At 35.7% G+C, this 72,089-nt stretch overlaps 3 protein-coding genes, 1 long non-coding RNA gene and 1 other non-coding gene across 5 annotated transcripts; 3 read left to right on the forward strand and 2 right to left on the reverse strand.

The window, feature by feature from the left end:
• The first annotated feature begins 3,558 nt into the window (after positions 1-3,558).
• On the forward strand, positions 3,559-10,129 carry LOC132636769 (E3 ubiquitin-protein ligase At1g63170-like). The gene is made up of 5 exons (XM_060353795.1): positions 3,559-3,718; positions 5,513-6,229; positions 7,858-7,983; positions 8,066-8,357; positions 9,490-10,129. Exons 2-5 carry the CDS (start codon positions 5,583-5,585, stop codon positions 9,682-9,684), a joined length of 1,260 nt encoding a protein of 419 aa, XP_060209778.1. The 5' UTR covers positions 3,559-3,718; positions 5,513-5,582; the 3' UTR covers positions 9,685-10,129.
• A 6,135-nt stretch (positions 10,130-16,264) lies between these two features.
• On the forward strand, positions 16,265-16,336 carry TRNAG-UCC (transfer RNA glycine (anticodon UCC)). The gene has a single exon. It is a non-coding gene; the product is annotated as a tRNA-Gly (tRNA).
• Positions 16,337-26,742: 10,406 nt separating this feature from the next.
• On the forward strand, positions 26,743-28,635 carry LOC132636770 (uncharacterized). The gene is made up of 2 exons (XR_009581406.1): positions 26,743-27,240; positions 28,190-28,635. It is a non-coding gene; the product is annotated as an uncharacterized LOC132636770 (long non-coding RNA).
• A 4,268-nt stretch (positions 28,636-32,903) lies between these two features.
• Positions 32,904-43,511, reverse strand: LOC132638766 (probable sulfate transporter 3.5). The gene is made up of 13 exons (XM_060355541.1): positions 43,292-43,511; positions 40,307-40,631; positions 39,090-39,297; positions 38,244-38,415; positions 37,568-37,633; positions 37,363-37,476; positions 36,554-36,670; positions 36,325-36,451; positions 35,065-35,351; positions 34,455-34,642; positions 34,066-34,148; positions 33,542-33,618; positions 32,904-33,462 (listed from the first exon to the last, which is right to left on the reverse strand). The coding sequence occupies exons 2-13, from the start codon at positions 40,614-40,616 to the stop codon at positions 33,289-33,291; spliced, it is 1,923 nt and encodes a 640-aa protein (XP_060211524.1). The 5' UTR covers positions 40,617-40,631; positions 43,292-43,511; the 3' UTR covers positions 32,904-33,288.
• Positions 43,512-57,834: 14,323 nt separating this feature from the next.
• LOC132637971 (uncharacterized) lies at positions 57,835-59,600 on the reverse strand. Its single transcript, XM_060354974.1, has 2 exons — positions 59,037-59,600; positions 57,835-58,923 (listed from the first exon to the last, which is right to left on the reverse strand). The coding sequence occupies exons 1-2, from the start codon at positions 59,598-59,600 to the stop codon at positions 57,835-57,837; spliced, it is 1,653 nt and encodes a 550-aa protein (XP_060210957.1).
• Positions 59,601-72,089: the final 12,489 nt, after the last annotated feature.

A 72,089-nucleotide genomic window follows, 5' to 3' on the forward strand; every position in this document is an offset into this window, starting at 1 on the left:
CCCTCCATGACCCCCACTCCTCACCCCTGAAATTTATATGAAAAAATTAATTTAACTTGACAAAAGAAAAAAATTATAAACATGCACTTGAAATAATATTACACTTTTATAATATGGGTTAACCCATAACCAACCCAGCCATTTATCACCCAACCCATATTTACCCACATAAAATATGGGCGGTTTGAAACTCAACCCATTTTTGTTCAAGCCATTTTCAACCAAACCAAATCCAACCAAACCCACCCATTTGCCACCCCTACCTTCGCCTAAAAATTTATGGGTTCCAGGTTCAAACCCCACTCAGTCAAAAATTTAAAAAAAATTCGCAAGGAAGAGTTTGGATTTCGCAAGACATAATTTGCCCGCAATACTCTACCTTAAGGCAGACAAAACTCTCCCTTAAGGCAGAGTTTGATACCTTATAATGCAAAGTTTGCCTTAAGGTATCAAACTCAGCCTATCTTAAGGCAGGGTTTGTCTTCAGGCATAAGGTGAATTCAAAACTCTGTCTTGCGATTTTTTTTTTAAATATTTGGGGTTCGAACCCATAACCCATGAGTTTTAGGGCGAAGGACAAAAATTAAAGACCAACAATTTGAGGGACCAAAATTAAAGACCAGTGCCTTTGAAGGACAATCCGCGCAAAAAAATGAACTGGACAGGGCTATAACCTGATAGTGAAGCCCAGCCCAGATTTACTGGTGTGCTGGGCTTAGACATTAATGGGCTTTGCAAGTTGATCAAATTTGAGTTGGGCCTTGCATTCAGCTATTTTTCTTAGACGTAATGACCTAATAGTCATTTGTACATATTTGCTTAAAGACAGAAACAGGTCAATTGTTACTATTGATAATTAAAGCCCCCCAATTTTTTTTTTTTTTTTTTTTTTTTTGCACGGATTGCCCTTCATTTGAGTTGGTCATTGATTTTTTCCCTTCAAATTGATGGTGTTTAATTTTTGCTCTTCACCTAATACCTCGAGATTCTGGGTTCGAACCCCAGCTCAGTGAAATAAAGAAGAAATTTTTGTAAGGCAGATGTTTGAATTCACAAGATAAATTTTTGACTCAAAACTTTGCCTTAAGGCAGAATTTTGAAGGCTGGTTACTCACCAAAATACAGTGACAGTGACACAAAAGAATTCGCTAACTACAAAATTAGCATGATAAATAATGACATTAAATCAAGGGCATGAAATAGAGAAGCAATATGCATGTCTGTACCTGGAAGACAGACCAAAAGTTTCCTGCAAACTATGCCTTATAAGGTAGAGTTTGCTAAGGCATGCTTTGCCTGCAAAATTATACCTTAAGGCATAGTTTGTAAGCAACCTTTACCTAACGATTTTTTTTAATTTTTGCTTGAGCAGGGATTCGAATCCGAAAACCTGAGGTTTTAAGCGAAGGACAAAAGTTAAATACTTTCATTTTGATGGACAGAAATTAAAGACCATCCCAAAATAAGGGCATTACATCGAATTGCCCCCCAATTAACAATCAATCAACATCTTTTTAATCTTGTTCAATGTCCTCAAAATAATAGTAGCTTAATAACAAAAAATTTACAATTCAAATCGGAGTATTATTAGTGTTATTCTTCGTAAATTCTTGACGACTAATGTTAAAGTGTCCTATTAACTAACATTGCTTCTTGCTTATTCTTTGCTATATAATCATTTCGAGGGACACTTGTCCCCTTCGTCAAACCGTAGTGCTGACACGAACTTAATTGAGATTGTTTCTTCAAGTCAGGTCATTTTTTATAATTTTGCAAACGATAAAAGAATATGCATCGAGTTTCCTGTTGAAGGTTCCAAACCATCATCATAAACTTTTAGCATATGCTACATAACATACAGTCCGAACCCAAGACTCCCCTCTACGTCTACGAGGTAGGGAAAGATTTCAAAATATTCTTTTAAAAGAAAAAAATTGTATCTCTTTTATCTTTTTTTTTTAATACTCATTTTCTTCATTCCTAAACAGGTGTCCCAAAAAAAAAAAAAAAAAATTATTAAGTCAACAAGTTTAATGACGGTTCCACGAGAATCTCAGTAGTTTAGTTAGTTAGCTTCATTTTATTGGTGAGGTTTCACTTCCCCACCTTATAATTTCCTACCCCGTTTTCTCTTTCCTTCTGCCTCATGTAATAGACTCTTTTTTTTTTTTTTTTTTTTTTTTTTTAAAGACAGTTCCATAATTTAGAAAAGGCATAACACATGAACGGACCCTTAAACTCGGCCTCAACTGGTAAGTATGCCTTCTAACTTTGGGTGTGCACAAGTAGGCACTTCAACTTGTATAAAATTGAACACGCAAACACAAATGCTGATGTGACACTGACATGGCCAAGTCAGCCTAGCATTTGTGTTTATGTGTTCAGCTTTTTACAAGTTGAGGTGCCTAGTCATGCGCACCCAAAGTTGGAGGGCATAGTTATCGACTGAGATCAAGTTTAAGTGTCTGTTTATGTATTATGCCTTTAGAAAAAGGTTGTAATATTTTGATGACTTTTGAAATAACCTACACGAGACAATAAAGGTGGCAACCGGTTCCAACCGGAACCGGTTAAGGAACCGGCCGGTTCCGGTTAAAAAACCGGAACCGGTTTTAAACCTCAAACCGGAACCGGTCCGGTTTGAAGTGGTTAAAATCTATTTTTTTTTGTTTTTTGTATTATATATATATATATATATATTATAGTATTTATTTGTATATTGTAGCTATATTTTCATATGTTATACAACTTTATAATTAAAGTTTAAATATTTACTGACTAACAGCCTAACAGCAAGTCAGCAATACAAAATAGTGTTTTTCGTATACATATATATGTATAACTTACATAACTTAATATATATACTATATATACATATCTACTATATATACTATATATACTTATATATGTGTATAACTTAATATATATACTATATATACTTATATATATGTACTATATACTATATATACTTACTTATATACTTTAGTTTTTTTTTTTTAATTTTTTACCGGTTAAACCGGTTTAACCGGTCCGGTTTTACCGGTTTAACCGGTTCCGGTTTCCAAAATATTGAAACCGGACCGGTAAACCATTAAACGGTTAACCGGAACCGGTTAACCGGTTCTACCGGTTCCGGTTTAACCGGTCCGGTTACCGGTTAAAACCGGTAAGGCCAAACCGGTTGCCACCTCTACGAGACAAGGGCGAGGGAGGAAGGACCAAGGTGGTTTGATCGAACCCCCTTCGACTAAAAATTACACTATTTATATATGATTAAAATTATTTTTTATATATAATATATGTTGAACCTCCTTTGACTTCTTTGTTTGTTTATTTTTTTGTATTTTGAACCCTTTAGTAAAAATTCTCGACTCCGCCGCTTATATGAGAGAAAACAGTACCGCTAGCACATTGTTTGGGTACCAAATTAAGTATATGTCCAAATATTTCTCAAGTATAACGTGTTAAAAAAGTAAATAAAGACATAAAACAAAAGACAAAAACAGAAACTAGTAAAATAAAATAAAATAACATTATAGATAAATTCATACAATACAAAGAATTATATTTAGTCGGCGAAGCAATTGGGATACCATAGCTAACAATTTTCTTTTTCCCCTTCTTCGCAGAAAAAAAGGTTAAAAAAAAAAAAAAAAAGGCGAAGCCCTAATTTCGAAGAAAAATCAAAGCTTGTTATCGATCACCATATAAATCGCAGGTAATTTTACGATTTTTGTATTCATTTTGTTATAGAAAAAAAATTAGTTTTTTGTTTCAATTTGTATGCTATGTCTATTGATTTTTAAAATCAAGTGTTTTGAATTGTATTAATTGGTTAATCTTGATGATTTATATGAAAAAGAATGGCGTTTATGTTTTATTTTGAGCTGAATTTTGCTTTGTGAAAGCTATATTGAGAAAGTAGTTGTTTTTCGTGTAGTTCTTGTAATTTTTAGGTATCATTTAGCAGAATTTCTTGTTAATAGTTCTTTGTGTTAATTCTGTAAGATATTGGGTGTTGAATTTTCTATTCAGGGTGATATAGGAAGACCTGGGGGAAGGTGATTAGACAGGACATGACCCATCCTCAGTAAGTTGAGGACATGACCCATCCTTAGCTTACTGTGGGCATGACCCTAGATAGGAAGGTGTGAAGGTCGATGATTAAGGTAGAAAGGTAATGGGTAGCTGAGTGTTGTCATACTCTAATGTGGGAGAGGGAGGGGCTAGTCACCTCTTCTCCTTTATTTAGTAGTATTATTTAGTGTTCGCGTAGTAGCTTGTTCTTCAATTCTTATTACTCCTTGTTGCTTCATCTGCATTGTTTGTCTTGTCATTTTTCTGTTGTTATTCTCCTTTCATTCCTGCTTTGATTACACTTCTTTTGAGCCGAGGGTCTATTGGAAACCACTTCTCTACCTCACAAAGGTAGGGGTATGGTCTGTTTATATCCTACCCTCCCCAGATTACACTGGGTATGTTGTTGTCGTTGTTGGTGCTATAGTTTTGAAGCTGCAGGTTTTTCTATTTTCATTTTTGTTGGATAAATCACAATTAATCATAAGTACAGCTCTATGGATCCAAACTTGATCCTTTCTAATAAGAATAGAATACGTTTAGATAGACATATATCACAATAGCAGCCTCATTCAACCTATATATATGAATTAGATAATCTACTCATGCTTGTATCCTCGTAAAATGGTCCTTTTGCTAATTAGGTGAATTTTATGTATCTAAGAATGTAGAAGGTCAGAGTGGCAGGCTACTTTCCACCGAGGTTTCAAACCGTGCGCTATTAGCCCTCGAGGATTCTTGGTATTAAAAAAGTAGAAATGATCATGGGAAAGGCGATATTAGGTCAAATTACAATAAGGCGACTTAACTTGCCAAGTGACCTATATCTGCTAGAATAGTGGGAAGCTCCCTTGTCCTCATAGAGCTTGGCCTTCGAATCCAATGGAGTGATTAATCCCGCATAGCTCTGGTAATATGTGAGATGTAGGAGAAGAAATTGGAAGAAAGAATTTATCCAATTAATAATAATAATAATAATAATAATAATAGGGGAATTGGAAGAAATAGTTATGTCTTACGCTTAGGAGCTGGGTTTACCCTGTGCGCACCCAAAGGGTAGCGGCTGCGGGTTCCCATGTCATAAAAAAAAAAAAAGTTATGTCTTACGTTTGGAAGTTGTTATACATGCTTTACTTTACAAATAGTACATTATTCTGATGTGGACACTATTACAAATATACACATCAATTTACACGAATGACGGAATCTAGCACCAATAAAGTAATTGATGAATTAAATGATACATGTTAATTTTTGGTAACTATATGCTCTTGAATATGGCTCGAAACTCCTCCCACTTGGTATATTTATGCATATGTCTATGGAATATTACAATTATATTTTTATGAAAGTGATCCTTCCTCAATAGAGGGGACTAAGAATATTCACTTCTGACCCGTCCAGTAATGTTTGTTTCTTGAAATGAAATCATCAGGTAAGCATTGCTTGTGAGCTTACGGGTGGTAGCTGAACCAGTAGTGATATTGTCTTAGATTTATGGTTGAATGGCTGTTACCTCTGAAGTACTTACTCAAGATAACCCAACCGACAGATTTCCTCTGCTCATGGAGCAAGCAGAAAGTCATGAGAGGAATGAACATGTTATTGATGTAGAACAGGGAGGTGGTCCCTCATCATCAGGTTCTTCTGGTAATGATTCTCCTCGTGACTTTGAAATGTCCAACGACGAAAATAGACCATCAAGTCGAAATTCCTCATCTTCTTCATCCAATGAATCAAATTCGCGAAGCCCTTCTACCGCTAGGAGAGGTGAAGGTTCTGATCGTCGCTGGAGCCCATTTAATACCCTTTTGTGGCTTTCCATTGAGCTAATTTTCACCTTAGGACAAATCGTTGCAGCCATTGTTGTTTTATCCTTGTCAAGGGAGGAAAACCCAGAAACCCCACTATTTGCTTGGATTGTGGGTTATGCAACTGGATGTGCAGCAAGCCTTCCTTTACTTTATTGGCGTTATCTTCTACGTTGCCAAGCCACCGATCAGAGATCAGCTCAACTACGTCAAGGTTCCCCACAAGTCAATTCCACTGCAGAGCCAAATTCTTATATTACTATCTCATTAACTCGCTCAGATGAGGAGAATGGTAATAGGAACACACCTACAGACATTTGGACCAGGCAAAGCAATGCAAGGTAAATATATGCACATTATTCTCTTCATGTGTTTTCTTCTTTATCTTTTTGTTGTTGGGCACAACTAACCCAAACTAAGCATGTTTAGATATTCAGGATGGAGTCAGCTGTTGCCTTGAGAAACCTCATTAGCTAGATTGTACGAGTTTTGGCTAGATGATTTTTTAAGTACAACTGCTTCATGCTTCATGAGTAACTAGAAATTTTATCATTTTTCATTCAAAGGTTTTTAACCTTTTCTCCAACTCCTTTAATTTTATGTAATAAAAAGTGTATCCAAGAATTCTTCATTTTTTGTATCTTCCAAATCTTTGCACACAATGCAGAGATTCTCATGGAAATGTAGTCCGTGTTTAAAAATAATGTCTGTTTTGTGAACCAGAATATGAAGGTTGCGGAAATGAGGATGTTGCGATGGATGTGTGGGCATACTAGGTAGGATAGGATTAGAAATGAAATTATCCGGGATAAGGTGGGAGTGGCTTCGGTGGAGGACAAGATGCGGGAAGCGAGGTTGAGATGGTTCGGACATGTGCATGGGAGAGGCACAGAGGCCCCAGTGCGGAGTTGTGAGAGGTTGGCTATGGATGGTTTCAGGAGAGGTAGAGGTAGGCCGAAGAAATATTGGGGAGAAGTGATTAGACATGGTATGACACAGTTGCAGCTCACCGAGGAGATGACCTTAGATAGGAGGCTGTGGAGATCACAGATTAGGGTAGAAGGTTAGTAGGTAGTGGAGCGTTGTCTCGCGGATCCTTCCTTAGTAGTAGGCGTAGCACTATCCTTGTAGCTTATTGCCTTTTGATTCATGTTACTATCTGTTGTCTCTTGTACTTCGATTATCGTATCAGTTTGCTGTTGTAACTGTTTCTTTTTACATTATGCTATGTTATGCTTTGTATGATATTATGCGATGATTTCTTTACTTCTATTAATTCTTATCTAACCTTTTTTCAAATGCCTTTTCTTGAGTCGGGGGTCTATCGGAAACAACCTCCCTACCTCCCAAGGTAGATAGGGATAAGGTCTGCGCACACTTTACCCTCCCCAGATCCCACTTAGTGGGAGTATACTGGGTATGTTGTTGTTGTCTGTTTTGTGAACCAGTATCTCCTCAGTAAGGGGGGGGGGGGGGGGGGGGGGGAAATGGCGGTTTGGGCTGAATTTGGACGTGTCAAAATGGGCTGAATCAATGTACCCAACCCCGACCCTGGGGTTTGGGTCATGATCGGCTAAATAATGAGTCGATAACCCAACTTGCCCAGCTATTACCAAGTATTAATTTTATCGGTTCTTTTCTTATAATTTGTTTAATTACCAAACAAAATTAATATACCTTTTTTTCTTGATTTGGGCTTATATAACATATCAAACGGAAAAAAGTTTTTTATTTGAATATTTTGACAAGGTTTCTCATGGTTAATTTTGGCTACATTCTCGGCCAGATCAGCCCAAGTTTTAGATGGGTTGAATTTGGGCAAGTCAAGATGGGCTGAGTAAATAAATTGGCGGTGCATATTTTCATGGACTAAATTTGGTAGCCCTACTCTTCAGTACCTTGATCTTGGAATCTGTCTTATATCACTGATAGTATTATTCACCGTGCATGGATGTTTCTTTTCTCCCAGACTTGGTTCACTGGTGGATCATTTCAAGATGGCCTTGGATTGCTTCTTCGCAGTATGGTTTGTCGTTGGCAATGTTTGGATCTTCGGGGGGCACTCATCTTCTTCTGAGGCTCCCAATTTGTACAGGTACAATTGTTTCCTTTTTATTTATTCGTCCCTTGCCACACTGGTATCACCCAAAATAACATTGGATCCACATACTTTGCAGATTATGTATAGCTTTTCTTACCATTAGTTGCATTGGATATGCTATGCCTTTCATCTTGTGTGCAATGATATGCTGCTGTCTGCCTTGTATTATTTCAATCCTTGGTGTCCGTGAGAATATGCATGGAGTGAGAGGGGCCACGGAAGAGTCCATCAATGCTCTTCCCACACTTAAGTACAGGGTCAAGACAGATGGAAATGGGAGCAATGAAAGCAAAAGTCCAGGAGGGGAGGAAGGTGGTTGTTTAGTCGCAGGCACTGAGAAGGAACGTGCCATCTCAGGGGAAGATGCGGTAAGTTTATTTTTCCATTTATAGCGTTTTGAGTCAGACATTTGAGTTTCTGGATAGCAGTCTCACATAAATTAGTTGTTGCTTCTTGATTTGATGTTGTTTGCATCTGTCTGAGCTAAAATATTTGTAGGCGTGCTATATCAATCAATCCATTATAAGCAAACAGGAAGCATTCCTATTTCCATGACTGCTATTCTCCCTTAGGATTAACACTATCAAGGATTCAGTAGATGACTATCGTAATAACTAGTTGTTTTTGGTGTTGAAACTCAACATGTAAAGCATTTCTTATAGTCTTTCTTTTATGATCAACTTTATTTTCTTTATACCCCATGTTTTGTAGTTTTTTCTCCTTCAAGGCGGAGCAATAAAATACCATACAGGACATCTTTCTCTATGTTGAGCTTTTACTACTTCCTGTTTGATTTTGTGTTATTGCTTTGCTTGATCTGGTTTTGTACAATTTTGTTTTACATGCCAAAAACAGGGAAACATGGAAAACAACATTATTGGGTGGTGAAAAAACTATTCACATTATCACTTAGCAAAACTATACAAATTGCAAAGGAAAAGGAGGAGACTGAATGATCTGATTTGCCAATCTTAGCAGTCAGGCATTAAGTAGACCGGGAAATATGTAACAGTTATGAAAGTTTTTGAATTCTAGAAGAGATAAAATACATTATTTCTGAAGTTAGTCTCTACAGCTATGGAGTAGCATGTGACCTTAACTTATCATTGAGATACTATCAGATTTCAGTTATTACTTCTTGGCATCATGTTTCTACACAGGTGACAACCTAATAATTTACATAAAATAGGATTCATGCCTATCAAAACAATCGAAAAGGATATATTTAATTGTATTTGCCGGATCTCTGATTTAACTCGATTTTATGAGACCTTCCAGAGGTCTGCTATTAGCTTGTTACATATTACATGTTGTGCAACCTAGGTAAATTTGCGTTCGGAAGGAGTTTGTAGTGTCTCTCCAACTTTTGTTTGAGATGATAGTTTTCTAGAATTGCATAAATCACTAGTTGGCTGGTGATGAATATATATGAGCTTTCTATGTAATTCAGCTGTTCAGTTTCATCTATTTAACCAGCATTTGTGCTTTAAACCTGAACAGGTATGTTGTATTTGCTTAGCAAAGTACGAGGACAACGACGAGCTGAGGGAATTGCCTTGCTCGCATTTCTTTCATACCCAGTGTGTAGATAAATGGCTGAAGATTAATGCGTCTTGCCCCCTCTGCAAATCTGAAATAGACGTCAAGAATACAGATGTACCTTCTGTAGAAGAGGAACCCCTTCAACAATCCTAAGGTAATGTGGGTACCAACTTCTTATTGTTGAAACAGAGATCATTGCGGCTAAGCTTGTTGCATGGGTGCCAGGAGAGTATTATCGCAGTCTTCTGCTTCTGCTGTTTTTCCACGTTGTGGGATTTCACTGGGTGGTTGTTGTAGTTGTTGTTGTTCTGCTTCTGCTGTTTTTCTCATGGAATTTCAGTTTGTATAGTTGTAGTTCATGTCAAGAATCGATAACAGGCTTGAAAGAAAAGGTAATTCCATTGTTGATATCAAGGCTGAAATGCTGTACAAAGATGTTTGCCAGATTGTCTGGTTGAACTCATTACCTTCCAGAAACTTAACTCATCCTGCTACTTTTGGGAGGAATCTTCTCCTTGTAAGAGTATTTCTTCATCAGTGTAAGATACCCTTCTTGGATATTCTTAAACCTCTTTCATGCCTCACCAGCTATGTTGCTCGGAACTTCCAAAAATGTTGCTACACCTGTGTCAGATCCTCCAAAAATGCTTATCTTTTGGAGGATCTGAACTAGGTGATATTTTTGAAGCGTCCGCTGTCCAGTTACTTCTCTCTTGTATAAGTTAATTTAGGATAAAGATTGTTAATTATCTGGAATTTGAGGGGCATAATCCCTTCTCAAATTCTGTCTATTTTGTAAGCATGTTCAGATTCGTTTAGTTTACTGTTGAAGGTAAATAGTACTTGTGAAGTATGTTGAGCAATAGTTTGACTCCTTTACCAGCTTGATTTCAGATCCGCGATTTCTGGTAATTGGAAGACTTTTTAACTAATGTCAGGCACATGTCTATGACATTTGCAACAATATTTCACGATAACACACGATAACACCAATAATTATCATTTAAACTGTACACTTTTTGTAAAATTATCTCTTGTATAATAAACTTATGCAAATATCTTTGTATTTATCATTTATAATAATGACTAAAAAGCAATTAGTTAAATATTTTATGGGAAACATAACTTCGATGAATTTTGAAGTTCCAACGAAGAACTTGCGAATCTGGAATATGAAAAATTAGAAGATGTTAGAGACTTTCTCTTCTGTCATTTGTTAACGAACTTATTTTTCATTTTTTTAATTATCTTTTATAACATAAATAAGTAGAAAAAAATTAATTTTTAGGTAATTCTTTTCTGTAGCAGTCAAACAAAATTTAAAGGTCAAATATTATAGGTGATTACCAATCAACTGCTATTACAAATCAGGTTGTTATTAGATGTTTGACTCTATTTGTTTTTTAGATTTCTAGAATCCGTTTTGCAGTCTTCATTAATTTGAATCAGTGCGGCATAATACCTATTAAAAGGGAAACCACTCTTTACAATGATATGTTTTATTTTCAGAATTTGAATCCGAAATCTCTAATTAAAAGTGGATGATTCATATCTATTCTATCACAACCCTTGGCCAGACCAGTAGTTTAACCATACTTCCAAGTGGCTAAGTTCTAGGCTAAGATTATTGGACTAAGTACTCATAATTTAGATGGTAATTAAAGAGTGGAATGAACAAGCGAAGTCGGAATTGTTGTGCTCCGTTCCTCTTGATTCTGTTGTTTTAGATAAAAAGATGAGCGGTAGGGATTGCGCTCTACTTTCAAATGTATAAGAATAAAGGAACAAAACAATATTGGTGCCTTTGAATTCCATAGATAAGCTCTTTTCTGTTCGATAGCTGAATTTGTCACTCTGGACAATAAGTTAGGGGAAGATTTAATTTATGGTGACAAATAAGTCTACTAATTAGAAATGGTGACAAGTTTGACCAGCCAAGGTCAAACTTATTTTAAAAATGTGATTAAATTAAATGGGACTGAATTATAATTTTTAAAACTTCTTAATCTTTTAAAAAATCTAAAAAGACCCCAACTTAATCCCAAAAAACCCACTAGCCCCCCTTCTCCTTCCCCCACCACCCCCCTCCCCTCCCAACCCCAATTTTTTTTTAAAAAAGTTTTTATTTTTTTTATTTTTTATTTGCTTTATCACCAGGCCCTTTGCCCCCACCCCTCCTCCGCACCCCCCCCCCCCTAACTCCATTTTTTTTTGAAGTTTTAAATTTTTTTTATTTGCTTTTTCACCAGCCCCCCTGCTCCCACCCCTCCTCCGCCCCCCTCCCCCACCCCTCAACCCCAATTTTTTTTTTTTTAAAAAAGTTTTAAGTTTTTTTATTTGCTTTTTCACCAGCCCCCGACCTCCTCCTACCCCCCCCCCCCCCCCCCCCAACAAAATGATTTTTTTTTTTAAAAAAGGTTTGATTTTCTTTATTTGTTTTTTTGCACCACCACCACCTTCCCCCCCAAAAAAATAATTTTTTTGAAAAGAAGTTTTTAATTCTTTTTTTGGGTTTCTTACTTCCCCCACCCACCCAAAAAAAAATTATTTAAAAAAAAAAGGTTTTGAAAAGTTTTTATTTTTGGTTTTTTGCACACCTCACCACTCCAAAAGAAAAAAAAAAAATCTTGAAAGGAAGTTTTGATTTTTTTTTTTTGGTTTAGGAAAAGTTTTGATAAAATCCAGGTTGTTGTTGTGTGTTTGTAGTGAAATAAATCGTTTTTCTGTTGTTGTCCTGGTATGGTTCAGGGTTTAGAAAAATATATCCAACAGATAGTTTTTTGTTCTTGTCCTGGTATTTATCTGGTTCTGTTTGTAGAAGATAACCAACAGATTTGTAGTTGTTGCAACAAGTTTTACACTTTTTGCAACAAGTAGACAATCTATTGCAACGACTCACTAATCTTTTGGACATAGCTTCAGTTATTTGCTTCTGTTTGTAGAAGGTATCCAACAAATTTGTAGTTGTTGCAACAAGCTCTACACTTGTTGTAGCAAGTAGACAATCTATTGCAACAACTACAAATTTGTTGGACATAACTTCAGTTATTTGGTTCTGTTTGTAGAAGATATCCTACAGATTTGTAGTTGCTGTAGCAAGTTCTACACTTGTTGCAATAAGTAAACAATCTGTTGGACATAACTTCGGTTATTTGGTTCTGTTTGTAGAAGATATCCAACAGATTTGTAGTTGCAACAAGTGTAGTGCAACAAGTTCTACACTTATTGCAACAAGTAGACAACCTATTTATGAATCAGCAAATGTTGAGAAAAGATATAGTCAAATTGACAGCCAAATTAACAATCAATCCTCAGAAAGAGATGAAAAACAGAGCCAAGAAGCAGTATATACAAATGAAGAAAGTGAAGAAGAACTAGAAGATGAAGAAACTAATGATGGAAACGAAGGAGATGGAGTAGATCAAGGAAATCTGCTACACCCCAGAAGGCAGTTGCTGAACAAATTATTACTTAAGTTGTGGTATTTTGAGCCAAGGTGTCTATTGAACAATTTCTGTTTATGAACTTATTTATTTTGCTTATTGATTGTTGCAACAGATGCATATAGTTGTTGAAGAAGTTGCAACAAGTTACTAATTTATTTCAACAAGTTACTAATCTGTTTCAACAAGTTACTAATCTTTTTAAATAAGTTGTTTAGCTGTTGCAACAAGTTACTCACCTTGTTAGAAAAAATCAAACAATTGCTTAAATTATTGCAAAAACTAAAAAATATGTCGCACCAGATGAGTTAATTGTTGCAACAGATCATACATTTGTTGAAGAAGTTGCAACAAGTTACTAATCTATTTCAACAGATGAATAGGATGTTTAAGCAAGTTGCGTAGTTGTTCCAACAGATTAATTACCTTGTTTGAATTATTGCAACAACTTACTCACATGTTACAGCAGGTATCTCATATGTTGCAACAACTCCTCCATTATTGCAACATATTCACGATATTGATCACATTGAACTCCTTTGTTTATATTGAATAAAATTGAATTCATTTTTTTATCACTAAATATGGTCGAATTAAGTACTTCACATCAAATCACTCTAATGATCACTCGATTTAGGAAGAATACACTTAGAATTACCCATCTAATCCATGAAATTATTATCTAATCCATTAAGGATGTTAGTAGATATATATATTCATCACTAAATACCATTTATTTTCTTTGTTTAACACTAAATATGGGTGAATCAAGTAGTTCGCATCAAATCACTCCAATGATCACTCGATTTAGTGTATACTGACTTAGTAGATCATCTTTCCTGACTCAAAATACATCAAATTGATTAAGTATTATACATTGATCACTAAATGTCGGTGATTTCCTTTGTTTATCACTAAATATGGGTGAATCAAGTAGTTCACATCAATTCACTCTAATGATCACTCGATGTAGTGCATATTGACTTAGTAGATCATCTTTCCTGACTCAAAATACATCAAATTGATTAAGTATTATACATTGATCATTAAATATCGTTGATTTCCTTTGTTTATCACTAAATATGAGTGAATCAAGTAGTTCACATCAATTCACTCTAATGACCACTTGATTTAGTGCATATTGACTTAGTAAATCATCTTTCATGACTTAAAATACATCAAATTGATTAAGTATTATACATTGATCATTAAATATCATTGATTTCCTTTGTTTATCACTAAATATCATTGATTCCCTTTGTTGATCACTAAATATGGGTGAATCAAGTAGTATCTGTTGCAACAACTGTAATATCTGTTGCAGCAAGTGTAGTATCTGTTGCAGCAAGTGTAGTATCTGTTGCAACAACTGTAGTATCTGTTGCAACAAGTGAGATACTTGTTCCAACAAGATACTAGTTGCTGCAACAAGTCTTGTTACTTGTTGGATAAAACCCAATAAGTTACAGAGCTGTTGTAACATATTCATTACTTGTTGGAAACTGTTCAGCAATTTATTAACAAGAATGCACACATTTGTGATTTGAACACGATCAACATATCATATAAACCAAGTTCACAAACATCAAGAACATAAATTATCATTCTAAAAAAAGAACAAAATTAAAATGTCATAAAGTTCCAAAAAATAACTATTTTTGTGCCAGCTGTTTTGCATAAGGAGCATTTATTTTTCCTCGTTCGTAATGATTCCCCGATTCCACGCCTCCTCTTTGTCCGCCTTCTTCCGGGTTTGCTAGGATCAACATATGGAGGAGGTATCTCTCTCTCTGATTCAAAACTTCTTTTCAAGAATTTTTTTTGGGGGTGGGTGATGCAAAAAACAAAAAATAAAAACTTTTCAAAACTTTTTTTTAAAATAATTTTTTTTGGGTGGGTGAGTGGTAGAAACCAAAGAAAAAAGTTACTTTTCAAGATTTGTTTTTGCGGGTTTGGGGCGTAGGGATTTGGTGGATGGGGTGGGGGCGGTGCAAAAAATCAAAAACAAAAACTTTTCAATTTTTTTTTTAAATAATTTTTTTTTTTTTTGGGATGGTAGGGGATGGTGCCAAAAAAAAAAAAAACTTTTTTAATTTTTTTTTGTGAGGTTTGGGGGTGGGGGTGGGGGGAAAGGGCGGGGGGAGGGTGGATGGGGTGGGGGTGGTGCAAAAAATCAAAAACAAAAACTTTTCAAAACTTTTTTTTAAAATAAAATTATTTTTTGGGAGGGTGGGGGGTGGTGGGTGGTACAAAAAAAAACCTTTTCAAACACTTTTTTAAAAAAATATTTTGTTTTGTGAGGTTGAGGGGTGGGGGTGGGGGAAAGGGCGGGGGGAGGGTGGATGGGGTGGGGGGGGGTGCAACAAACCAAAAATAAAAACTTTTTAAAACTTTTTTTAAAAATAAAATTAATTTTTTTGGGAGGGTGGACGGTGGTGGGGCGGGGGGTTGGGTGGTACAAAAAACAAACAAAAAAACCTTTTCAAACTCTTTTAAAAAAAAAACATTTGTTTTCATGGTGGGTGGGGGTGGGGGGCAAGGGCAGGGGGAGGGTTGATGCGGAGGGGGTGGTGCAAAAAATAAAAAACAAAAACCTTTCAAAACTTTTTTTTCAAAATAAAATCAATTTTTTTTGGGAGGGTGGGTGGTACAAAAAACAAACAAAAAAAAAACTTTTCAAAATCTTTTTTTAAAAAATATTTTTTTCGTGGGGTAGGGGTGGGGGGTGGGGGTGGGGTGGGGTGCAAGGGCGGGGGGAGGGGTGGATGGGTTTGGGGTGGTGCAAAAAACCAACAACAAAATCTTTTCAAAACTTTTTTTTGAAATAAAATTAATTGTTTTTGGGAGGGTGGGGGGTCGTGGGGCCGGGGGGGGGGAGTGGGTGGTACAAAAAAACAAAAAAAAAAAACTTTTCAAAATCTTTTTTAAAAAAACTTTTTTTTTTGGGGAGTGGGGGTGGGGGCAAAGGCAGGGGGCGGGGGGCATGGTGGATAAGGGGTTTTATGATTTATATGAGTTGGGTCAAAGTGTTAAAAACAAAACTTGAAGGCAAAGTGTAAAAAACAAAGCTTGGGGTCAAAGTGTTAAAAATATAACTTTGGGGCACGTGAAAACTCCCTAATCACTAATCCAATTTTTATCACCCCTAATCAATTAAAAAAACTAGAATTATCCCAACTCAATTTTTAAACCTTTTTGTCACCTTTAATTAAAAGCCCCATAAGTTAGTAGACACGGAAATTGCATTGGCTATGTTACTTATTATTATTTGGGGTTTATGAAGAGAACAAGCGTTTGTAGTCCAACGGTTAGGATAATTGCCTTCCAAGCAATAGACCCGGGTTCGACTCCCGGCAGACGCATCTCTTTTTCTTTTCCGAAATGTTTTTTCTTTTTCTTTTCCAAACTTTTTTGAACTGTTTTTCTTTGAGCCGAGGTCTATGTGTTGTTGTTGTTGGAGTTCACGGGGAAACCCGTTTCATTGTAATATTAACAAATAGTGTGTAACGATTCCCACGTTGGAATCGCCATGAAAGGATAAAGGAAAGAAAACAAGGAAAGGGAAAAGGAAATAATAAGATAAAATTCAGATTTTCATTCAACATATCAATGATAAACTTTTACAAGGCTTTTATAGACTAAGGGGCTCAACTTAAAACTATGATAAATAAGGGACTTAACTATAAATATAAAAGACTTTCTAACAACTCACAACTTTTTCCAACATAACTATTACACGATAATTTTATTGTACTACCAATACATAACAATCCATCCCCCTTAAATAACCTTGTCCTCAAGGTTGGAATATGAACTCGGGAATAGGGGAGAAGGCTGAGTCCAAATAGCTAGTTGAATAGACTCTTGATTTAATCCTCCAGAGGCATAGTTGCACTACAGACTTCGGGCAAAGCCATTACTCTTGTGTAGCAGTTTCCCTTACATAACAGAATCCGCCAGTGGTCACATTTCAAAGCAACACTAAAGCTCGTGGCTAAGAATACTGCAATGGCAAAGGAAGTTATACCAATTTTCAAACCACATAAGAGTAGTCCAAGTATAGGTATAGTTGGTTTTGGAACTATAGTCCTTCCCACGGAATTGAGCTTTAAAGTAACATAAAAAAGAATGACTCTTGTCCCCCAATATGCATCACTAAAGCAATACCTATGTGCACCCTAACAGAGCTCTTGAGATCTTGTTTTTGCTACAATCTGGGAAATTTCACCTAGTGCACCATACAGTAGAGGTGAACTCCATGACATGTAGCAATGATTCCTTAAACTTTTGACTTTACCAAAAGCATACAAATTCTAATTGCCTTCAACACTATGTACGTGAAAATGACCCAATATAAACATAGAGAAGCAGAAAACCCATTAATCACAAAGCACAAAGAGTCACAAATTAACGATGAGAATTCTGTTATTGCCCAGCTCCAAGTAAAGAATAAATGGTTCAGAAAAGTGGAACATATTTGTCTCTTATGAATGCTAAACCGTTATAGGCATTTCTGGTATAGAGAAGTTGAAAAGGAAGAGGGATATCTATGTTTTAATGAACCATTTTGATACTCAACAACACCACTAACTAGCTGCTCATGCTCCGATCCAGCAAAGGTGCTACCGCTAATATCAAATGCCAATGCAGTTTCGTTTATTCTCTCAACAAGATCGGGAGATACCTTCATCGCTGCTTTATTCTTTGACCAAGTAAAGATTCCTCCTCTAGGTTCAAAGACAAAAACTGGTTCATTTATTTTAAACCAGTAAATGTAAATGTGCTGAATGAAGATGTGCAAACGAGAGGATACTATTCCGCACTCTAGATCCTTCAAAAATTTCTCTAAAATTGCCGAATTATTGGTCAATAATAATTTCACACAAGAACTCCACAAAATACTTGGGGTCTTCCCACCAAAGAAGTGAGCTGTAATCACTTCATTAGTAGATCCCGTCACTATGTAAACATTCCAATAAGCTCCTGATTGGGCTTTTTAAGTAGCACGCTCTTCGGCACAATCAACATTGTCATGTCTGCTTGTGGTAGGAGGTTCCATACAGAAATAAGAAGCTGTATCGATCATTTCTCTCTGACATTCTACTCCAACAGTAATTGATACGTTAGCAATGGAGAAAAATGTCATATCCTCAACAAGCTTGAGAGATTCCAGACAACCAGTTCTAATGAGATAAACTATAAAGGTGTAGTGAACTATGAAAGGTTGAATCCTACAGTCCTTCTCTGTCATTCCCATGCAATGTTGATCATGTTTCTTGGTCTAACTTAAAGCAACCATATTATCTAAAAACTATAATAGCTTCAACGCTCCGAAATAAGTGCTTATAATTGAACAACAACTCTCAACAAAATGACTGACTCTTATGGAAGATGAGGAGGAACATGGAAGAGGGAGAAAGTTTGGCTGAGATAACAAATAGATAAATACATAGGCAAAGAATTCCAGCGAGTCATCAAGAATTATTGCAAAAGAATAGACGACACTATAGGAAAAATTTGTTCACCTCAAAAGTGTTATGACAATATTAGACAGAGTAGGATCGGGATCAAGGAAATCAACCAATAAAATTGCTTTTGCAAGCTGGCCACTAAGACCAATAAAATGCTCGGCATCGTGTATATAGTGAACAATTTCCTTCAGTTGACCTTGCCACTCGTCAACACCCTTCATGTCAAACATCCTCTTATTGCTTACCACAAGAGGATTCAATTCCTCGTCAGTTTCAAATCTATTGAGGATTTCCCAATGGTTATTAGGTTCCCAACCAACTATAAACTCATCTAGTGCACTCAATTTGGAAACAAAGTAGTACTTCACTTTTCTGACCACCACCGCCACCTTAGATGAACTAAAGCCTAATGGAAAAGGCTCAATTATGACTTCACTGTAAATACAATTCAAGGGAAAAGGCAGTACCAGTTGATCGCATCTAAAATAGTCTTCAGTGTCACACTTTATTTTGTCATTAGCATCCAAATTCTTCGTCGATTCTCCTATGAAATCGTACTGAACTTGTGCAACAAGGGAAAACTCCGAAGAAGGAACTAGGTACTGCGCAATGTAAAGATTAAATCCTTCAGTAACAGATGCTATGAGAGGCTTATAAACCTCCTCATGTTCCCGGATAGCAGTAAAGTCGACCGAGACATCTACGATGTTTTCAAATTTTCATTATCTTCCAATGCTATTACATCTCCACACCATCAACGTGGACCAAATGAGCCTCATAGTCACTACAAATTAGTGCATAAATCCTCTCCCATTCACGAACAACATCAAAGGAAATAGAGAAACCTCTACTACTTTCAAAATCCTCTTCAAGCTCCAGTGATTCATTCCCAATACTATCATCCCCTTGCTTATCCGTCACATAGGTTTCCTCCCTTTGAAACATTTTATCGACCACCTGAACTTCGATTTCTCTATTTCTTTCCACAACCAAATCTTGGTCCTCTTTCAGTATTTCCCTGCCAACAGAAAACTTGGTCGCCGATTCACCATTGGTAACTTGTACTTGAACTTGTTTGACCCTCTTTTTTCTTGAAAACTTGGCCATAGAAGATTGTCGACCAAGGTCATAATTTATGCTTCTTCCTCCAAGCTTTCTTCTTGCCCCCCATGACATGTCTTTTGTGCTTAGAGTATCGAGAGGGTAGAGAAAATATTGCAAGATCAAAGTTCTCTGATTTGGGGGCTAAGGTTTCAAAAGAAATAGAACCAAATGAACCCATCATAAAAGGGAAATCAACTGGATGCATCACCTTCCTTGGAGTTGCTTCATTGTTTTCAAAATTGCCATAGCTAGACTTCAGCAAGTTTTCTAATACCGAGGCACTCATCGACACCACTGAACCATCAGCAAATTGAACCAAATAAAAACCCGAAGTGGTGCTGTCAACCCGATATGGTACCTAATTCGAGTAGGATGTGAATACCCATGGTAATACTCATAACCATATGTATTTGGTGAAACATAGAAATGGAAATCAGTCATGGCTGCGGTAGCCAAGACTTGCAGTGCTTGATAATAACCCTAGTTGAACATGTTAGCGGAATTGGGGTCGAGAATCGTCGGCTCTGATACCATTTGTAACGATTCCCACGTTGGAATCGCCATGAAAGGATAAAGGAAAGAAAACAAGGAAAGAGAAAAGTAAATAATAAGATAAAATTCAGATTTTCATTCAACATATCAACAATAAACTTTTATTACAAGGCTTTTATAGACTAAGGGGCTCAACTTAAAACTATACTAAATAAGGGACTTAACTATAAATATAAAAGACTTTTTAACAACTCACAACTTTTTCCAATATAATTATTACATGATAATTTTATTGTACTACCAATATGTAACATGGTGTCAGTTTGTCACTTTCAAATATAGCGTACACAAGATTTTATATAATAATGTTGACTTATTATCACATTCAACTTATGTATGAATTCGAAATGGGTTTATATAAGTTTTAACTTTTAATGCTTTGCTTCTTTCAGTTTTATAGGAAGAAATTGGTCCCAAGTTCTAGTATCTTGAAATTTGAATCTGGCTTGTGGACAATGTTGTATCAGCACTAATCTATATCTATATTCATATATATAATAAAGCTAGATATAAATAAGGTGATGTGACATCTTTTTATGACCACCATTCCTATTTATCTTTTTTCTCATTTTTTCAACTTATTCTTTTCATTTAATTATTTTTAAAAAAATCTATTATTAATAAAGAACCAGTTGGTTACAGAATTTAAAAGTCACTATCGAAGGTTACCACCGTTACTAATAGTCCAGAAATGTCTACACATTTATGCTCTATGCATTACTACAACTGTTTCTAATATTAATAAACCATTATTACAATGCTGCATGATTGGTTTTTAACTCAGACCCATATTTTCATGGATCATTATGCATATGATCATTGGTTTTCTTCCTAATTGGAAAAGAGTAAGAAAGGTTTAACAACCTTTGGAATTTAGCAGATCTCAAGGTTGAAAATGAAATCATCTACTATTCTTGCTTCAATGTCGTCTTTTACTCCAACAAATTATTTGTCAACTAATACCTCTTGATTGAGTATCAATCTGGGTGTTCGTAAAAAAGAAGTTGGGTTACAATGGGATAGGACCTAATTAATGGAAGTTATCTTTTGCAACTTTCTTTGACATGTAAGATTTTATCAGTCTTTTCTTATTGAATTTCACAAATATGTTTTAGACATAACAAATGCTAACGACGTCTTGAACTGGAATCCCAGTCCACTATATCCCACATTTGTGTCTACTGTGAATATCTTGAAGCAGTCGTTTCCTCTTTATAATGTTTGTAGTACATTAATCTTTGTATCGGCTGCGAGCACTTTACAATAATCAATTTTTATTTATATTTTTGCAATAATCGTATTTTGAATTGCTTGCAAAATATGTTCCCCAAAATTGAGATCATATTATAGATAGTGTGTATATATATATATATATAAGTGACTATGATGCTTAGGTGAATTATTGTGAGGCAATTGACCAGGTAGGAAATCAAACTCTTCTAGAGAGAAGTAGTACTACTTTTTAGGCAAATAGCATGGGAGATGAGAAAAATAATTATAGCTGAGCTAAGTTATGGTTAGAGAAAATGGATGGTGAAATTGAAACATTAACAACAGGAAACAAAGTGACCAAACATTGCTTGATGGATTCAAAAATCCCTTCCCCAAGAATTGTTGTTGAACTTTCCAAATTAAAGCTTCATTTTTTCTTGGTTAAACTATAAATTATAATTTTTTTTTCCTATAGCAATAATGTCTTTGAGAGAAATTACACATTTCATTATTATCTTTTGTTGAATCTCAATTTGAAAAGCCGGATACAATTTCATGATGTCATCGAATGCTTGCAAGTCAAGTTAATATTTGAGATTTATTAATAGTTATCTTGACTATATACATAATATGCAGAAGAAACAATTTGACCCGTAATAAAGATATAAGAAATAATTCATACGAAATTATTTAGAAAAACAATTGTCACGACCCAATTCGCGAGTCGTGGTGGCACCTACACTATCCCTCCGAGTAGGCGAACCACATTACTGATAACAAGTTAAATAAACGGAAAATTAAATACGAATAAGTTATCAAGTCTTAAATACTTATCATAACTAGAAATGTCACGACAACCCCAAAATCTGGTCAAAGGGTACAAGAGCGCTAACATAGTACGGAATAGAAGTCTGCTACATATTGTCTGTCGAATACAAAAACAGAAATAAATAGAGGAGGTCCTTAAGGGGCCACGGATGACCAAGTAGCTCACCCTGAATGACTGAAAGATGTCACCCTCGCGTATCAGACACAGGGTGTAGAACTGGAGCCTGGATCGTACTCTACACTCAACAAAGTGCAGCAAGAGCAGTATCAGTACAACACTAGTACCGGTAAGCATCATAGGCCGACAATGATTAGATAACGCATGAAGAAGTGGAAACTAACAAGTAGCACATAGAGCAAACAGGTATGGTCACGTATCATATACAAGTAAAGTGTAAAGGAATCATGAAATCGACCAAGACATATATAGTTCACCAGATGATCAGTCAATATATGAGTGAATGAATGCAATGCAATAGTCACCTCTCTCACTCCACTCTCGTACACACATGCTAAGGGCAGTGCCTCGAAGCCGTGACCCATGGGGGACCTGCGAAGTCCATGTACCACTCGTGCTCTCCGGCAAAAACCTCGGAGGCTATCAACACTCTCGATCTCCGGCAAGGACCTCGGAGTCTCTCTGTCACTCTCAATCTCCGGCAAAGACCTCGGAGTCTCTCAATCACTCACCTCACCAATTATCACAACAATAATATGGAAAGCATGTTATGCATGATATCAGTCTCAACAATATCACCAATATGAAATCAACAAGTACAAGTCATATTACTGTCCACTGTTCAATTATCAATATTACCATTCCTTTTTATGTGATGAGTGAGCTAGTATGTGACGGAGATACAAACAGATGATAATCACAAAAAATAACACATACGGAGACAAGCCCACATAACAGCTGACAGAACCAACCTAATTGGAATTCACCTCCACGTCATGCCCGAAGGCCTATCATGCTATCCCCGTCACTTTCTACAACTACATACGATTCTCTAATCAGAGTCTAACTAAAGTAGACCGTAACCTACCTCAATGATGAGCGGTGCCACGAACAATCAAACTAATGTCTTCCCTTTGCGTAGAGCCTCTGAACGATCAAAATCTATAAAATATGCGATCTACGTTAGAATACGAATCTAAGGACACCCATATTGCTATATTTATATTCGAAACCCAAAAACGCACCCCAAAAAGTGGCCTTGGGCCCACAAGGGCAAGATTGGAATTTTTATTGAAAAATAATTTCACCCATTATCTAAGGATCATATATTTTTAAAATTGGCCAATTTCATCCATAAATGGACTCTCAAATCATTAACTCTCCTTTCTTAGGAAACCTTTAATTTACCCAATGTTTTAACTCGGACAAAAATGCTAAACCCAATCCGTGAATTCACTATAAAGAAGAAGAATCTGTCATTGACGACCATGCCAAATTATGTGGTGTCGGACTTCATTGACAGTAATAATATTTTCAACAATATTTGTTATAAAGCTAGTCCTTTTTCATTTAGATTATGTGTACCATATATTATCTCACAATCGTGAAAGATATGAGTAAACTTATACTTCATACATGTGAATTGCTCAGATATATAAATTATTAAAACTATTAAGTCACAATAAATCTAGATGTGTTTCTTAACGTAAAGCTTCTAATATATATGTTAGAAACCAATGAGAGGTAATGTGTCACGACCCGGCTAGGGGGCCGCGATGAGCACCCGGTGCTACCCCACCCGAGCACCCCCTTATCGTACATAACATAACATCTAGGTGAACCCTAAGTCAATTCGTGCTTTTCTTATCGTTAATCATATTGAACCCATTAGACGACCATCATCATTTAACATATCGTAGGCATCTATGCCACATCATAAGTACAAGGCCGACGAGGCCAACAAAAGATATACAAAACATGGGCCGACATGGCCGAACATCTCTACCCACATACACATGACTACGAGCCTCTAAGAGTATGACATATCGTATGAGCGGGACAGGACCCCGCTATGCCCATAATTATATACACAAAAGAATAAGTACCCAAAAGCTACGGCTCCGAAAGAAATGGAGCTCTGCTATGCAATCTCTGAATAAACAGCTATGGATCAAGTCTGTCTCCCTGTGCACCTGCGGGCATGACGTAGCGTCCACAAACAAAAGGACGTCAGTACGAAGAATGTACTAAGTATGTAAAGCATGATCAACATCAATATAGAAGCATAATAGATAACATATGAAAATAGTATAGGAGGGGAGACAGTAGTATCATCATCATCATGTCGCCTATTTGCATACATCGTCGTTCGTATCCCATAATAATACTCGTACCATACTTGTGCTCATATTCGTATACATGTCCTTATTCGTATTCTTATACATAGTCTTATCACATTCATATTCATATTATATACATAGTCATTTCATATACATAGCATTTACATAGCATACCCGACCTCATAGGATCGGTGTCTTATACATGCTTGGCCAACCAGGGCTCAAGGTCATACATACCTGGCCCTACCAAGGCTTCAGGGTTATCCGTACCCTCTGCAGAGGTGTGCGCGCGTTTCTTAATCGTATACATACATTATACATAGTCATATACATATAGTCTTACCCGGCATCATAAGCTCGGGGCCTTATCATAGCCCTTCATAGGCATACATATACATATATCGTAGCTCGTAAGCATCTCTAGTCTCATTTTACTCTCATCATCATTACTATCCTCATCATTATCGTTACATTTACATTATAGACTTACTCGTCATACGAGGAACGTAGTATAATCATAGTACATATCAAGGGTCGTGAGCTTATGAGCTCGGAATGTCAACCATGTGAAGACAACATACTCATATAGAGGAATTTAGGAATTTGGCCAAGAACCATGCCTTATGAAAGAAGGGTTAGCCTTACATACCTTTCCATCGAACTATTCTACACTTGCACGTTCCCTTCCAATGCTAGCGTTTATACCTTCATTAATATCATAACAATGGCCATTAGTCATTCACATTATCCACATTATCTAGATTCCTCAATTTGCCTCTAATTCACCAACATTCATGATTATAGCACCCATCTTCGTCCATTCGTCTAAAGTGTTTAGTTCATGATCTTAATACCATTTATAACACATTCATATCACAACACAACAACATTCATAACTCAATTCAACTATTTCTCAAAATGTCACTATTCATCATTCATGACCTAGTTGACCACATTTTCTACAATCCATGTATTTTAATTCTCCAATACCTTAAACATCTTGTAAAAATCATGAATCTTACCTTAGAAGTTGTAGGAACAAGCTTTGGTTGATAATACTCTTCTTTGAGCAAAACCCTAGTTTTTCTCCATTTGGATTTCTTGACTTGGATGATCCTTGATGATTCCCTTATCCTTGATTCACTTGTCTTAATGTTATTGATGACTTATAATCCTTGAAAACTCATATAATAAATGTAGAGAGAAGTTTTAGAGAGAAGTGGTGTAATGTAGTAATGAAATAAAATAAGTCTTGATCCTCATATTTAATGAATTGGAAAATCTGTGCTGGGTGAACAGTGGTCGTCCATGGAGGTTTACGGTCCGTATTCCACTTTACGGACCGTCCCTCGTGGTCGTCTTTAAGCTTAAGCAGGACCAGAGACTTTGTCCTGCATGCATGGTGATTTACGACCATGGTTTACGGGTCGTAAATCACTTTACGGTCCGTCCACCAGGTCGTATTATACCTCTTCCTCAGCTGGCAGAAAGTTGAAGTTGGACATGCCGGTTTACGACTTCAAGTTTACGGACCGTATTGCACTTTACGGTCCGTATTTTGCACTATACGACCACTGGGCAGAAAGCTGAAGCTTTGCATGGTAGTTTACGGACCGTGTTGTGCTTTACGGTCCGTATTTTGCAATATACGACCACTGGGCAGTTTTGCCAACTTTCAATTTTTCTCATTTCTCGACTTTTAATTCTAATCATCCAATCCCTTCACGTACATTTCCCATGAAACATTATACACTCGCACTCCTCGCACACATCATTAGTTCATTTACTTGCGTACCAACGGGAAATTTTCCGAGGTGTAACATAATGTAAAAAGTATTAGCATCAACTCATACACAACAAACAAATGACATCATATATATATATATATATATATATATATATATATATATATATATATATATATATATAAAAAGAATGTTTGAAAAGGAGCATGCATGACAAGACCTATAAGAGGCCAACCAAAAAGCACTAGTTTTCCTTCCTAGGTTCACTGTTCTGCAGTCATTGTTTATTTGTCATATAGAAGACAATGTCATCATTGGAATATATATATATATATATATATATATGTAAAGAAAGTCATAGATTGCATTTAAAATAGAGGAAGAAAGACGAAAGTGGGCAGCCATTATTTCCCACCTGCTTGTCCTTTCCACTGTCAGCCATTGTTGTTAGCAGTGTACTGCTGCACGTGATTTACTCCTCCATAGACCAAATCCTTAGTATAAAAATTGCCATAACTACCGAAAAGTTTTATGGTGTGTGAGATATGCCACGTAATATTTGTGTGAGGGGCTCATCAAGTGACAAGTGGACTGTGGGCCTCTTGCTAACAATAGAATCCAGAAGAGAGAGAAATAGATTAATTCCTATAAAATTGACATGGTCCCAGCAAATTTGTCCTAAATAAAAGTATAATAAATTGAGGGCTCCACATTCTCTTTATTGCTCGTTCATTCCAAAGACAAAAGGAAATGACTTTTCTTCTTCAGCCAAGATTCCATCTTCTTCCTTCTTAACTAAAAACAATGGAAATTCTATTCCAACTAATTTTTTCCAAAATTAAAACTACATGTCCAGTCATAGTAAATTAAACATGCAAATTCTTTGAAGATTGGTGTTCAGTTTTGTTGTCATTCTTGCTGATATTAAAAGAAAAAGTTGACATCTGATGCTAAAAAAGAATAAAAAATTAGTTCCAGATATTGATTTTTTCTGTCTAAATCAAGCTCAATTACTTGGATCTTCTCCTGCCACTTCCATTTACTCATGATTTCCAGGTATGAATCTTTCATGGTTCTTTCTATATTGCCCACACAACTAAGAAAAAGAGAATACCATATATGTTTGACAGAATTTAGATTTCTATGAATCTTTTTTGAATGTCATTTCTAGCATCAAAATACAAAAAAGTAGTTGTCCCACTAATTTTTACTGCTAAGTTGTATATATTGCCCAAAAAATAAATTATGCAGTAAAATTTGCTTGAAAGATCAAATTGAATTTCCTTCAAAGATCTGGTTGTTTGAGCCTTGGCTTTGAATGCGAGCTTCAGATTGCAAACCCAAATTTTGAGTCAAAAGTTGGGTGAAAGTATTGTGTGAATCTCCATGTAACTGCGTATTTGGATTTTAAAAGAAAAAAACAGTTTAGGTGAATAAAAAAAACAAACAGTGACTAAATGGGTAACTTGATAAAGAGAGATCAAACCTCTAAACTTAATCCCCTGGTCTCATGTTGTATTTGTTGCATTGAGGTTGATTGTGTGTTAAAAGTCACTGCCTTGGTATTCAAAGATTGATGCTCATGTGTTAGTCCTGCTCTATTTTTTAATACCTTTTGCGATGCTCTTTTCTTTCTTTGCTCAATTTTTGGCTTCATTCTTCCATATCCATTTCCCTTCCCTTTCTTTTTAATTGGATCCAAAACTCGATCCTTACACCCTGTTAAAGGATCAACAGATGAACTGAATTTGTGCTTATCTTTATCACGATCTTCACCATATAATTCACTTTGATGTTTCGTAATCTCAACCTTTGCTTGATACAAATACTTTCTAGCAATTTCTTCGAAGTCCACGTCATTTGCGGCTAAAGTCATAACAGTAAATAACTCGTTCATTAGCCCATTCAAGCGAATTCTCCAGTAGTTTTGAATGTCATTTTTTTGGATCATTATTTGGAGTTGATCTTATTTCTATTTTATAATAAGTTTTGTTTTATATTGCAGGATCTTCCAAAAAAGTTATGAAAGTCATGCATGACAATAATGAATGACATACAAAAGTGCTCCACATCAGTGAGCATTAAATGATTTTGCACAAAAATAAGCAACATTTTGCTTCCAAGTTGTGTATAAAATACTCTATCCTGATGGTATATATGTACCGAAATAAGATTCAGCTCTTCATTTTCTTATTTAAAATTTGGCAACATAATGTGATTGTAGATTGAAGAGAAAAAAAGAGAAGAAATAAGTTCATAGATTTATACATTTAGAAGAGAGTTTCCTGTAACTTTACTTGACTTTTGAATATCTCTTTGAGAGTGCACTGATCAGCAATGGTGTATTTTTCTTTGTGAAATTTACTTTACTTGATTCAGTTGTGATCTACAAAGATCCCAAATAAAAGGAGGGAAAATAGTATCTTGTTCCCTCCATTTCTGTTGTGCGTATTATGCAATGTTTTCTTTTCATTTGATTTCATTTGTCATTGGCTTAATACCTAGATAGCTCCTTAAACTTGACATATTTTGTAAAATAGACATATAAACTTACACAGTGACCAGATAGACACTTAAACTTGCTCAAAATGTATTTTTTAAACACATTTGTAATGCAGACCCAACGGGTGAGGTCCAAACGCCATTTATGTGGAAAATAAATAAATAATAGCCCATGAAAGAAAATATGGTGCAAACACGTGTAATTTGTTTCCATGTAAGCAAATAATAGTCCAAAGCCATATCATACCCCTCATTTGTTCATCCCCACGCTTTCTTCAATCACAATAACGATCAAATTTATTCCATTCTCTATCGAATTCCTTGAGTTTGAACCGCATTCCTATAATTATAAAGTCAAAACACATCCAAACCTCAACAAAGATCGAGATGAAATCATGAAAAGGTGGAAATTTCATCTTTCAATTGGGGATTGTTACAAGTGCTGGAAAAAATTGCAGAAACATTGTTGCAAGTGCCAGAACAAAATTGGGAAATATTGCTTCATCAAATGATAGAGTGACCCAGTGAAGATGCAATTGTTTTGCCATATTTAAGAATCACCTTAGGAGGACTTATAAACACAGAGTAATTCCAAATTCTTTCATATATATTTGATTGAAACATTGATTTACAACATGAATCAACTAAATAGAAATTGCATACAAAATCCATAATTCCATCCAAATTGCAGAATAACATCAAAATGACCTTATAACATTAGAAATCCAAGAACACACAGGAGAAGCACACACTTTTTCAAACTCGCCCCTGTGCACTCTTTCTCTTCATACCCTTTTGACACGATTTTCTAAGCCCCAAAAACACCTTAGGGTTATTTGGTTTGGAGACAAGGAAGTCTTCAATAATACTTTTTCTGCGCAATGACAGAAAACAACCCCATTACCTAGTGGTCAACTTGTTTGAGATTGGAGATAATGAAAAAATAGGTGAATTAGATTTCTTTCCAATAATGTAAGAGAGATTTAGAAGAAAGCATTTGGTATGACCGTTGAACTTTTTTGCCTTCAATGGTGTTTTCAACGATGAAGAAGAAGAGTATGTGGGGCCAGGTCTTTAATATGTTAATGGGGGTATGGGCTATATAAAAAGGGACTTTTTATCATTATTAACTTCAAGGAGCTGGGCTTCACTCGCTCAAAATAAAATACACAGCACGCTATATGCCAGGGTGGACTCAGTGTTTAAAAAATACACTTTGGACAAGTTTAAGTGTTTATTTGATCACTATGTAAGTTTATATGTCTATCTTACAAAACATGCCAAGTTTAAGGGGCTATCTAGGTATTAAGCCTTTGTCATTTGTAAAAGTAGGGAAGGGGCCCACAAATAGCACTTCATGACCACAAGAAAAAATATGAAAAAAATAGCATCAAGGAGTACGGATGAAAGGGATATAATAGAAATGGGACTCACACACTATTATTTTTCAATAAAAAATTACCCTCACATGCCAAGTCATATATGTGCCTCACCCACCATAAAACTTTTCATAACTACCATACTAAACTAAACTTTTTGCAACATATTTTCTTGTAGGAGTATATAAAAGTTAATTGTACTATACCTGATTGCCTTTGTATTTGGTGGAAATAAAATAAAACTTCACTGCTCCTTCAACATTAACTGACAACGCCCCTTCTGCTCGTCCTTTTTCTCCCCTTTAGGTTAGAAATAAGTGAATAATTTTTCCTTCTACTTTTTCCTCCTTCTTTGGAATATAACGTGCACAGATAAAAAGGGTAGTGGGCTTGGCCCATTTACTTACTTAACTAATTCATACGCCATTTCATATATTAAAATCATATAAATAAATACTATATAGTCTCATACCCTTTTCGTAGTTTTAAAGTGCTAAACGACCAAACGGGTCGTTACATCAATGAAAATACAAGTCCATCCATATCCAAGAAGACTTTGAGAAGAGTCGTTCCTCTTGAGTAAATCCAACTAATCATGAGTAAAATTAATTTGGAAGAACATTGGAGTAAGCACTATTCAAAGGCAAACACTAACCTCAGGAAATAGAAAATAGACCACGTTGATTTAATAATATGTAGGCTTTTTATCCAAGTATGAACACTTGACTCTTCAATATGAACGCTAATACAATAATATTTGATAAGAAGATCATTGTAAGACTTATTTTATATTTATCCTATAAAATATAATAAACCATCATAATGTTCACATATAATTAGTAGTAAGAGTTACTTATTTGGAACGGATTATTTTTCTTAATTTAATTAGATTTTTAAATCAACTGCAATCATAAAATTTGACACTAAAACTCATAAAATTATATTTAACTCAATACTTCTTCAAGACAGACTAATAGCCTAATATGATGTATTGCAGCCAAATTTGTCAACTGCATGCAGCCAAAATGAACACTACCTAATATACTAAAATAAATAAATAAGTGAAAATGATAATATGTACAATCTGAGGAAGCAATTAGGATTTAGGAGATATTTCACGAAACTCTAATAGCTCCGTTCCCCCTCTCGGCTCAATAAGTTTAACAGAGGGATTAAAAGAGATGCTTATGAGTATTCTTCAATAATATGAACATTGCTTGCTTGCAGCAGTAAATATTGAGGCTTTTAGTTATCTTATAATAAAGAATATGAATGAGTGGAGTTGTAAATTCAAGATATTTATTTAACTTTTTTCATTAAAGAATAAAAATGAATGGCACATGTCTTTATATGAGTGGCCTTTGAGAGAATCTTAGATGTCTCGTATTTCTCAAAAAAGTGATTCGATCGATGGGATTTGGTATGAGATCGATGATCTCGATGAGATTGATATTCTAATCTTTCTTCTTAGAATGTATTGATTTGACCCCATAAGCGGGACCAAACATGTTGTCGCCAGAAGCAGAACCCCTTATTTCTTCTAGAGAATCTCCTAATTGTTCCAGAACAACTAGAAAGAGATTCTTTAACCAGAAAGAATTTGGTTCAGATGTAGGATACCTATCCAGAAGTTTAATGGGTGTAAACCGAAAAAGGATTCATAAGTAGTTGTTAATGGAGTTGAGGCTACCAAATTCTGAGGTGTCGGTATCAATTTATGCCGAATTGCTCCACATGTAGTCCCCCAAACCCCATCATCTCCACCCCGTAGAACTATGAGATCACCCCAAGGACGCCTTCGGCATCCAGGGGTCACGAGCCGACTATAGAACCCTGTTCAATAAGTGAAACGCATTAGCTGTCTGCTCTCAGGTTGGGCAGGGTCAGAGAAGGGTGATATTAATTGTCTTATTTTATAGCACATGTTTTTTTGATGAGATTTCCAATATTTCTCCCATATGTTTTAGGAGAAGCTACTGTTGGTACCAGTTATTTTCATTTTTACATTGTAATCTTATGGCCCGTGGAATATTGATTATTTTTTGTTTTTGTATCCTCCGATGTTCTTAGGGAAAGGTTTGAGGGTGATAAATCCGTGTTATGTTCTTATTCCATTTTTTCTTCTCTCCACATTTCTTTCTTACTTTTCAGTATATGTTCTATTTTAATACTTTTTAGCATGTTAGGTCTATATTTTGTGCATTTATATTGTGAAATCTCATTTTCTTGGTAGAAATTATTACTTATGTTCAGGGTTTGGCGTTAAAATATTTAATTTTAACTATAAATTCGGGTATAGATTATTCAAAATTGTTAAAATAAAATTTACATATTAAAACTATACGAAAAGTATACAAGTCAACATAATTAATGATTCACAATATTTAAAAACAATCGAGAAAATTGTAGGAGAAAAAATTATTTGACTTCCAAACAGTAATCCCTTCACATAAAATAAGGAGAATATTTTAGATTAAATGTGCGGATTAAATCTCTGACTTTTGTATTTGTAAGAGAACTATCTCTGATAACTGCGCAAAACGCGGGCAAGTACACTAGTGAAAATAAATGTTGAAATATTCAAGGTAAATGAAAATTACTTTAAGTCTCATTATAGAATTATGGAGCATCAAATAAGTCTCACATTAGCAAAAGAAAGGGGCTACAAGGCACCAGAAGCGGATATAGCCCGCCTACTTGCTACCAAGCTTATCAAAGAAAGTCATTACTGAAGATTGTAGATATTTACTGAAGATGAACAAAGTTACTATCATACATATATATGGAGGGGTTGGATTTTCCAGCGAACTAAAACCGCAAACATGAAGAGATTCACTAATGTGGAAAAGACGCTCAAAGAAATATAGTTTATTCTCCTCAAAACTTGAGTCATAGATTTTGTGAAAGATATTAAGAAATTCATTTAGTTCTTCCAACGTACAAAAGGGAAAGAAGAAGAAGAAGCAGCAGCAGCTAATGAAACTATTGTTCAAACTCAAGTTACAAAATTTATACTAACAAACAATTGGAAGAAAGGTAGAAACACATTATAAAAGAACAAACGAAAAAAGGTTGGAAAAAAAAAAAAAAAAGGAAACAAGCCCCCTTTGGCAGAATACAAAACTATTTTTTTCTTTTTGTTTATGTGCATATTTACATAATGAATTTGCTTGTGTTATTTCAACGTTGTAGCTTATAATACCACAACCAAAAAAATTGCAGGCTAAGCAATTTCCACGTCTTCTCTTTTTGTCTGGCTTGAACATTTTAGTGAAAATCTGCAAGTTTCAATTGCCTCTTCAATTGTTAAGAACACTGATTCTTTTCCAATCACGTCTATGAATCTTGTCACAATTAATTTTTCCATGACTCCCAATCTTGGATTAATCAATATCATCTACAGAAAAAAAAGTATATTAGAAGGTTGTGAATTTACTATATACCATAATTAAATAAGAAACTATGTTTATACATACCTTGATCGATTTTGCTTCTAGGGATCTACGAACTTCAAATAAGGTTTCAACACCCGTTATGTCAATTGATGTAACACCTATAATAGTGTCATTACAATTTCTTTTGATTTAGTATAACATCGAAAAGCATATACAAAAGTATTCACACACACAAAAAAAAAACTATATCTTGATGGTGACTCTTTGCATCTCAAAAAGATAAAAAGTAAAATATAAAATGAAATAATTTTAGCTGAGTATATAAAGGCATTTTATTAAATTTTTGCTCTAAGTAATCAAATTTATCGAGTCGTCCCTATCTTTTGTTTGTTAGGTAATCATAACTCGAAGAAATAACTTATATTGGTTTCTTTTTAGTCATGTTTTAAACAAATAGTCATTGTTTTGGAGTTTTAACTTTCACAAGTGAATTTCCATGATAGTATCTGAAGTTTTAACTTAAAGAAGTCAAAATTTCAGAACAAAGACTATTTTTCATGAACCGAAAAGTGCCCATTTAGAATATTTATGCTTATGATTCATACCTCCAAAATCAAGTAGCAAGTACTCAATTTCATTTCTTTTAGAGTTTGCAAGAGACTGTTCATCTCTGACCCATCTGAGAATCCTGCTCAATATATCCATCAAAATAATATCTTACCATTAGAACAAAAAAAAAAAAAATGGACATTAAAGAAGTACTAGCTAGTCTTGTGGTTCTGTATACAGTCATATTTCTCTCTAACAATCATCAGTTATAACAACATTTCACTATAATGATCACGTTTTCTTTAGAATCGATTTTTCATATAATATTAAAAGTTCTCTATAATAACATTTTTCTATAGCAAAAAAAAATTTATCTAGATAAACGATATCGTTATAGAGAGATTTGATGGTATAAAAGAAAGAAATTAAGACAAACTTTTTTTACCTTTCTCTCACATAATTGCTATTTGGGAAGTATATTGGAGAACCAAGCTTCAAAATCAACATTCCTGGAGTTCCATTTGAACCAGGATATTGTTCTATGTCACGAAACGCAGTGTTTGTTATGGTTCCAAGTTTGCAAGTAGGTGGCCTAGCTACATATAGAAGTGCCCTTATCAAGGCAAGTCCAACCTACCAAAAAAAAAAAATGAAGGAAATAGTTCAAACTTTTATTGGATTAAAGGTGTTAGTTGGATCAAATAATTAAAAAAATATACTAAAAATTAAGACAATTGTAAGGAAAATGACTTCTGCCGATAAGGGTAGTAATTTTGTAGAAATGGAACCCACAAGCCATTTTTCGGTAATGTCCTGGAGTTTCACTCCTGAATTTCAAGCTCCATGACAATGTCCTGGTGTTTCAGTTCTAAAATTTGGAACTCCATAACAATGACTATTTTTGAATTATAAGGGCTAAAATGGCTATTTGTGAGTTGTACCAAGTAATTCCCGTTTGGTAAAACGTATTTTTCTTGTACCCAAACACTAGAAAATAACTTCCATTACTAAAAAGCACCCTAAGTGAGTAATAATTGTTGAAAAAGTTTGCTTACCGACATCATGAGTCCCATGTCCATGCTAACGAAAGAAACACCAAAGAATGCAACCATACAAATCAAGAAATCAAATTTGTCAGTCTTGTAGAGGTGATAAGCCTTCTCATAGTCAATAAGGCCAAGCATTGCTGACATGATGATAGCAGCAAGTGCAACAAGTGGTGTGTAACCAAAGAGTGGAGCCAAGAATAATAGAGTTAGCAACATGCACATTGACATTACTACATTTGACATTTGGCTCTTGCATCCAGCATTGTGGTTCACTGCTGTTTTTGAAAATGGCCCTGAAAAATGAAGCATCATTAGTAGATGTTTATGTTACTCTGTCAGTGTATAAAAGTTAAGATATTGTTTGTTGACTCTCAGCCACTTGCTCGAAGGAAGCAGTGGTCAGGCACTAGGTTCATCTGAACCCATTTTTTATGCAGAAAATAAATTTATGTGCAAAAATTCACTAAAATTGCTACAAATAATAGGTTTGGACCTATAATTTTTAAAATATAATTCAAGGTTAAAAACCTTAAAAACTGGACCAATAGAGATTGATCTTGGATCCACCTCTGGAAGGAAGTGCAACTTACTTGTCCGGAGAGGCGGTCGAGTTACTTGTCAGAAGAGGCGTATCTAGGATTTGAACTTTATGGTTTTAGGATACCATTGAACCCATTGATCATTTGAGGTACTGAGTTCAAAAATTTAATAGTTGTACATACTTTGAAGATTTTTTAATATATACTAGTATACAAAAGTTAAGCCAAAGCTATTGAGTTTGAACGAATCCGTACCCAGCATGGTACATTCGCCTCTAGCTTGTTGGGGCAATCAATGGGAGGAAAAAGATAGATTATTCCATTATATTTCCTCTTTCGATAAGAACTGACTTTTGTTTAGGGTGTTTTAAAAACTAATGTTTCCTTTTTTCATTTCAATCATCGAGACATCAGAAGGGCCAACTATATGTAACTCGGGAGCCATGGTCCCTTCAAATTAAATTGAACGAACATCTACAACTAAGGGAGATTAATGAAATGTTTATCACAAGATGAGAGAATCTTATAACACGACGACTAGCTGTGACTCATAAAATCATTAGATTTAGTCAATTTGGTCAACATGACTGCAAGTAGAGTGTGTTTTTATGACCTTAAACTGACTGTGACCAAAGTCGTGGCATGACAACTAGATGAAGATACTATAATGATGCAAAGAGTTGTAAACTTGTAAGATATTTTATTTAATTAACAATAAAGTAATTACCTGTACTCAAGTAGCAAGAAGTGAAAGAGCCAACAATGTTCATGAGGCCAATGGCTATCATCTCTTTGTTACCATCAATTTGCTCATTATCCATGATAGAGAAACTCCTCCCAATAGCTATTCCTTCCTATAAAATGTTCCATTTGAAAGAAAAAAATGAATATAAATCTTTTTGAAAAATTGAATATTTTGTTCAATTTTCAAATTCATATGGAAAAAATGCACTTACTGCTAGAGAAACCATAGCTGTGATGATTCCTGCTTTTACAGCAACAGATATATATTCTGGACTAAAGTTTAGAAGCTGGAGGGAGGGTGGATTAATTCCTTTACTCAACTTTCCCACCTGCATTTAGTTTTAAAAAAAAGCTCCAAACATGAGAGAACAAATGGGAAAAAAGTTGAACATTTTTATGTATTAAATTCGAAATGACTTATCAAACTTGAGTAAGAACGGGTTAAAGTAATGTAAGCCGATGAGTCAATATGCTATCCAACCCATTGTTTGAATTTGGTGCAGAGATTGGAAATTATGTATTTCGTAGGACTTAAACTAATACGTAATTTAAGAAAAATACATTAAACTTTCACATTCTTTTTCAGGAAGAGAAATAAATAGGAAGGATGTGGGGTTGGTTGGATTATGAACCGTTATTGGCCCTATCTATTTTATTTAGAAGCAATTTTTTAGCAGGTTGAGTCATAACGTATTTATGATTTGACCTGTTCCGACCCATTCAATTTAGCCTAATCCATTTCATTTTCTACCTCTAAGCTCTATTATTATTTAATGGTACATAAAGGCAGAGCTAGAAATTTAAGTGATTATATAAATATCACTATTTCCTTGTGACAATATGTCTTAGCATAAGTTTTTAGTATAAGTTTATTCAACTATATACATATCTCTTATATTTCTTTTATTAAATCACCACCTATTCATCACCTAGTTTTATGTATATTACACCACATGGAGTAAAAATATCCAAATTATTGAAATGAAAAAAAAATAAAAATGAGGAGGAGAGTTTAACTCACAATGGGTATGCCATGTTTCTCAGCATTGAATAAGTAAGCAAAAAGGCATCCAACTACAACAACAATTATTGGAGCAATGGCTGAAACCCAAAATAGATTTGGTTTCTTCTTTTTCTGCAAATTCCACAATTTAATTTTTTATTAGACCTAATAATATTTTTACACATCAATATATGTAAATTAAAATTTGGTATAAAAAACTTACCACATATCTAGATAATTGTAGGAATGTAAGGAAGATTACACCAACAACTACACACTGCCATGTCCACTGTTTATATGTACATGAAAAAATAGGGAAAAAGTATGAGCCAGTATCAAAGAAAAAAAAATAATTAAAAAAACTCACTTGGGTAATAAAACATAGAATTTCTTTTCTGTCTATGGAATTTGGCCAAAAACCATTTAACTTTTCCTTTGGCCATATATTGAACATTGGTTGATTTATGCAAAAGTCCCTTTTTAGGCTACCATTTAAATTTTGTCCCTATTTCTAAAAGTTGTGAAAATCTGGCCTTTGGAAGTTAGGACTGACAAAACATTAAACTGTCGTCTAAGGACTAGAAAATTATAGACCGCAGTCTAATGTTTCCTCATAAAATTTTCAATTTGCTCAAAAAAATAATAATTTAGACCATGATTTAAAAGATTTATAAATTATAAGAAATGTAAAAGGAAGAGGCGAAAATTTCTGTTGAACATGGAATTTAGTGAAATAGTCTATGAAATGATCACTTTATCTCCAATGATACTTTATTATTTTTATTAAACTAATTATTATTGTTTCTGCACTAGTTCAGTCTTAAACTTACAATTTTCTTTAAAAAATAATTCTGTAATCAGGGATTAATAAAAAAGAACATATTAATTTATTAACAAACCTCTTTTCTGTGTTCAAAAACAGAACTTAAAACATGAACTACATCTGTATGGCTAGTGAAATGCTTCAAGCCAAGAATGCCCTTCAATTGCTGTAGGCAAATAATTAATGCTGTCCCTCCCATAAATCCAGTAATTGTTGAATGTGATAGAAAATCCACCAAAAAACCAAGCCTACATGAAATAATAACTTAATTAGATTATAGATAGTTCAAATATTAGACATGGTATATATCCTATTCCACTTGAATGATTTAACTTGTATACACTGATACTGATATGTAAATAATATTTAAAAGGTTAACTTCATGTATAGTCAGTAAACTTTACCACTGTAATAGTAAAGTCATAGAATTATTTTTTGTCAAAGTAAAAGCACCGATTTTTACCTTTTACAGTCGTAAAGTAAAAATATTATTTTTGTCACATTAAAGTAACTGAATTTTACTGTTATAGTAAGGATAAATTTCAATGGCTTTACTATTGCAGTGCGTAAACTTCAGTCACTTTGATGTGGCAAAACATATTAATATAACTTTATTGTTATAATGAGAATGCTCATTGACCGTATAAAAAATTAATCCCAATTTAAAGCTATTACTTTAATTAACATATCGTAGCAGGTGTATAGTATACTACAAAAAACAGGAATTAACTTCTGAATTCGTCGCCAATATATTGCTAAATAGTCACAACTAGCAGGATTTTTGATAATCCAGGGAAATTTTTTGTTGTATAGTTACTTATAGTTATATTTTAAGTAATTTGAAAGTATGTTTTTTTGTTGTTGTTGATATTATCAATGTATAAAACTTAAACTGATTGAATTTATTGGGTGTGTATAATACCTTAGTACACCCAAAGCTGTTTGCACCAAACCAGAGACAAGGGTGGCTGTGTAGACCAAACTGAGATATAACGGCATATTTTCTTGAGGTTTAACTTTTACTTGAATAGTTTCAGCAATAAGCAATGAGCAAGTTGCCACTGTTCCAACAGCAAGATGCCTTGAACTTCCAAAAATAGCATAAATAAGAGGGGGAACAAAGCTTGAATCTGCAAAACAGTTATAATAAATAATCAATTAATTAGTTAATAACCATATGATGAGAACTCAATTTTAATTTCACAGGTTGTTCCATAATTGCTTATAATCAATATATATTCCTATCTAATGGACCAACTCTATAGATGATATAATTGGTGTTTGGAAAAGGATTCGAGTAATTATACACACATATTTCTTACATGTGCCTATGATGGTACTAAATACACTTTGATTATTTAGCATGAAAAAAACCTAAAGTCATACATTTATTTGTCCATTAATTGTCATTATTAAATAAATAAATAAAAAATATTTCTTACATGATTAGTGTAATTAACCTGTTATAACAAGTTAGTTGTACTATTTTTATGAAGTTATCAATTATGCTTATTGCAAAGATTTACTTATAATTATTGATCTAATTGTGAAGATATTATTTTATATATGCATTGATGATTTAAAAATATTTAAACAATCAGGTCACTCATTAGTAATTGCATATAACTCTCTATTTAATGATTTCTTTTTTTTAAGATTTAGCCCAACCATTCTATTTACTGATTAAAATTCACAAATAACAATTTTCAGCTCCTATAATTGGAAATAGCTAATGTCATGAAGTTTCAAATTTCACAGGTGAAACTCCAGAATATTATTATGAAATTCCACAGGCAACAATGGCTATTTTTCAATTTCAGTGCTGAAAAGTGACTGACCCGCGCTATACTGACTACCTATTTAATATTGATGGGCAACCGACAATATGCAATACACAACGTGCTATAAAAAGGTTACCTTACACTGATTATGTATAAACATTATTAATGTCTAAACATTGCTGAGTATAAATGGTAAGTAATCGGCCATAAAATAATTAGTTATATTGAAGAAGATTAAGCCAAGTCAAACACCAAGAAGGGTAAAAAGAAAAAGAAACAAACAATTCAAAAGTAACACAAAGTTATTACTTTGATAGTGTAAACTAAAATTATGACATTGTCAGTGTATATAACTTACAGAGGCCGATAATAGGAGGAAGGTCGGCAAGTTTTGCATAGCTTATTCCTTGTGGGATGGCAAGACTAGCAATTGTAATTCCAGCAAGAAGATCATACTTGAATAGCCCAAGATTGTACTTTGGCAACCATTGGCAAATTGGCACAAAATATTGAATCCCCTTTAGAATTCTGATTGATAATTTCTCATTCTTGAATTCATGAAATGGATCATCTGGAAATAGGGTTTCTTTTAGGTTTGCTTTAAGCACTGTCCCAAAACTACGTGGTGGTGCATAGTTCACCCCATGTAAAGAGTTTGGAGAACTCATTATGACTGGTTATTTCTGCAAAAGAAAGAAAGAAAAAACTTGTTTAGAGTGAATTAGGAAGAGTTTAAAGCATGTATTTATAAAAGGATTTAACTACTCTCTCCGTTTGCTATTTGGACACAAATCAAAAGATATTTTCTTTGACCATCATTTTTTCAAATACTTTCTAAATATTTGAAGTGTTAACCATTACTTATAGTATACTCTTTATGTAGTTTCTAAATATGTAAATTTTCTTGTAAAAAAAAATGAAGATTCTATATCCAAATTCTCACTGAACATTAATTAGTTTGACCCTCATACTCAGTATCAAGCAAAACAAAGTAAAACAGAGGGAATATATACACTAGCAGGATAGAGATTTTTATACGATCATGTTGTAACCAATAGCGAAACCATAATTTTCACTAAGAAAATTTAAAATATAAAAAGTAAACACACGATGCAATTTTCTAGTGAAGGGGATTCGAATGAACCCTTGTATACCAGGGTGATCTGCCTTACTTTTCACATTGCTAATTAATCCCCTTTTTATGAACAGTTACATGTAGAGAGAAGCAGATGGAGTACATAACGAATGCATTTAATTGAACCTACTATTTTGGACCCTGGAGAATAGTTCACAATATGTTCAAAAGAAAACGCAAGAAAAAATAAAACAAAACCTAGACCTTATTAAAGCACAAAATTTCAAGCTAGAAAGGATATGGATATGCGCATGTAAAATCAGTAGAATTTCAATAAATATTACATATTTATCCCCTTAATCTAAAATAAGTAATGGGTTCAGTGGTTTGAACTTAAAGAATTATTAAATTTAAGTTTGAATTTATTTCTAATTAGTTGTAATTATATTTTAGGTGACCTTCAAAAGGACAAAGAAGGAAATGTGATGTAAGAATAGCAAAGTGGGAAAAACAAAAACTTATAGGTAGAGTTTATATTGTGACGTCTATCATTTCCATTACTAAAAAGGGAGTACCTAAGAAAATGAAAAGATAACAGAATTTGTAACATCATCTTTTTTAGTATAAGAAACTTTGATATAGGTCGATGGAATGGGCACTCGTTTAATTAGGTCAAAATAACTGTATATTTTGTTGGTTAAATGTAACTCTAATTACATCATGTAAGATCCTAATGTATAAACATGACAAATGAAACTTTTGTAGAGACGTAGTTTTTTTTATGTGCTTTTTCTAGATTAAGAAAAGATATAAATGTATGAACTTTGGCATCACAAAATTAACAAAGATTCTCATAGACAAGTCATATGAAACTTTCAAAGTGACATAATTCTAAGATGTGCTTTTTTCATGGATAAGGAAAAGATATGAATGCGGGGCTCAATTTTGCACTAGTCAGTACTACTATAAAAATGCAATAATAATAAAACTTCCATCGAATTACGCAAAAAGAACAAAAAATGGAGAGCACAAGTATCTTTGTCAGTTTGGAATACTCTTTACCCAAATATATATATTGTTAGAAAATTGATAGAGAAAGAAGGGAAAAGAAAAAAAAAATAGTAAGAAGGTTGAGGCGTTTAAAACGCTTTGCATAAAGATAGATTTTTGACTTTGGGGAGAACAGGTGACGATCCTCAGGGACACAACAAGCATATTAGAAGCATATGTTTGTATTATATTTCTCACACATTCGACCCCTTCTTCTCCACTTTTCTCGAAAAAACAAAAAGGAAAGAAAAATAAAAAGAACAAGGGCAAAATTGCCCTATTTGAATAGTTCAAGAGTAAAATTGGGGACCATTTTCCCTTGTTTTGGAACAACCGTTGGTGGGAAGGGTGCTTTTGTGCTAGTTGGCAAGTTAGAGGGCATTTTTTTAGCAAAAACCGTAACGATAAGGGTATTTCTTAGCCAAAAACGAAACTAAGGATAAATCCAACCTACGTCAAATAATTCAGGGATATTTTTGACCCTTTTTCTTTGTTAGAAAATTGATAGAAAGAGAAGGAAAAAGAAAAATAATGATAATAGTAGAAAATTGAGGCGTTTAGAACGGTTTGTCAACTATCTATTGCTGCATTTCTCTTGTATCTTGCTATTTTATTTTTTGTACAATAATGTGTTGGATACATTTCTTTTGAGTCGAGGATCTATCGGAAACAACCTCACTACTCCACAAAAATAGGGGTAAGGTCTGCGTACATGTTACCCTCCCCAAATCCCCACTTATGAGATTATACTGTGTACATACTACCGCTTAGGGGCGGACCCATGTACTAATTTTTGGTGCTCGAGCACCAATTAACCGTGGCGGATACTCTATGTAAACATATAGAAAATATTAGTAAAATTTTGGTATAAAATAATAAATAGCACCCAAAAAGCAATAAAAGATCTTGGTTCTTTGGTTAAAATGCTGTAAGCTTTAGGCTAAGTCATGAAGAAATCGAGTTTGAATCCTACTCAAGACAATATATTTTTTTGTTGATTTTAAGGTGAGCACCCAGAACCATTGAATCCTGGGTCTGCCACTGCTACCCCCTCAAAATCAACATGTCCTTATAAAAACGCCATAATTCTTTGTGTAGTTAAACTAAATAAGCAAATAACAAAAAGTTGAAAAAAAGAAGAGGATTATTGTAATCATGAATAATTTGCAGATAGTAATCAAAGAAAATAATGACATGAATTTATATAGAAATAAATACCAGGAGTGCTGGCTCTTTGAATTTTTGGAGCAAATGTTGGAGAAGATATCCACCTTTTTTAACAAGCATAAATGAAGATCAAATGGGGATAATTAAAGAGATAAATGGATAAATAAGAATTAAGGATAGATATGAGAATGTCCCAGTTTCTGGGACACCCTATATAGCAACTAATTTATAATTAAAGATCTTAGTAAGAAATTAATTAATTGCTATTTACTGAACTACGATTATTACAAAGTGAAACATTGGTAATTAAAGAGGAATTACTGGTGAAAATAAGGGGGAAAATGCTACAAATATGGATAGACAATCATTTAGTGCTACCACTAGTGATTTTAAGCCAAAATAATGATTAAAATGCAATTTTGTTTTCTTGTTTGGTCAATAGTTAAAGATATCCCGACTACAATGGAGAACTATCCATGAATTTCTTAACATAAATTAATCACAATAATTAAAATTCTGTAAACGGATAATATAAAAGAACTTTTATATCATGTCACTTGAAAAATAAATATAAATAAGCTTCTAAAGCTTGTTTGGATGGTTGTTACTTATTATATTATATGACACTGTTATTTTAAATACAATACTTATTTTAATTGTTAGTTGAATTTTAGGAACTTATCCATATGTCTAGTCAAAATAGCCCTAAATCTACGTCAGATACCCTATGGAAATATTAGGTAACACAATATAACATTGTTTTTTTCATCCAATACCCATAATACTTTTGTTTAATCCATTTTTAAATTTTAAAATATATTTATACCACCCAAATATCCAATTATTTCTCAATACCAGTTCTCTCCACTCTCGTTTTACCTTTCCCTTCTAGATTGCCTCTATTCTCAGATCGAAAGTGCAGTTACGAGCTCCAACTATCATTAATCATTCAAGAAGAGAATTAGAATAGTTTCTAAAAATCTTTATTTTGTTAATATCTATTTGTGTAGTGTTCTTGCAATACTTGTTCATATAATTTAGTCAAAAATTATCCTCACCCCTGCATTATATTTTTTGAATATTATAGTTTTGACTTGAGTATTGAGTTGAATATTATAGTTTTTGCCTATGGTACACTTATTATTGTTGAACTTTTTTGTGTCTCAATTTAGATGCGTAACCGCTTTTTTGGTCTGAACATACATCGGCTTAGAAGCGTAAACGCTTTCTTTGTTAATGTGCAAAGCACCTAATAAGTTATGTCTACATGATTTGATTTGATTTAATTTAGTGAGCACTGTGTTAGAGGCTATGCGTCCACCAAACAAAGTATGGAGAGACCTAGTTGCCTACGAGTTCTCTCAGACACTGCAATAAGAAAATAATACAAGATTTTTTATGTGAAAAACTCCTTGCTCAAGGGATTAAAAACCACGACCTACCACATAGGATTTCAACTCCACTAACACCGAGAAACTTCAGATTACAGCTCTTGCAATCTAGGAATTAACTCACATAACCCCTCAACTCTTACAATACACCCTATTGTAAGTAACTCTTGATTAACTCTAGCCAAGCGAACTAATACACCTAAACTAACTCCAGCCTAGTGTACCACTCAGAAGCTTAGTTGGTAAACCGCCTACAAACAACTTCTGAGAATTCAACTAATACACCTAGACTAACTCTAGCCTAGTGTGCCACTCAAAAGCTATAAACAACTTCTGAGAATTCAAAATACCTACAAACAGCTTCTTAAAAGAGAAGAATAGGTTTACAATTTATAGAACAAAAGACAAAGACTCAAACAAACCTAAGGACTTAAAATATCTTCAGTAGTGAGAATTGGTCCTTCTGTTTGTTGGAGCTTTGTTCTTGAGAGCACCTCAAGAAGTGGAGACTTGCACTTAGGATATGAGCAATTTGATTGTGCAAGAATGAGTCTTCTCTTTAAGCATATTGTTGTATATGTAGAGGGAGAGAGTGAAGGTGACAACCCATAAAGCAACTCTACTGTTGTATTACTGCTGCACTGCTACAGTGTCAGCAGCTTTACAACTGTAGAGTTGACTTTTCAATTATCCAGGGACCTGGTCCCTCATCTAGAGGAACCTGGTCCCTCATCTGTTCATGAACGAGCTGCAACAACTTTGCTACACTGCTGCAATGTCAGTAGCTTTACAGCTGTTTAGTTGACCAAGCAATAGCTGGGGACTTGATCTCATCCGGTCCCTTTGAAGACGTATCTGGTCTGCAATATCCGTAGCTTTAAAGCTGTACAGTTGACCAAGCAATAGCTGGGGAACTGATCTCATCTGGTCCTTCATATATGAACATATCCTGTAGCTTGTGTAGTGTGACTGATTGCATCTGATTCTTCAAGGAGCATGTCAACATAGCAGTACATGAGATATCAAGAGGTTGACCAAATTCAACAAGTGAACCTAATCATATCTGGTTCCTTAAGGTTTGTCAAATCATCAAAACATAAGTTATCATAACTCACCACACTGGTTATTTAATAGATTTGGCCAAGATGTGTAACCGCATACTTAATTGGAACAAATATTTTAAACGTTTCTGCACTTGTCTAATGCTTGAAGTATCTTAATATTTGTCTATTTAATTATCGGCTTAAAAATACTCCTAGCTGCTCAAATAGAGCTAAGATAAAACAGTAATATATTCAGACCCAAATTCTCCTTAATTTTAATTCTCAATCACATGGTCCGTTCGATTTTTAGTTACCAATCTACTGGTTCTATTATATCAAAACTCCATTGAAGGCACTTCCTATTATCATAGAATCAAAACTGCTGATTCACTGAAAATTTCATGATTGTGTACTCCTTCTAGCATTCAGCATATAATTTGTTCATTCATAAAACACAAGGAATGCAAAATGTAATAGGACAACTAAAATGATTTAAAACAAAGTGACACAATATATGTAAGCAGGGGCGGAGCGAGGTAGAGATAAGGAGTTCATCCGAAACCCCTTCGGCACCATATATACAAGCTAAGGTTAAAACTATTTTGTATGTGTGTGTATAATCTCCTTGACTTCTTCAAATGTCTGTTTTTTCATATTTTGAACCCCTTCACTTAGTGAAAATCCTAATTCTGGCACTGTATGTAAGCATTTAAAATTAATTAACGGAAAGCACCATTCGTCCAGAAGATTCATTAATTTTTTAAATTAATAAAGATGAGAGAGACAAAGAGTGAACCTCAAAAATAAGCTTTCAACTTCGTTGAACTTGGACCGGAATTCTGAATAAAAAATAGGACCATTGATCGTAGTAAAGCCTCACTGGAAACTTCAAACCTCAAACGAACCCTCTATTCGAGTGATCTCTATGTGTGTATATAGATGAATATGCTTGTATATTTTCTATATATCATGCTGTGAAGGAAATCGTTTTCCTAAGTGTCTAAAAGCGTAGTGCTTGGTGGAGTGAGGTGATGGATAATGGAGATCTTGGGGAAATGGGGGAAAAGGACGTGCATGGTTTTAGCTAAGAAAGGATATCTTCCCTTTTTCTGTTTTGACTTTTTGCTTTTGTCTTACTCTTGTGTTCTCTCTCCCTTTTTTGTGTGTTTCGTATAAAGATAAAAAATAAAATAAAATGGTAAAAATATAGCTAGCTGTTTTTAAACTAATAAAATATAGAAAAGGTAAATAACAAGAATAAATAAAGTGTACGGAAAAGGTCCAACAATACCCCTAACGTATGGGAAATGACTCACAAATATCATCCATCCACCTATTGCTTTAAAAATACCTTCAACCTATTTTTTTCGCTCAAGAATACCCCTCAAACTAATACCTTAAACTTGATGGGTATTTAAAAAAAGCCACATGACTTATTATGATTGGCCACATATATTATTTACTTTAAGAAGTAAACATCCACTTTTAAACCCAATTGATTTTGCCAGACCTTAACACGATTGATAATGAGATTGTGGCCACTTCCAAAAGTGTAGAGAAACTAACAATTTAGTAATTCCCAATAGCACAAGTTTATGCTAAGGTGCCTCCATTTCCAATAAATTGCAATTTCTCCAGCATATTTAAGGGTCACTGATGCTAGAATTAACAGGGGAAGTAGGCAGAAGGAACTAGCTGGTTAAGTGCCATTCTCAACTAGTTATTTTTTCTCTGATTCTTAATGAGTTGGGTACAATGTGTTGTGGTGCACTTTATGCTTCAGAACTATTGAATTTTATACTAGATGCATGGCCTGTTATTTGTTGTTCTTAGTGTATTATTGTTCAATTTAATGGTCATTGCCCTAATTTGATATTAGTAGTTTAATGTACATGATGTTCTTGTGCAGATCAATTAATTCGTGTGATGCATATAATGGGTTAAGATTAAACGGGTCAGCAGGTGTAGATTTAAAAGGAGCGGGTTAACTTTTTAAACTAAATAACATATGGGGCCTATCATAATAAGCCACGTGACTTTTTTTAAATTGGAAAAAGCTATCACGTTTAGAGTGTTAGTTTAAGGGGTATTCTTGAACCAAAAAAATAGGTTAGGGATATTTTTAGACCAATAGGTGGATGAAGGATATTTGTGAGTCATTTCCCATACGTTGAGGATATTTTTGGCCCTTTTCCGTAAAATGTAAGTAAGAAATATTCTAATTGACTCTATTTTTACAGCTTTCGGTTCTTAAAACTAAAACTTACAAAAAATAAAACAAAAACTAACATATTAAAATTAGAGCCAAAAAAAATATTTAGTGCTTGTTTGACCAAGCTATCAAAAACTACTTATTTTGGGAAGCACTTTTGTCAAGATGGTTTTTTCAAAAAAGACTATTCGGAGAAAAACAATTTGTGTTTGGCTAGTTCATTTGAGAAGTGTTTTTTTTCCAGTAAGTAATAAGTAGATTACTAAAAAGAACAGGTATCATGATTCATTTTACTATTAGGACTATCTAAACATAGAAATTATGTAAGATATTTATTGTGAAAGCCTTTGAAGTTATGGCTCTAAAATGAATTTGAATATTGTAGTTCTTATTTGAATATCCTGTTGAATATTGCATGTTTACTGCTGTCGTTTTGGTTTGGGTGTCTTTTTGCTGATATAGATATTTGTATAAATAATTGTAGAAATTACTGACACGTGTATATATATATATATATTGTGTAAAGATGGTTAATAGGTGGTATTATTGCTTTCTTTTTACTAACTAGTGTCATTTGGCCCGTAATAAGCCCGGGCCCAAACCGACTTTAAAAATTTAATTTGTAGATATTTTTTAAATTTTTGCTGCTCTTACTTCTTTATTTTTGTAACATTAATTTGACACTTTAACAAGACTTCTAAAATTAAGAACAAAAACGTATATGAAAGTTAGAAAACATTTTTCTTAGTTGCATTAGATTCTCTTTAAAAAAAAATAAAAAATCAAACAATAGAAAGCTCTTCTAATTTATATTTTACTTTAATCTTTTGAGATTAAAGTCTCCGATGATCCAATTGAGCTTTTCATATGTTATGTTAATTTCATTTGATTCTTCGAATTGAACCCATAGTGGCTAACTTATTTTTTACCAAATGATATTACAGTATTAGATAAGTTTTATGTTAAAAGTGTGCGCGTGTAAAATTTGATTAATTATTATTGTACTTCGAAGTTCATTTTTCGATTGAAACGAAAGGACTATAATTTACATTTTAAAAGTATTTAACATTAATATAAGTTTATATGTATTTATTACTTTAATTTTAAACTTAATTCTACATTAAGTGAAATCTTTGTTAATTACTTATTTTGCCAACATGTACGACAAAAAATTACAAGAGAAAATAAAACAACTTTACGTTTAACCAGATGAATAAAAATTGAAAATAGCAAATGATAATTAGAAAACAACATCAACAAATACTAAATAGTATTATAAGAATAATATTTAAATTCAATTATTAAGCCTACATTAAGATAGAATTTGAATGGCAGGATAATTCTTTACATGTCTATAATAAATTCTTAAGAAAAAAATATATTTTAAAATAAGTTTAATAATATTTCCTCAAAAGACTCAAATATATATGAGTGTGCTTTGCGGGGTCCACTATAATCTTTTCCATGACATCACTATTTTTAGTGACATAAAAAAAAGTCCCTAAAATTCTCAAAATTTACCAAAATGTTTGAGGATTCACAAAGTAGGCGTTTGGACATGCGGTTTGAAACCATGAGATGAAACCAGCGTTTGGACATGCATTTCATCTCATGGTTTCAAACCCTAAATCATCCAAAAAGGCATGATCTGGGGTTTCAAACCACGGTTTCAAAAATTTTAAATAAAAAATTTGACCCATAAGTTTATATTTTGTAAAAAAAAATCCATAAGTTGGTAGATATCTTTAACAATTACTCCCACCAACCATTTACCAACCTCAATATTATTCATGTTAAATTTTCATTTTTATTGAACTAAAGTTTGATCAATTGATGTTGTATTTTTTAGAAAAGCCTTCTAGTAGGGTATTAATTTTGTTATGAACTATGAATTGATCATTTGGTAAGATTGTATAAGAGTTGGTAATGTTTTGATAGTTTTCACAACTTGTGAGATTTTTATGTCTATAAGATAAAATACAACTTAAGATATCTAAATTGTATGCCCAAACATGATTTCAAATCATGATTTCAAACCATGTCCAAACGGCTCCAAAGTCATAAAAACTTCAATTAGAGGTAAAGAGATCAAATACATCATTTGAGGACTACAAAAAGTTGGTATTATCAAAATTCATGTGGAGTGGTCTCAAAAAAAATGAATGAGAACAAAAAATGAAAATGAAAATATGCAAGGAAAAGTCAATAAGAGAAGCCACAAGCATCTTATTATTGTTGTGAGGATGTGATGACTACAAAAACTCACTATCCTCACTTATACATAGTAGTAATATAGATATTTGTCATTTTCTCCCCTTTTTAGTGGAAATTTAGAGCTTATTACCACACGCCACAGCCATGGTCAGGCCCTATTTCGAGCAAAGTGTTGATTTAATATTCAAACTCTCGTGAAGGTAAGGAAGGTACACATCTTTTTACTCCTCTTCTTAATAATTTCAGATTTGAATGAATTTCTTTGACCAAAGCAGTGATGGACGGAGCCAGGATTTTAACTAAGGGGGTTCAAAAATATAAAGAAACAGACAAACGAAGAAGTCAAGGGATCGGAGTTCAATATCTACTATATATATATAAAAAGTAATTTTCACCTTGTATATATAATATAATTTTTCGCCGAAGGGGTTCATTCGAACTTCGATCCCCCTTCGCCCTTACTGGCTCCACCCTGAACCAAAGATTCAAAATTCAAATTCAAAACGTCCCGCTCAAAATACTACCCTAAGAAGAACCCTATAACCTTACGTGAGGAATAGAGCATGTGTTTGATCTCTCAGTCCATACTCAAGCAAACATTGCTGATGAGTCCGGTTTCTTGATTTTATTCTGGACTCATCATTCAAGTTTGTTCGCGTGTGCCATACTGAGACCAATACATCCTTTCTCCTTATGTAAGTATACAAATTTTGTCCTGTCAAGTAATTTACAAGAGGATATGTTTTTTTTGGTACATCGGAAAATATTAAAAACAAAAATAAAAACGGTTCGTAAGCTACATTGCTTAAATCACCAAGGATCAAAAACTCCATATCTTTAATTTTGTCTTCCCAAACTTTTAATAGCTTGCTGTCGATGATCATGACAACATCATTTATGGCTTCACAAATCTATTTTTTGTATATTACTTTCTTCGAAAATTCAATAGTTTATTAGTTTTAGCTTTAATTTTTTTTGCTTTACACACTTAAATTTGATATTTTTTTAGCACAATCCTTTAAGCATCTCTTTACGTATCCCAAGCTAGCTGAGGCAATTACCTACTATTCTGGTTCTGATCATTTATTTCTTCTTCTTGATTATTTTATCTGTTGAAGGATTCTCATGTTATACATTTTACACTATTTAAGCTATGTCTAAAATATATACAGAGTAAAATCGCCTACGTAACATCTGTCATTGCTTTGATCTCGTCGTTGGAATCGATTTTTCAACTCTAATAATCCTTATAAGGACTCAAAAATCCTCACGATAACACATAGTTAATCAAAAAGAAATTCTGTGCTTAGGACCCATGCAAGGGAGTTTCAACTGGTTCACAATAGCTGGACCATATTTAAACGTTCAAATGAAATCATTGGGCAAAATTACAAGTGATTACACATAAATAGTGCAAGATTACAGGTGATTACATATAGTAATCAATTTCATTAGGCAGTCCAAAATCCATATAATAAGTGCAAAATATTAACTTGTTTCTAAAATATAAAAATGTATCATTCTTTTTGGGACAGACTAAAAAGAAAAGTATATATCATTGGGACAAAGAGAGTACTAAGTTTTTTACCTCTTTCTCTATCTCATTAATATTGATATTAGTCTATGCATTTAAAACATTTCAAAGCCTATATAATGTCTTTGTTCTTTGTTTCCTTTGTTCAAGTTTGTTTGTCTTTTGTTTCCTTAGTTCAAGTTTTGAGTCTTTGAAACTTGAACTATAGAAACAGAGAAGAATGACCAATATCGACTTTGAAAATTTTGACTGAAACCATATAAATGTTCTCAAACCAAACTTTCTTTCATGTCTAAAGATGCACCATTCCTTCATCGTCGTGTCTCCCCCTGAATCTCTCAGCTTGCATACCACAGTAGTTCAAGACAAATTTAAGAGTGAATGAAAAATAAATTGGAGAGCAGAGTTTATAAAATCAAATATAAGCGTGGATGGCAAAAGAACATGAAACCAGAGCTATAAACTATAAATATAACTTTATGGACTCAGAAACAGAGGCGGATCTAGGATTTAAACTCTTGGGTTCAACCTTTTAATTTTTTTAGCATTGAACCATTATATTTCTAAAGTTATGGGTTCATATCTACTATTTATTGTAAATTTAGTAAAAATTTTTACATATAAATTTGTACACCGCATCAAAAGTTTAGGGTTCAATTGAACCCCCAATTATAATGCTCCATCCGTCCCTACTCAGAAACCTTGCAAACTATTACGTTTATTGATATAAATTTCAGCATGTCCATTTAATTGAAATAGAAAAAAATAGGCTGTCGCAAACTGTTCAAAAGAAAATCCCAAATCTCTGAGGCCTAGAACCAGCTGCATTGCCTCTAACTGCTAAAAAAACATCAGTAACTCCAGCTTGGAATGGCAAAGATATAGAAAAAAACTCCCATGAGTTTAGATTTAGTAAAACACGTGGGTAGTACAATAAGATAAAATATTTAGCATGCACAAGCAGAGGAAACACTTACTCCATACAGGCATTAAGATTAAAAAAAAAATGGAATCTTAACATGATAACAACACATCTTCTTGTACATTGTGTTCCTAATTGAAACGAAAAGTGCTTGACAGGAGAAAATTAAATCTGTATACTTACAAAAAGAGGGAGAATCTATTGCTGTCAGTATGCATACGTGAACAAACTTTAGGGATGCACTTAGGCAGGATTTCTCACAATAGCCAATATAGCAGGATGACACTTATTTGTGGACAAGATGATTAATTGTGAGAGTGTTCCTACATCAATGATCTTGTCAACAAACAAATGTCATCCTGGTATATAAACCAGAAAGAATACTGTAGTCAGAAAAACCATGCCTAAATGTTCATGTAACTTGCTGATGCATCCTGAGGAAGCATAACCCTTCACTTCAGCTGAAAACTTAACAAAGTATTTATATAAGGAGGAACTGAACCACTTAAAACATACGGGATGTATCCAAAGTGAGTTTCAACTAAATCAACATGAATTGAAATATGTGAGTAGGTAAATCATGAATTGAAGATGCACTGTGAAAGGGAAAGTACGAGGTGACGTATTATTTTTAAAATACCTACTCACTTTTTTTTCTCAATTTAGAACCATCGGAAACAGTCTCTCTACCACCACGAGGTAAGGGTAAGGTCTGCGTACGCCCATCCTCCCCAGACCCCACTTGTAAAATTACACAGTTGTTATTATTGTTGTTGCGCGACATTATTTCAAAAGCTCTATTTGCAAAGGTATGGTGAAAATTCCAAAATACGTCCCTCATTGTGTATTCGAGATATATCTTAGATTGATTGTGAATTACTTTCTCTCCTTATTTACAGATTCAGTTTCCTTATTTTAGCTTACTCATAATTGTAGAGATTGTCATTTATTTTGATTGATTGTAGATGATTTCTTTCCTGATCCTTATGGATCCATCCTCTTGTATAAATACCCTATTCATTATTAATAAAATCAAGCTCTTATCTCTTCTGTAAAACTACTTTATGGTATCAGGGCTACTGCGCTTCACAGCCAAAAAGTTTCTGGGCAATCGTTTTTTTTTTTCTTTCCAGCAGCCATGGCTCCTTCAAATAGCACCTCTGGTTCCCTCCCAACCCCAACAAACTCCACGTCAACACCCGAAAACCAAACTACTCCATCAACTAACCATCAGAGCACTCCTTCTCCACAAAATATAGCGGCCTCCTCTAACACCATCATATCCCTGAACAATAGTGACCACCTTATCTCCATCAACGCTGCCGCCCAGGCCCCACTAAAACTCACCACCATCAACTACCAATCTTGGCAATATCAATGGGAAACACTGCTTATTGCCTATGATTTTCTCCAGTTCATAAATGAACCACCATTCCCCACAGCTACCTCTGTCTATAAATGACAAGAGCATCTCATTAGAAGTGCCATGGTCGCATACCTTTAACCAGAAATTATACCCTTTGTTACTGATGATAAGACTTCCTATGCGCTTTGGCAAAACCTTGCCACGACTTATGCCAAGCCGTCACATGCTCGCATAATGAGCCTGAGAGAAGACCTGAATACTATTCAAAAGGGAAATCTCTCCATTACTTTGTATTTGCAGAAAATCAAAGAGATTTGTACCAAGCTTGCTTCAGTTGGTGTTCACATATCTGCTGATGAAGTTTTTCTTTATGTCGTACACGGCCTTCCTTCCGAGTATGACAGCATTGCCTCTGCACTTCGTGCTCGTGAAACACCCATAACCTTTCAAGAGCTTCATGACAAGTTGACTGACTTTGAAACTCATTTGACTCGTCGCTCATCCCAGACAATAGCGCCAATCATAGCGAACTTTTCTGCTAAACCTCCCGCACCCACCAACAGAAATTTCAATCGAAATACGAATAACTCACGTTCCGATCATAGGAATTTTATTCCTTCCAATTAAACGAAAATGGCATCAATCAAGGAGGTTATTCTGGTGGCCAAAACAATCAACCCAGGGTCACTTGTCAACTGTGCGACAAACCGGGCCATCATGTCAAGCAATGCAGGAAATTACTTTCTGTTCTTTCTGCTGTCACAGGTTCCAAATCCAGTGGTTCTTCGAGCAACAACAGATCCAACAATCAGCAGCCCAAAGCTAACTTTGCTTCACAGTCCACCAATGGGGATCCAATTTGGCTTGTCGACTCTGGTGCCTCCCACCATGTTACACAAGACTTACAAAACCTTTCTTTTCATTCTGAATATGATGGAACTGAGGATGTCATGCTTGCTTGGTGATGGTAAAGTTCACAAGATTACCCATACGGGATCTACTCTCCTACCCTCTTCCTCTACACCTCTTAATTTAACTAATGTTTTATGTGTGCCTCGTATGAAAAAGAATCTTGTCTCTGTTTATCGATTGTCTCATGATAACTATGTCTCGGTTGAATTCTCACCTTACTGGTTTGTTGTGAAGGACTATTGCACGGAGGCACCACTGGTAGCGGGGAAGCCTAAGGCCGGTGTATATCCATGGCCGTCCAAGTCTGTTCTCAAAGCTATATCTCTTGCTCAAGTCAACACCACTTCCATCACCACTGCACCCAACTGGCATCGACGTCTCGAACATCCCTCAACTCCTACTCTTCGTCATATTTTGAAGCTTATGAACGTTTCTTCCTCTTTAGAGAAGATTTTTTTTTTTTTTGCAATTCTTTTTTTTTTTTTTTAAATTTCTAGGATAAGTGTCCTGGGTGTTGTATATCATTTTATGCAAACACAAAAGAAGGGGAGGGCTAGACCATACCCCTGATATACAAACACAGATTGCAAGGCAATCTAGCAAAAAAGAGAATGTTAAAACTAGTTAGCTATACATTCTCTAATATACATTAGACCTATACACTTTAGCTCACAAAAAAATTAGCTTTGTCATATCTTATCCTCATGCTAGGCATTTGACTCTTGTCTAAGTAGTAAGCACCAAAGGCCCCTCTTGGCATCTGTTGAAGGTTATGACTCAATGATGGATTCTCCTTAGATGATGCAAATTTAGCCAGAAAATCAGCAGTTTGGTTACCCTCTCTGTAGCAATGTTTGAAAGTAATCTCCATTTGATCCCCTATATTCATAGTCTCCTCAATGATATCCTTTATAGTAAGATTGTTAGAGGTCCTGTTTGTTAACATTTCCACAATCATCAATGAATCAGACTCTATATAGCATTGTCTGTATCCATTGTTTTTGATCCATTGAGCAACATATCTGATTGCCATAGCTTCTATCATGTTATGACTTGTACCTTGAACTGGGATTGCAAAGGCAAAAATCATGCTTCCAGTCTCATCTCTAGCTATTCCCCCGATTCCAGCTCTGTTGCCATGATTGTTGTAGCTCCCATCAGTGTTAACTTTTATTTTCCCAGTTGGTGGCATGCTCCATGTTACTTGTGTAATATTTGCTCTTGGTTTAAGCTTCTCCACTACTTCACACAGTTGATGCCAAGGCAACTCCATTTTGAACTTTGGGAATGCTTTGTCCATTGCTGCTTTGAGATACCAAATCACTTCTTGTTGCATTCTCCTAATGTAGAATTTTTTCTGATCTCCATATCTGCAAGAGCATCTGTTTATCCACATTACCCAACATATGATAACTGGGATAACATGAATTATCATCTTGTGCATTTCATTTTTGCTCCGGGTTTGCCACCATTCATGTAGAAAAGCTCTAACAGGTTGGACTTGATAACTGATTCCAAGAGGTTGTCCAAAATATTTCCACAGAAATAGAGCAGGCTCACTTTCGATGAAAAAATGTTGGATAGTCTCTGGTTGAGCATTTGAACAGCATAAGCAGTCAACTGGCATGTCCACAAACCTGCAAACAGAGTTGTTAGTGAATGGTAGCTTGCTTTTAATCAATCTCCAGGTAAGAAATGAAAATTTTAAAGGGATGCTTTTGTGCCAGGCCCTGTTGATTAACATGTCCTTCTGTCTATGAGTTCTTATCCCATTCCAGGCTTCTTTGTTGGAAAAAACTCCATCTGCAGCCAGCTTCCACATTAAGTAGTCTTTTTTGTGTTGTGATCCAATCTTGATACTGGCAATGTGATGTAACAGCCAACCAGGAACTATGTCTCCCAAGCTTTGCAAGTCCCATTCATTATCAATAATGAAGTTTCTTACTCTTGTTCTAATAGAGTGTACATAATCCGGGCAGTAAGTAGCAATAGCTTCATAACCAGTCCAGTTGTCCCACCAAAAGCTGATATGACCATTTTGAATTTTCCAGATCATGTGTGGCTCAGCATCACTTCTAATTTTAGTCAAAGTTTTCCAAATGTGAGAATTCCCAGACACCCAGACTTTAGCGACAGGATGTGCTCTTATGCAGTACTTAGCCTTTGTGAATCTAGCCCACAAAGAGTCTTGACACCTAAATCTCCACCATTTCTTGATATCTAGAGATTTACAAATGTCAGTCATATTTCTGATGCCCACTCCACCTTCCTCTTTAGGAAAACACAAGTTCTCCCAAGAACTCCAGTGGTATCTTCTTTTATCATTGCTTGACCCCCAAAAGAATCTAGCAAAATGCTTCTCCATTAAGGAAATGGTGCCTTTGGGGGGAGTAAGGGCAGTTAAGGTATAGATAGGTAAAGATTGGAGCACACTCTTGATCAACACCAGCTTTCCCCCATGAGACAGCATACTGTTTTGCCATCCATTCAGTCTTTTAATGACCTTGGATAGCATTTTTTCAAAGTATTCCACCTTTTTCCTTCCACTATAGATGGGGCAGCCCAAGTATTCAAGTGGGAACTGTTTGTCAAGAAAACCAGTTGCTTCTCTAATCTTATTAATTCTACTTGGACCAGTGCCTGGAGCAGTTAGGAAAAAACACTTGGCTTTGTTCATTTTCTGCCCCGAGCATCTATTGTACCACCGAATTTGCTTCATAATCATCTTGATGGCCTTGGTGTTTCCACTCGTAAAAATGACAATATCATCTGCATAAGACAAATGGTTAATGACAGGACCTGTATCTAACATAGCAAAAGGCAAGAAATGTTCACTATGAATCAAACTGTTAAGAAGCCTAGCTAAAATTTCTGCGCCAATGATAAATAGAGATGGAGAAAGAGGATCTCCCTGTTTCAGGCCTTGAGATGATGTGAAAAATCCATGTCTTTTGCCATTGATTTTGATAGAATACCAAACGTTGGACACAATGCCCATGATCATATTGGTAACAACATCCGAGAAGGACCAAGACATTGATTATTGAGCACTGCTTTGATGAAGGACCAAGACATTCCGTCATAAGCTTTTGCCATATCCAGCTTGATCACCACATTACCCCCTTTGTTCTTACACTTGATATTTTGCACAATCTCTTGAGTTAACTGGACATTTTCTGTTATCAGTCTTCCTTTCAAGAAGCCACTTTGATTTTCAGAGATCATAAGGGGCAGTAAAGGATTCAATCTCCTGGAAATGAGCTTGGTGATAATCTTGCTCGAGAAATTACTGAGACTTATAGGTCTGAACTCTGTAAAATTACTAGGGCTTTCTACTTTAGGGATTAGCACAAGAAGGGTATGTGAAAAGAATTTGGTCATTTTTCCTTTCATGAAGAAAAACTGAAAAAATTCTACCACTTCCCTCTTGATTATATCCCAACAGCAATGGTTGAATTTTCCAGTATATCCATCAGGCCCAGCAGCACTGTCAGTGCTCATGTTAAAAACAGTCTCCTTAATTTCATCTTCTTCAGGACATTTAATCAAAAAACTGTTATCTTCATCACTGATACACTCCGGGATGCAATTCAAAATTTGAGGGTCTACAATGGCCTTCTTTAAATTAAAAATCTTCTCAAAGTGGTTAACAGCATTTCTAGCAATTCTGTCTTCTCCAGAAATCCAGTTTCCTTTCTTATTCATGATTCTTTGAATATTCAATTTTCTTCTTCTTTCTCTAATGGCAGCATGAAAGTACTTGGTGTTGCTATCCCCATCTTCAAACCATCTAATATGAGACTTTTGTTTCAACATGTTGTCTTGTTTATTAAGCCAGCAAACATATTCAGCATGACCTCTATTAAGATCCTCTCTACTATTTTCAGACCTTGCAGCCAAGTCCATCTCCTCTAAAAACTGCATTTTGGCCTCCCAATCATCAGTGTTTTCATGCACATCACCTATTTCTTCTCTAGACCATTTAGACAATCTCCTACCAAGATTTTTCAGCTTCTGTTGAAGTCTCCACATAGGGTTGCCCTCAATAAAGCAATTCCATTCCTCAGCAACAATAGTTTTAAAGTCAGCCTGATCAGTCCAAAATTCCAAAAACTTGAAATATTTTTTACCCACTGTAGAGCCATTGTTACAATTAAATAACATAGGTCTATGATCTGACCTACTCTAGGAAGGTGTCTTACACTGTTACAATTGTATTTCTGTGCCCAAAGATCATTGATAAAAATCCTATCAAGTCTTTTCCAAATTCTCTTGCATGGCCTCCTATTATTACACCAGGTATATTTGGAACCTATATACCCCAAATTAGCCATGCCACAAGAGTCCATGCACTCAGTAAAAGCAAAGCTCTTAGAGTTTCTATGAGGTCTGCCCCCAAGCTTTTCCTCTGGATAGAGGATGATATTAAAATCTCCCCCAATGCACCATGGGCTTGTGATATAGTTATTCAAGTCCTCTAGACTGCTCCATAATTCCAATCTTTCTGCTGCTTTGCATTTAGCATAGACAGCAGTGACATAGAAGTCTAGACTAGAAGTATTTTCTTGAATTTTCATAGTGATCAACTGGTCATGATTCTTAATGGTGGTGACAATGCCATTATCCCTCCAAAAACACCATATTTTACCATTAGGATTGGTGATACAATGGTTGAATCCCAAGTATCTTTTATAACCCTCTACTTTGTTCTTATTCACCATAGGTTCTGAAATAGCCACCATGTCAACCTTGTATTTATTAACCATTCTTTTGAGTCTCTATATTGCTTTTTTGGATCTGACCCCCCTTATGTTCCATATGATTGCACTAATCATAAGAAACATCCTGAGCTTGCTGACTTTTTCTTCTCTCCCCTTTGCAGGACAGAGCTTTTATATTACTGCTACTTCTTGACTTTCTAATACCCTTCCTGTGTTTATTTCTTCCTCTTCTTTCTGGAGATAGCCCATTCCTGTCACTAACATCTTTGATGTGTTGTTGTTGCTCCTGGCTTAACTCATGGTCTGTGTATTCCTCCTCGTGTTCCCTCTCTGTATCATTGTCATCTCCCTTCTTATTATCATTCTGCAATTCTTGTAAATGCAATAAAATGCATAAGACTCCCTTTTATAAATCCTCGATGCAGAGTTCTGCTCCTTTAGAATATATTTATTCCGATTTTTGGGGTGCTGCACCAGAAGTTTCAATTGATGGTTTTCAATATTATTTAATATTTGTAGATCATTATACAAAATATATCTGGCTATTTCCTCTAAAGAGAAAATTTGATGTTTCAATTGTGTTTCCAAAATTTAAACGAACTATGGAAAAATTATTTCAAAAGCTCATTATATGTTTTATTCTGACAATGGCGGGGAATTTCTTCATCCCCGTTCATTCTTTGAAGACAATGGGATATCACATTTTCTTACTCCTCCTTATACACCCGAACACAATGCCACTGCCGAGCGTCGTCATCGACATGTTGTGGAGACAGGTATCACATTCATTGTTTTAAAAGGCAGTGTCAGGACTCGCCTCGGGGCAGGGCAGTGGAAAAACGCCCTGGGGCTAACATGCGGGGCTTAGTTCCTATGAGGCTTACGCCCTAAGCGCCCAACCGTACGCCTTAAACACGCCTAACGCCTAACGCCCAGGACTCGCCTAACAGTTCTTACACAAATTATATTTTAAATTCCTTAATTAAAATCATTCACCCTCATAATTGTTTAACAAAATAATGATACTTAATAGTTTTTCATCTATAGAAATAAAAGATTGGGTGTAACTCATATAACAAGTCGTAGTATTGGATATTTACTATTTGAGAACGTCGGGAGGGTGAATATCACTTATTTTTTAAAAAAAAAAAAACACATAGCGGAATTGTACATTTTCACTTGTCATTGGTCATAAGTCCTATGTATCAGAATTATCATATAATTTTATTTTTTGTTCATGAAGAAGTTATGTTTTAATTGTAATATTGATAAATTTTATTGATTATTTTCTTATAGGGAGATAAAATGAATAGTATGATAGTAATAGTGTTTTAAGAAACTGTGTTTTTTTCCGTGTTTGAAAGTTAAAATGTTAGAATTGTTTTGCATTTCATAATAGCTTTTATTTCATTGTATTGTTTATACTTGTAAAATTATGTTATATATAATTATAAGTTATAAGCGGTGTATAATGGGCTTTGATCATTTTTTTTGTGAGGATCAAGCGCGCGCGCGCTCACACACACACACACACACACACACACACACACACACATATATATATATATATATATTTCACTTATTTACAGTTTTCTTTTATTTTTTTATGTAATTTTACCTATTTAAAAATATTTATTGTAATTATATTATTTTAAGAAATACTAAAAATTAAATACCCATGGGGCTTACGCCCCGTGCCTCGAGGCTTACGCCTCGTCGAGGCGTATGTAAAACGCCCCGCCTTACGCCCTCGCCTTTTAAAACACTTATCACATTATTACATAATGCCAATCTTTCTCTAAAGTTTTGGTCTTATGCCTTCACTACTGCTTGCCTACTTAATCAACAGGTTGCCCACCCGAACCTTAGATGGTGATTCACCTTATTTCAGACTGTATGGTAGTCTACCAAACTACAATCAACTTAATCAACTTCGTGTCTTTGGTTGTTTATGTTATCCATGGCTCTGTCCCTATAATCAAAATAAATTACAACCTCGCTCTACTCCTTGTCTTTTCCTAGGCTATTCACAAAATCAGAGTGCTTATAAGTGTTATGATTAGGGGTGTACATGGACCGGGTTGGTTCGGATTTTTTAAATACTAAACCAAACCAATCGCGTCGGGTTTTTAAATTTATACACCAAACCAAACCAATAAAATTCGGGTTTTTCAACTTCGGATTGTTTCTCGGGTTTTTTTTCGGAATAGTCTTGATACAATATATATAACTTTTACTTCAAATATTTCTATCCTAGTAAGATACAATTATATAATTAAGGTATTTCTTAAGAAAATAACACAAAATGTGAGAAGAGTGATGAAATTGTATTAAAATATTCAACAAAAACTAATAAAATCGATTAAAATAAATATTGTTAATTAACAAGCCATAAAGAAAATGACCATAATCTAAAAATACTAAGTCATGCTAAAATAAGCACGGCTAATAAGTATTAATTACATGACAAAGAAAAAAAACTTAAGTTATGTATTTTCACTCTCTAAACTAATTATGCAAAACTAAATAATAAATATCCAACATTATTGTCATTCCTAGTGGTAAATTGAATTTCTTTTGTTAGCGTTAGTGTTGAGCTGGTTTTGGTTTGAACTTTATTTGAGTTACAAATATCCATAGGATATAAAATTTATTGACATTCAAAATTCTAAGTTCAAGCTTGAATAATATGATAATAGATAAAAAAAAACTACGAAAAAATAAAAGAAATATTTATAAATAAAATCTCGCCTTTATTTATCTCGTCATGTTGACTTTGTGGAACACTCTTTTCTACCTCTTTACCTCTTTACTTTATTGTGGAGAGCTTCCATATGAGCAATCAGTATCCAAAGAAAATTCACCAAACACCAAATAGATGGCGCGCGTATGATGTTGATGGCAGAGATTTAATCGAACACCACGAATTGGACATTGAATTTATAGTGGAACATAAAAGCAAGGGATATATCTTTTAATGATGAATAGACGCGTCCTTCTACAAGAATTGGATAAATCTTTTCATAAGTTCCCTAAAAAAATTGGATATATCTTTTCACAAAGATTTATTTGTCCAAATACATTAGATTTTAAATTACTCTATATAAATTCCAACACTCTATAACGTGAAATTATCCAACAATTTGAAAGACACCTAATGGAGATTTTTACTGTCGTATCTCAATGCCTAGGCGTGTTTCATGATGTCACAAAATCAAGTTTAACCTTTTCACACAAAATCAGTGTTTGAAAATGCGGTTTTATCTAATGAAATGAAATTCCAAATCATCCAAAAAGGCATGATTTGAGATTTCATTCCGGCCAGTAAGACAACCAAAACCAAACTTTTTAAATGTAAAAGTTGACTCATAAGTTTATATTTTATAAAAATAGATTCATAAGTTGGTAGATATAATTATCAATCATGTTTACCAACCATTTATATCAAAATTAAAAGATCTATAAGTTGGTAGTATATTTATAACAAATTTACTCTTACCAACCATGCAGGATGATTATATTAAAGAGTTGTTATACTTACACTACAACTCATGTTCAATTTTTCATTTTATTGAACTAAAGTTTGATCAATTGATGTTGTATTTTTTAGAAAGGCCTTCTAGTAGCGTATTAATTTTGTTATGAACTATGACTTGCTCATTTGGTAAGATTATATAAGAATTGAGAATGTTTTGATGGTTTTCACTCACAACTTGTGGGATTTTTATGTTTTTAAAAAAAAAATACAACTTGTCCAAACAAAACTTCAACTTCAAATCATCATGACTTCATCAATGTCCAAACGGTTCCTAAGTGAATGCAGGCGTGAACCAAGTGTATTAGTTGCAGTACAGGTTCGTCCGATATCAATAATTTTGGTTCAAACTTTGTATATATAGTAAAAATCATCAGTATTAGTACAAAAAACAGATTCCGAAGATTCACTAAATAAAAAATTGTGAGAAAATTACGAACTCGAACTTCTGAATTAAATTCAAAATTTGCGTCCATCTATGGATAAATGCATGTGGTGTACAGTGTAGCATAATAGGTGGGATTCAATTAACCAGTAATTTTCGACGCGAAACATAAATTTATGTGTAAAAATTTATTAGAACTGCAATAAATAGTATACATGAACCAATAACTTTGAAAATACGACGGGTTCAAACTAAAAATCTTAAAAGATTGAACTCATAGAGTTTAAATCCTAAATTCGCTTATGTGGTATATATGCTTCACTTAGGTTGATGCTTCCTTCCAACTTTGTTGGATTTCATTAGAATAATTTTTTTTCCTATACGGTTAAGAGGAAAGTTGGTGCTATAGTTCCATTACTAAACAAAGTTATTGTCATATCATCATTTAATTTCCTTGATATTTTGATATTGTTTAACCTTAAAATGCAGAACAATTAAATTTATGAGTGACACCAAAGATATGTGGCTAAATTCAATTCGAGATTAAATTGCGAGATAAGTCAATAAGTAAATAAAGAAGCAGAACTGACCAAATATTAATTATGTCCGGCCTCGGGTGTAGAAACCGAGGTTGATACCCTCTGTTGAGTGCTTACACGGTGAATAGTAAAGATGAACTTAGGAACGAATGGAATGGTTTCAAAGGAATCTTATTATTCTTTCATATGAACTCTTTGTCTTTCTGTTGCCAACCCCCCATAATAGATGGAACCTCCTCTTTATATAGTACAGGAGTCCCAACCCTAGTACGATTCTAAATAAAGGAAAGAAATTTGGTGACAGCTGTTGCCGAGATCGACGCCGAAATATCCGGTTGAGGGCGGATATTTCAGTCTTCTCCTTATGGCAGTTAACCGCCCTTCATTTATTGCCCCATCCCAGGACGATCTCGAAGCCTCGGTCCTGATGAGCCGGTCATATCGTGCCCGAGCATAACCATGACAACGGGAAACCGAGCATGTCCGTATCTTCGGTTTTACCCGTATACAGATAGTCCTCCCATTTCCCGAGGTAAAATTATTGACGGCAGGGAATGGACCCAAATAAAGCTGAACATCCACCTCTGATTACCTAAGACAAGACCTTCCAGTCAAAATTTTACTCTGCCCGATGCTAGGTCATCATTACCCAGCCGCCAAATCCTTTTGGGAATCCTCCTTGTGTCAGAGTCCTTGATACGCTACAGGACCTCTTGATTTTCTTTCTATATAAAGCCTTTCTTTTCCATGCATCTGCACTTCTTCAAATCTCACTTTGCTCCTCCTCAAAAACCTTCTGTGAACATGGCTCACGTCCCATTATTGACTCAAGGTGAAGATCAACACTCGCTTACGCCATCAGCGGGAGCCGCTGGTTCTGATAGAGATTTAGAATCTCTTGCAGCGGGTATTCTCCCGTCAAGTCTTATCTATACGAACGACTGTAAAATTATTCACCATTTTGATTCGGTGGAGAACTTTGAATCTTGTATTGGCGATGGCGCCATTACCATAGTCAGGGAAGATTGCAACTTAGGCGCAGATGTTGACGTTCGCCCTGTTGAGGGTGGTGTGAAAATAAACCGCCACATTATCGGTTACTCGTTGTCATACACGTATCCTTTTTCCATAGGGTTCACTCTCCCTGTTCATCGAGTGATCGAGGACCTCTGTCATCGGTATCGGATATGTATCGGGCAGATTGCCCCACATGTTTGGAGACTTGTATATTGTATCGAGAAGTTGGCTAATGTGGCCGGAATCGCTTTCACCCTTGACCATTTGTTCATATGGTTCCCAGGGGGAGTCGAAGCCTGATCGATCCTGAAGACGATTATGACCGAGGATGGCTTCATCGGTTTGTGATGATACGCACAGCTTAACTTCACCGTCCGTCGTCTGTCGATTTTCCTGAGGTGTGGAATCCCTCACCAAATCTGATTGAACCCGAGCAAGTTACGGCTATTTTTGAATGGGTGATTGCCTTTCTCCGAGCTTCTCGTAGCGTAAGCCGTTCGTGGAGAAAGATGGCACACGAAGGGTGGAAAGGCAAAGTCCATGGTAATTTCTTAATTTGATCATTTCGACCCTCGTTTCCCTGTATTATGTTTCAATCCAATGCATTTGATTTTCAGGACCTCGGACGAGGAGGGCTTCCAAGGGAAAGTTGGTGGCCGAGGATGTTGTTCGGGGAAAAATAGCATTTGCGCCACCGAGGGCAACTGGGCGCAGAGAGACTGGAAGCTTCCCAGTTAGGCATTCGAGGGTTGGATCTCGGGTTCGAACCCGTCATATCATGGAGACCCGTCGAGAAATGCCTTTTGGCGAAACTCCACCAACAATAGTGCTTGATGTAGAAGATCTACCGAGGCCAAATATCCCCGATTCGTCCGCCTCCGGTGCAAGTCATGGGGATATCTAATCGGTATAACGCGTCATCATCGCATCTCGTGGAATAGGCTAAAGATCTCAACCTTCGACTTGCTAGGTCGGTTAGGAGTGTTGCTGTTTTACTTTCGTTTTCCAATTAGTAGCAGTAGAGCAGGGCTTCTCTCGTTTTTCCTGCTATACTGATGTATCACACATAGTCGGAATTTTGTGGAATGGAACAACTTTTAATGGGACTTTGCGAATTGGTTTTTATTGAGCTTGATTGAGCATTCTATGTGCGTTGTTTGTACCTGAATCTTCGTATATGTCCTTGCATATTTGATCAATAATCTATTGTTTTATAATTCACCAAAATTCGAAACGTTTTGCTACCGGCTGCCATATTCGAACATTCTATTCAAAACTCGACCGTAATTGGTTCGAGACCACATCCTTTGCGACCGATACGGAAACTTTACCTGATCATAGTGGTAATCGTATGAGAGCCTGACCTAAGCCTCATCGGAAGGCCGACCTGCTTAAGTACGATCTGTAAATCGAGTGATCATCCCGGTTCCTTTTCGCATACGCTCCCCATGGTTAGATAAGATCAAGGTCACATCCGTCTGACATCGGCACGTGTCGAGACCCTGTTGGCTCTGAATACGGTTATGGAAGGCAAACCGTCTCGGCCCCACTCTATAAAAGCAAGTTTTCCCTTTCATTTTTCACTATCTGACTTTTGCCAAATAGAGTTTTACCTTTGTGCGCGTTGATCCTCATATCTTCAAATCTTCATACCTTCATATCTTCATATCTCCTTATCAGTCTCCTACTCAATCTTCAAACCTTCATTCAAACCTTCTTATCTTCATACTTCTGAAATGACGAGCAAATCTTCAAAGGCTAAAACCGGTGAGACCTCCTCGGCTCCAAAGCCGGAGCCAGTACTTACTAACTTCATTCCTCAAGATTGCTCGACCATCCGGGATTTCAAGGTTGAGAAACCCTCTCAACAAAAGGATCGAGGGGATCGGCCTATTTGTGCACGATACCCCAAAGGTCGATTGCGAGTGGAAGGTAAAGAGGTCGTTATTCCCGACGAGGATGAAGCCATAACGACCTACGTGGAAGGGTATTTACGTGTTTATACATATCCTTTCACATTTAGCACACTCGATCCCGTGATAATGGATTTCTGCAAACGGTATGAGGTTACCCTCGTCAAATTCATCCGTTATTTTGGAGGATCGTTGTGCTCCTCCGTTATTTCACTCCAAACGTGAATGCTCCATTCACGGTGCACCATCTAATCCGGCTATATAGTCCCTGTGTCTTCAGGGGGGGGCATGATTAAACTCTCAAACCAAGCCGGAAAGGTGCCCTTCTCCGGTCTGGACGAGGATAGAGACCGAGGCTGGCAGGGCAGGGTTATCCGAATCAGGACAACGAATCTGATTCCTACTGACAAGTTGCCATTTCCCGAGAGATGGAACCCGAACCGTAAGTAACATTATTTTGGTACGATATGACCATATATGCCTATACTTACACTGAATCTTTTATTTGCTCATGTGTATGTAGCGCTTGCCCGAACCCTCGGAGCGGTTCCTAACCTAAATCAGTGGATCGGGAAAATCTGTTCCCAACTTACTTATGCCGACGTACCTGGAGACGTTTATCCCGATCTCGGTGGGAGGCCGGAACACACGGTAAGTCTTTCCCTTAGAGCGTTGTCCCGTCCTCCCTACGTGCTACGCCATGTTAGATAAGTAAGGACTGTTCTTCCTTTCGTTTCACAGGTCTATCAAAGGCCACCAGGATTCGGGGCCAGGAAGCAGCCGAGGCTTCGGCCGTCGAGCAAGATATCGAAGCTCCTGATCAGGGAGACAGAGCTGAAAGGAGGAAAAGACGATCCTCTGAATCTTCTCGAGCTTCTTCCCGAGCCAGGAAAAGATTGAGGCTCACTATCAGAGAGACCTCTTCGGAAGATGTCTCCGCCCGTGCTCTGGATGTCGAGGTTATCGGTCAACTATTGGATCATTCTGATGATCATGGCCAGGCGCTGGGCGGGCATCGTCTCGTTGACGAGCTCCTTGAGCAAGATCTGACCGGTTCTGCGGTGATTATTTCACCATTGGTGGAAAGGTCAAGTCAAATTCTGGTGGGTTCGAGGGATGTCCCGAGGCCGACTGTCGTAGGAAGCGTCAAGCCGAAGGTCGGGGCATCTGTAGACCCTACGACAGAGCACACTCCTACTCGAGGTTTTGAATGGCTGCCAGCCGCAGCCGCTGGATCGAAGGCAGCTTCCTCGGTACCGGTCTCAAAGGTACTTAACACTCCGCCTTTGTATGGTATTGGTTCTGTCCTTCTGATACAAGTTGTGGCCTCGTCTGAAACAATAATTTGCATACAGGATTCTCCGCCACCATTGGTGGATATACTCGCCCATGTTGAAAAAGCCAAAGGCAAGATGACCGAGGAAGGGGCAGCCGGTCACGAGGGTTATGAAATACCCGCTCCGGGTATGTCGAGTTTCGAGCATTTGTCCATCCCTGTGGCCAACCGTTTCGGGGTTATTTCTGGTCCTAGGTTGGAGAAATTGTTTCCTGCCGCTAGTACCGACTCGAATCGGAAGAGGCTAATCACTTTCAAGATGCCGGCCGATATGAACATGTTATCGGGGCCAGTCGGGGTGGCCATCTACCTGTACCCCCTGGTGTCCCAATAGGACCGTAAGAAAATAACCGACGTCAGCGAATCATGCTTTTTCAACGAGGCTCAGCAAGCATTGAACCGGGTAAGTCTTGCTCTTATGATTTTTTCACTTAGCTTTAATTTCATGCCTCATTTTAACAATCATTCCTCTTTCCCTTATAGGCCTCCGTGCTCCATCATGCAAGCTCCCACCGGCTCAGGCACGAAGTGGGCCGGCTCAAGGAAGAGCTCAAAAGCAAAAGTCAGGAGGTGGACGAGCTTATGAATCTGTATGAGCAGAAATTGCAATATATCTCATCTCTCCCTGACCTTCCTATCCTTAAGTCGGATTTATCAGCGGCTCGGAACGAAAGAGCCAAGGCTAAGCGGGAACATGACCAGTTGGCAGAGAAGGTAAGGCCTTTCGAAGTTTATAATAAATCTTTAATAGCTGATGCTAATGCCCTTCCTTCTCAAGCCCGGGCATATGTTAGCCAGATTGATCAACTTCGGGCAGAGCTTGGCGGGATCAAGCCCGAACTTAATGCCCTCCAAGAAACGACCATTGGTGCTGTGGCCAAACGTGATGTTCTCATAGAGCAGCTTCAGGCGTCGGAGGAACAAATAAACTGACTCAGCTCGTTGTTTGCTACAGCCGAAGCTGAACGAGATAGACTGAGTCGGGTTATCACCGACCTGCAGGCTGAACATGTAAAGGCCAGTACGAGGCGAGACGAGTACATGCGGTGCTCATCTATAAGAGAAACCCTCGAAGAAATCCAAGCCACTGGAGTGGACTTATCAGATCTGATCGAGGAGGCAAAAAAGCTCGAAGCAGAAGCAAAGGCTGTATTCGACCCCGAGGATTCGCATATCGACCTTGAGTCAACCGAGGAAGAAACTGAGGGATCGAGTGAAGATTAGGCTCGTGGGCCTTATCTCCCTTCTTTTTGTTTTTGTTATTTTTGTTTTAAGGCCGATAGTTCGAGCCTTTGTAAATCCACTCATATGTTTGTATAAATGGGAAGAAAAATCTTCATTCGGCCTATTCATCGCCTTTTGCAAAGTAGTCCACGGTTCAATGTTTGTCCGGTTTATGCCATCGTTTTAGCTTGCCTTATTGTTTCAGCCAGGATAAAATTCAAGTGGTAACAGCTCGTGATCGGATTTTAGTCCGTGTTGACTTTAATCGTTGCTTTATGTATAAATTGCAAGACAGACAGATCGGATCACGATATATATATATATATATATATATATATATATATATATATATATATATATATATTTTCTTTTAAAACCGTAATCTTAAACCGTTTGGGTCGCAGCCTTTTAAGCTTGCGTATATTTTTTAGACCGTAGTGTTTAACAGTTTAGGCCATAGCCTTTTAGCATTGTATATCTTTTCTAGACCGTAGTCTTTAACCGTTTAGGCCATAGCCTTTCAGTACTTGGGAACATTGGATCATTTTGATCGAAGTACGATTTTTATTGTAAAACCAACCGGAGATGTATCCGCAATTGTTGTCGTGGCAAGAACAAACTAATTGGACACGATTCAATTGATCATTTGGTCCTTACATCTGATTCTATCGTTCAAACCTTGGCTTTTACATAGTTATCACTTAGCTCCTGGTATAATAGTCCCGTAGTACTCGAGTCCGAGGTATGCGAGCTCGGGTACTATTTACCCAATATATGCAGTCCCTAGTCTCTGGTCTTTGATCGGTATGCTCTATTCGCATAGCACGCTGTTCAGCGCTGCCTCATTAAAAACCTTGCCGAAAACCTACTTCGGGACGATCGTACGAAAAAAGAGTGCAGCACGTGCTTTCAGTCCTAAGTCTATGACTTTTCATTTTCCATTGTGCTGCTCCGGGGTTCCTCGGACTGTATCCCTGCGTGGTTAGATCGAGAGAGAAGAAAAACAAAAGAAAAGTTATTCGTACCTTTAACAGTAATATTACTTTAGGTGCGCTACATTCCAGTTGTGTTCCAACTGCTGTCCGTCATCGTTCTCGAGTTGATAAGAAGCTTTTCCGGGTATTTCTGTGATTCGGTACGGTCCTTCCCAATTCGGGGCTAATTTCCCTTCGTGAAGGTTCTTTGTATGAAGTGTGACCTTCCTCAGTACCAAGTCCCCAATCTGAAAGTTGCTGAGGTTGGCCCTCCGGTTATAATATCTCTGCATCCTTTGTTTTTGTGCGGCTATCCGGATGTGAGCAGCTTCCCTCCTTTCGTTCACGAGATTCAGATTAGCAGACATTGCTTCATGGTTCGAGTCATCAGTGGCATATCGGAATCTCAAGCTTGGCTTACCAACTTCGATAGGTATTAGGGCCTCGGCTCCGTATAAAGGGAAACGGAGTCTCCCCGGTGCTTGATCATTCCGTTGTGCGGTAGGCCCATAAAACCTCAGGCAGAACCTCCTTCCATCGGTGCTTAGAGCCGGCCAGTCTTTTCTTTATATTCTGCAATATAGTTTTATTGGTAGACTCGGCCAGGCCATTCGCGCTCGGGTGATACGGGGTGGATAAGATCTTTTTGATCTTGTATTCTTTGAAAAACTTGCTGACCGTGCTGCCTATGAACTGCTTCTCGTTATCACACGCGATCTCCGCGGGTACCCCGAATCGACAGATTATATGGTCATAAATGAAATCAATGACCTCTTTTTCCCTCACTTTCTCAAGTGCCTGTGCTTCAACCTACTTAGAGAAATAATCAGTCATAAGTAAAATAAATTGCGTCTTACCTGGGGCCCATGGCAAAGGCCCTACTATATCCATGCCTCATTTCATGAATGGCCATGGGGAAAGAACCGGATGGAGCTCTTCCCTGGGTTAGTGTATTGAAGGGGCGTGCCTTTGGCATTCGTTACATTTTCGAACGAAGGTTTTGACGTCTTCCTCCATCTCATTCCAGCAGTATCCCGCTCTGATCAGCTTACGGACCAATGAATCGACTCCCGAATGGTTTCCGCAAGTCCTCTCGTGAACTTCCCTCATAACATAGTCGGTTTCTCCTGGTCCCAGGCATCTCGCCAAGGGGCCGTGGAATGACCTTCGGTATAACTGGCATCGACCAAACAAAATCTAGCTGCTTTGGTTCGGAGGGCTCTTGATTCTTTGGTATCGGATGGTATCTTTCCTGTTTGAAGATAGTCTATGTATTTGTTCCTCCAATCCCAAGTGAATCCGGTCGAGTTTATCTCGGCATGGCCGGTCTCTATGACTGATTTTTTCAGTTGCACCACGGCTCCGGAGTCGAACCCTTCTTATTTGACCGAGGATCCCAGATTTGCCAGGGCATCGGCCTCATTATTTTGATCCCGGGGTACGTGTTCCAACGTCCACTCTTTGAACCGGCGAAGGACAACCTGCAATTTTTCCTGATATCTCCGTATTCTATCATCCTTGATTTCGAAGGTTCCGTTCATTTGTTTGACCACCAGGAGAGAATCGCATCTGGCCTCTATGATCTCGGCTCTCATGCTTTTAGCCAGTTCT

Source organism: Lycium barbarum, chromosome 4 (assembly GCF_019175385.1).
Source record: "Lycium barbarum isolate Lr01 chromosome 4, ASM1917538v2, whole genome shotgun sequence".
Classification (NCBI taxonomy): Eukaryota; Viridiplantae; Streptophyta; class Magnoliopsida; order Solanales; family Solanaceae; genus Lycium; species Lycium barbarum.

Coding starts and splice junctions, on each gene's coding strand:
- LOC132636769 (XM_060353795.1), top strand. CDS start 5,583: ATGGCTGTTACCTCTGAAGTACTTACTCAAGATAACCCAACCGACAGA. Junction 6,230..7,857: donor ACCAGGCAAAGCAATGCAAG/GTAAATATATGC, acceptor CTTTTCTCCCAG/ACTTGGTTCACTGGTGGATC. Junction 7,984..8,065: donor GAGGCTCCCAATTTGTACAG/GTACAATTGTTT, acceptor CATACTTTGCAG/ATTATGTATAGCTTTTCTTA.
- LOC132637971 (XM_060354974.1), bottom strand. CDS start 59,600: ATGGTTAATAAATACAAGGTTGACATGGTGGCTATTTCAGAACCTATG. Junction 58,924..59,036: donor AGAAATACAATTGTAACAGT/GTAAGACACCTT, acceptor TGGACTGATCAG/GCTGACTTTAAAACTATTGT.
- LOC132638766 (XM_060355541.1), bottom strand. CDS start 40,616: ATGAGTTCTCCAAACTCTTTACATGGGGTGAACTATGCACCACCACGT. Junction 37,634..38,243: donor TTTTTGAACACAGAAAAGAG/GTTTGTTAATAA, acceptor ACATATAAACAG/TGGACATGGCAGTGTGTAGT. Junction 34,149..34,454: donor AGCAATTATGTGAGAGAAAG/GTAAAAAAAGTT, acceptor TATATTGAGCAG/GATTCTCAGATGGGTCAGAG.